The sequence below is a fragment of the Neoarius graeffei genome, chromosome 20 (assembly GCF_027579695.1).
Source record: "Neoarius graeffei isolate fNeoGra1 chromosome 20, fNeoGra1.pri, whole genome shotgun sequence".
NCBI classification, from domain to species: domain Eukaryota; kingdom Metazoa; phylum Chordata; class Actinopteri; order Siluriformes; family Ariidae; genus Neoarius; species Neoarius graeffei.
In genome coordinates, this window is record NC_083588.1 from 38,450,746 (window position 1) to 38,522,834 (window position 72,089).

General features: G+C 42.2%; 2 protein-coding genes and 1 long non-coding RNA gene across 6 annotated transcripts; 2 read left to right on the forward strand and 1 right to left on the reverse strand.

Moving 5' to 3' along the window:
* The first annotated feature begins 974 nt into the window (after window positions 1-974).
* Window positions 975-38,383, forward strand: spc24 (SPC24 component of NDC80 kinetochore complex). Its single transcript, XM_060901667.1, has 6 exons — window positions 975-1,079; window positions 4,798-4,997; window positions 8,241-8,385; window positions 14,437-14,541; window positions 18,229-18,305; window positions 38,147-38,383. Exons 2-6 carry the CDS (start codon window positions 4,823-4,825, stop codon window positions 38,251-38,253), a joined length of 609 nt encoding a protein of 202 aa, XP_060757650.1. The 5' UTR covers window positions 975-1,079; window positions 4,798-4,822; the 3' UTR covers window positions 38,254-38,383.
* Window positions 38,384-44,643: 6,260 nt separating this feature from the next.
* On the reverse strand, window positions 44,644-47,978 carry s1pr5a (sphingosine-1-phosphate receptor 5a). The gene is made up of 2 exons (XM_060901666.1): window positions 47,876-47,978; window positions 44,644-46,992 (listed from the first exon to the last, which is right to left on the reverse strand). The coding sequence occupies exon 2, from the start codon at window positions 46,785-46,787 to the stop codon at window positions 45,576-45,578; it is 1,212 nt and encodes a 403-aa protein (XP_060757649.1). The 5' UTR covers window positions 46,788-46,992; window positions 47,876-47,978; the 3' UTR covers window positions 44,644-45,575.
* A 42-nt stretch (window positions 47,979-48,020) lies between these two features.
* On the forward strand, window positions 48,021-65,104 carry LOC132868630 (uncharacterized). 4 transcript variants are annotated; one of them, XR_009650863.1, is made up of 6 exons: window positions 48,021-48,082; window positions 58,504-58,600; window positions 58,682-58,967; window positions 59,159-59,269; window positions 64,536-64,607; window positions 64,938-65,104. It is a non-coding gene; the product is annotated as an uncharacterized LOC132868630 (long non-coding RNA). The 4 variants fall into 4 exon arrangements; XR_009650860.1 differs by lacking the exon at window positions 64,938-65,104 and having other exon boundaries at window positions 64,536-64,742; XR_009650862.1 differs by lacking the exon at window positions 64,938-65,104 and having other exon boundaries at window positions 58,682-58,901; window positions 64,536-64,742.
* Window positions 65,105-72,089: the final 6,985 nt, after the last annotated feature.

The window sequence follows — 72,089 nt, forward strand, 5'->3', positions numbered from 1 at the left end:
ACTGGTTTATCATTTCTTCGTCAAATATAGCGAAACGCGGCATTGCTGAGTCAGCCATTTTGTTGACAAAATTTGCTAATTTTTGTAACCGTAACCAAGCAACGAACTAGCCAATAGCATTTCAGAAATATGGCCCCGTGTTATGGGGAAAAAAAAGCCCTCCTTGATTGACCAATCAGAATTGAGTAATTTGGCCCTATGTATTATAATTTAAAAAAAGTAAGTTGTTTTTCTTAAACTTTCTTTTGCATAAAGTGTCCTCCTTATTTCATGCGATAATTTGTACAGTACACCAGCCCTAAGACTGAACTCCCCCTCTTCTTCTTCGGGTTTTATGGCGGTTGGCAACCAGCTTTGTTGGTGCATTACCGCCACCTCTGGACTGGAGTGTGGAACAAGAATATCTACCACCCACAATTCTTAACAAAAAAGAAAAAAAAATTGTATAAAAGGAAAAGAAATCACTCGGATTTCCAGCTACATTTTGTTAATTAGGCCTGTGTTTTTTTTAAAAACCTACATAGGTGGTTGAAACGCACCTCTCCTGTGCTTAACTGCAGCATGTTCTGGACATTAAACACCACTTTTTCCCTCTGTAGGTGCCTTATAAGCACCTCCCTGTCAGCACTGTATTTTGGACAGTATACAAGAACATGTTCTACGGTCTCCTGGCTGTCACTGCACTCACAGGTTCCATCATGTTTCTTAATCCTGTATAGTGCGCTGTGTGTCCAAAACGCATTCTGGAGAACACATCAAACTCCCCCTCTTCCTGCAGCCGCTCGAGCGCATTGAGGGTCCTTCCGCGGTTAGCACAGGGCGACACCAACAGCTTCGAGGTGTTCAAGTCATTTGCCTGATTACAAAAAAAGCTAAACGAAAATCATTACCTTAAAAAAGTGCTGATTTTTCACACAGCGCTTTTCAAACGAATATTATTTTAATTTTAAGCATTTACGTAGAAAATATGTTATGATAATATCTGTATGTGTACTATATTTGACGAAGCCACGGTTCAGGCACGACTGCGTAAAGCGCGGCAAAGAGCGGCTCATTTTGAAAACAAAGCGGTAGTTCAGGTCGGTGGAATGCTTTTTACTGATAAATGACAGAAAATTTGACTAATTCAAACACACCTCAGTATATCTGTGTTGTAAATATACACTATGTCAACGTTGTCGTGCCTCCTTGATGTAAATTTAACTAACAAGTCAAACCAGTATCCAGAGCTAACTGGGGCCTGATTACTAGCTTGAGAGTCATGTATGGAGGGACGTAAAAACAAATGTCTGCTCTTAATCAGAATGGACTGAGCAGCTTGAAGGAAATCCAAGATAAAGATCAGTGCAATCAAAATATAATTCTCAATTTAATCGGATATGGAGAAAAATAAACCTCATGTAATTTAGTGGTCTACGTGTACCTGTTCTTTGTGTTCTAGAAGACAAAGCAGTATAACAGTACACTAAAAAACAGTTTTGGAGATATTCTCGTTTTAATAATTTAGTTCAGGGGAAACATTAAAATGTTTTTGATGACTCATCAGGTACTAGTCATGTTTTTGTCCAATTAAATGCTTTCTAGTATGTATATATCCCACTCTCAGCTGGTTCTTACTCTACAGCATCAGGTCATTAGCAGCAAATATGGTTTTTGAATGTGCTTGTGGCTGTGCATCTCGCCACACACTATTTTCTTCACCGCCTGTTCCTTGGTTGAGGGGGAAAATGGTTTGGAGTATGGGTGGACGTTGTGCAAGGTGGTGGTTCTTATGCGACCAGCACTTTTTGGAGCTGTGTCGTGCTATCTCAGACTGATTAAGAATACAATTCTGCCTTTATACGCTGCCAGAGCGTCATTATCAGTAAGAAAAAGAAATATAAATTTATCTTTATGTATTCAGACATTTTAGATGCCTCCTGGTTGACAACCCTGTGATTCTCCATCACCACTGGAACCTCTGGTGGTCAACTTCAACATGCCACACTGACTTCCTGTTTCAAAAGGAAATACGTTAGCATATGGAATTAAATCACAGCTCGCGAGTCATTTCATGAGGAGTTTAAAAAAGAAGACGCCATGTCTTGGTTATCAGTCATAGGAAGTAAAATGCCCTCCACAAGGGCTACAGTGGTGCTTGAAAGTTTGTGAACCCTTTAGAATTTTCAATATTTCTGCATAAATATGAGCTAAAACATCATCAGATTTTCACACAAGTCCTAAGAGTAGATAAAGAGAACCCAGTTAAACAAATGAGACAAAATATTATACTTGGTCATTTATTTATTGAGGAAAATGATCCAATATTACATATGTGAGTGGCAAAAGTATGTGAACCTCTAGGATTAGCAGTTAATTTGAAGGTGAAATTAGAGTTTCAATCAATGGGATGACGATCAGGTGCGAGTGGGCACCCTGTTTTATTTAAAGAACAGGGATCTATCAAAGTCTGATCTTCACAACACATGTTTGTGGAAGTGTATCATGGCACGAACAAAGGAGATTTCTGTGGACCTCAGAAAAAGCGTTGTTGATGCTCATCAGGCTGGAAAAGGTTACAAAACCATCTCTAAAGAGTTTGGACTCCACCCATCCACAGTCAGACAGATTGTGTACAAATGGAGGAAATTTAAGACCATTGTTACCCTCCCCAGGAGTGGTCGGCCAACAAAGATCACTCCAAGAGCAAGGCGTGTAATAGTCGTCGAGGTCACAAAGGACACCAGGGTAATCTGTGGTTGGTTGAAGAGAGCAACTGGACTTGCTTGAAAATTCTTGAAAATGTTTCGCCTCTCATCCTAAAGGCTTCCTCAGTTCTGTCTTACTAATAGGGAGTATCCAGTATTTATCCTCTCATGGATCATCGTAGAATCCGAATCAGAATGCTGATGGCTGCATTGTAGGTGGCTGATAAAAGATGTCATAGACACCCACCTCTGTTCAATGATGGTCGTTCCAGGTTGACAAAAATGAACGATCCTCTCTGGCTAAGATGTCTGCCAGTTTCTGGAAGTCCTCTCATACTCCCGCACCAGTCGAAGGGATCTCAGCCTTTAGGATGAGAGGTGAAATGTTTTCAAGAATCTTCAAGCAAGTCCAGTTGCTCTCTTCAACCAACCACAGATTACTATGTACCTGGATGACTGAGATTCTTCACAGATATGTTTCTACGCACTTTGGGATGAGATCCCTTCGACTGGTGCGGGAGTATGAGAGGACTTCCAGAAAACTGACAGGCATCTTAGCCAGAGAGGATCGTTCATTTTTGTCAACCTGGAACGACCATCATTGAACAGAGGTGGGTGTCTATGACATCTTTTATCAGCCACCTACAATGCAGCCATCAGCATTCTGATTCAGATTCTATGATGATCCATGAGAGGATAAATACTGGATACTCCCTATTAATCAGACAGAACTGAGGAAGCCTTTAGGATGAGAGGTGAAACGTTTTCAAGAATCTTCAAGCAAGTCCAGTTGCTCTCTTCAACCAACCACAGATTACTATGTACCTGGATGACTGAGATTCTTCACAGATATGACACCAGGGTAACTTTTAAGCAACTGAAGGCCTCTCTCACATTGGCTAATGTTCATGAGTCCATCATCAGGAGAACACTGAACAACTGTGGTGTGCATGGCAGGGTTGCAAGGAGAAAGCCACTGCTCTCCAAAAAGAACATTGCTGCATGTCTGCAGTTTGCTAAAGATCACGTGGACAAGCCAGAAAACTATTGGAAAAATGTTTTGTGGACGGATGAGACCAAAATAGAACTTTTTGGTTTAAATGAGAAGCGTTATGTTTGGAGAAAGGAAAACACTGCCTTCCAGCATAAGAACCTTATCCCATCTGTGAAACATGGTGGTGGTAGTATCATGGTTTGGGCCTGATTTGCTCCATCTGGGCCAGGACGGCTTGCCATCGTTGATGGAACAACGAATTCTGAATTATACCAGTGAATTCTAAAGGAAAATGTCAGGACATCTGTCCATGAACTGAATCTCAAGAGAAGGTGTGTCATGCAACAAGACAACGACCCTAAGCACACAAGTCGTTCTATCAAAGAATGGTTAAAGAAGAATAAAGTTAATGTTTTGGAATGGCCAAGTCAAAGTCCTGACCTTAATCCAATCGAAATGTTGTGGACGGCCCTGAAGCGAGCAGTTCATGTGAGGAAACCCACCAACATCCCAGAGTTGAAGCTGTTCTGTACGGAGGAATGAGCTAAAATTCCTCCAAGCCGGTGTGCAGGACTGATCAACAGTTACCGGAAACGTTTAGTTGCAGTTATTGCTGCACAAGGGGGTCACACCAGATACTGAAAGCAAAGGTTCACATACTTTTGCCACTCACAGATATGTAATATTGGATCATTTTCCTCAATAAATAAATAAATGACCAAGTATAATATTTTTGTCTCATTTGTTTAACTGCGTTCTCTTTATCTACTCTTAGGACTTGTGTGAAAATCTGATTATGTTTTAGGTCATATTTATGCAGAAATATAGAAAATTCTAAAGGGTTCACAAACTTTCAAGCACCACTGTACATTTGATTCCATATTTTATATGCCATCACCATATAAAATCCTTCTCTTCTTAATGAACTCGGTAGCATATTGTGTAAAGACAAAGTCAGATTTTGCTGTAATCTTCTAAAAACAAAAGGGCAAGAGCTGCTTTTCTCACACTATTTCCCTGAGAAATCTACGTTGGCATTGACACCGGTATTACCATAAAAGCTGAATCTTTGAAACTTTGTTTGTCTTACTTTTATCTCGGCTATTTACCTTGCAGGAAATTGTAATTCAACTGCACAAGGATGTTACAGAACGATGCACTGCATTACGAGGACCTGGAGAACACAGGGGAGGCTCTTATCGGGCTCATTGAGAGCAGTAAAGCTGAAGATGTTCTGAGGGCAGCACGAAAGAAACAGCAGGCACTTTTTGACCATCGCATTGAGGCTAAGAAAACAGTTACTGAGCTCTTAAACAGTAAGTGATGATCAGCTACTACAACCCCGATTCCAAAAAAGTTGGGACAAATTGTAAATAAAAATGGAATGCAATGATGTGGAAGTTTCAAAATTCCATATTTTTTTCAGAATAGAACATAGATGACATATCAAATGTTTAAACTGAGAAAATGTATCATTTAAAGAGAAAAATTAGGTGATTTTAAATTTCATGACAACAACACATCTCAAAAAAGTTGGGACAAGGCCATGTTTACCACTGTGAGACATCCCCTTTTCTCTTTACAACAGTCTGTAAACGTCTGTGGACTGAGGAGACAAGTTGCTCAAGTTTAGGGAGAGGAATGTTAACCCATTCTTGTCTAATGTAGGATTCTAGTTGCTCAACTGTCTTAGGTCTTTTTTGTCGTATCTTCCGTTTTATGATGCGCCAAATGTTTTCTACGGGTGAAAGATCTGGACTGCAGGCTGGCCAGTTCAGTACCCGGACCCTTCTTCTACGCAGCCGTGATGCTGTAATTGATGCAGTATGTGGTTTGGCATTGTCATGTTGGAAAATGCAAGGTCTTCCCTGAAAGAGACGTCATCTGGATGGGAGCATATGTTGCTCTAGAACCTGGATATACCTTTCAGCATTGATGGTGTCTTTCCAGATGTGTAAGCTGCCCATGCCACACACACTAATGCAACCCCATACCATCAGAGATGCAGGCTTCTGAACTGAGCGCCGATAACAGCTTGGGTCGTCCTTCTCCTCTTTAGTCCGAATGACACGGTGTCCCTGATTTCCATAAAGAACTTCAAATTTTGATTCGTCTGACCACAGAACAGTTTTCCACTTTGCCACAGTCCATTTTAAATGAGCCTTGGCCCAGAGAAGACGTCTGTGCTTCTGGATCGTGTTTAGATACGGCTTCTTCTTTGAACTATAGATTTTTAGCTGGCAACGGCGGATGGCACGGTGAATTGTGTTCACAGATAATGTTCTCTGGAAATATTCCTGAGCCCATTTTGTGATTTCCAATACAGAAGCATGCCTGGATGTGATGCAGTGCTGTCTAAGGGCCCGAAGATCACAGGCACCCAGTATGGTTTTCCGGCCTTGACCCTTACGCACAGAGATTCTTCCAGATTCTCTGAATCTTTTGATGATATTATGCACTGTAGATGATGATATGTTCAAAATCTTTGCAATTTTACACTGTCGAACTCCTTTCTGATATTGCTCCACTATTTGTTGGTGCAGAATTAGGGGGATTGGTGATCCTCTTCCCATCTTTACTTCTGAGAGCTGCTGCCACTCCAAGATGCTCTTTTTATACCCAGTCATGACCTATTGCCAATTAAGGCTGTGCGATATGGGGGGAAAAAATGAATATTCCGATACATTTTCTCCATTTCACGATATACAGTATATTTAAATCTCCTCTAAAGGACCCCATGAAATCTAACTTTTACTCTTCACTGTTTTCACTACAATCCCTGCAGATTAAATAACATTCTTGGTTAACTTTACAGGTGGTTTTCAACAACACATTTTAAATTTTCATGTTAGTGATTAATCACAATTGAGTTGAAATAAGACTATTTTTATTCAACAACGATGTGGCACAAACTGCAAAAACAACCTTGAAAATTGCAACAAAGGGGCAACACAATACAGAGCTCAGATCAATAAAGTGCAAGCTCAACACTGAGAGACATTTAGCCTAAATAAGAAAAGTGCTCTTTCATTAAATTATTTTTAAAAATAGAGGTAGATCTCCAAGCTATTAACCTGACTACTGAGAACCACTGGAACATTCACAATAGAGAGAGAGATTGAGGGAGAGAAGAGAGAGATCTGCAAAACATAATTTCTCTCTTTGCACACTTTTGAACTGAATGTTTTCTGGCTCTGCCTCTCAGATGTGTGTAATTCTGATATTGCCTTCTCTGTAAAATGTCTGCGACCAGGCAACTCATATTTGGGATCGAGTGCGTTTAGTAATTTTTGGAAGCCTGGTTTTTCCACTATACTAACTGGGATCATGTCTTCGGCAATGACGTTAGTGATTGCATCCGTTATAGCTCTCCATCTCTGACTCGTTTTCTCATATGGGGTGGCTTTGGAGAACGAGGCCGCTATGGTCATTTGTTTAGCTTGTGGGGGGTTTAGCTCGTGGGCAAGTAGTTCGGAGTTTAAGAGACTCTTCATACTGTCCCGGGTGAGTTTTCAGGTGATGGAACATATTTGTCGTGCTGCTGCCTTTCGTGATGACAGGTTTTTTTTGCACACTTTACAAATTGGCATTTGCTGTTCCACGTCCTCCTCGCGATATCCAAAAAATGCCAGATGACTGACCCCTTACTAGTTCTTTTAGGAACCAATTCGTCCGCTTCCATTTTTAATTTGTCGCTGAAATTAACAGAGCTTACACGGTAGCCTATGCAACACCAGCGATTGCACGAACTGAGTCAGCGCTGTAAACCGAAACTAGAAAATCTTCCTGCAAGTTCCTTTCAGCACAGAGATGTCGCCCGGGATTGGTTGGCGAGTGTGTGACGTTATTATTATTTTTTTAAATTTGTTTGTTTTTTTTAACCCTTAGGCAGCCTCTCGTGTTCCTGCCTGAGGGACAGGGAGAAAACCACTGGAAAATGTTTTAAACAAACGCAAGTTGGCAGATGACCATAAATACTCGATAGTTATGATATAATAATTTTATGCATCTCTCACAGAATTTTCGGAGATATATCAAGTATATTCGATATATCAAGTATATTCGATATATCGCACAGCCCTATTGCCAATTGACCTAATGAGTTGCAATTTGGTCCTCCAGCTGTTCCTTTTTTGTACCTTTAACTTTTCCAGCCTCTTATTGCCCCTGTGCCAACTTTTTTGAGATGTGTTGCTGTCATGAAATTTCAAATGAGCCAATATTTGGCATGAAATTTCAAAATGTCTCACTTTCGACATTTGATATGTTGTCTGTTCTATTGTGAATACAATATCAGTTTTTGAGATTTGTAAATTATTGCATTCCGTTTTTATTTACAATTTGTACTTTGTCCCAACTTTTTTGGAATCGGGGTTGTATGAGCCACCTGCCTGGTTGTGATCACTCTCAACATGAAGCTGCAAAAAGCACCGATTTTATGATGTATTCCCCAATGAATTATGTATATCTTAAATTCAGCTTCCCTTTTCTGCTCAAACGTTGCAAATGTGTGAAATGAAATATGAGTCGCTCACAATCCCCTCACACTGTGAACACAGGCTTGGTGCACTCTGAGGAAGTTGTTGGACAGAAGCTTTTGGACCTGGAGGGTCAGAAGAGTCAGATGATGCGGGAGCTGGAGAAAGTGGAGCAGGAGGTGCAGCAGAGCCTGGCCAAGAGCCACACTTTGGACTCGGAGATGCAGTATCCTTTATTCACATGCTCTTTCTGCATAGACAACTCCTATGTATCTTTTGTTATGATGTAATTTGTGTACAATAAAACAAGCAGCAATGTACACTAGCAGCAATCTGCATTTCAAAGATTCTTTATTGTCAATTCACTATATATCCAGGACATATCGGAGAATCGAAATGCCGTTTCTCTCTCACCTTACTTGTAAAAAACAGATAAAGATTACACACACACACACACACACACACAAAAAAAAAAATATATATATATATATATGAGTGATTCCACGCTTATGGGTACTGAAATGGGGACATGAACTTATTCACCTAAAACCATTTCCTTTTTTACCATCAGGTCACAAAACATGTAATCTTTAATGAATGATATGTTAAAAGATAACTTTAATTTTCTGAGATGTAATAAAAACATATTTATATGCCAAAGTCAAGCCTATGAGTTCCAAAATGATGTCTGTTACATTACTTCTGTTACGATTGTCCATCTCGCGTCTGTTACAAATTAATTACAATCTAGCTATATACCATGTTAATCTTATTGAAAGAATGTGTATGTTTATTCTACTACACATGTTTATTAATTATATTTGCTAAAACATCACCTTCCTATGTTTCAAAAAGTAATTCTACATTGTTAAAATTGAGAATATATATGTCCACAACACTTCTGTTACGTTCTGACTTTGGCATATAAATATGTTTTTATTACATCGCAGAAAATTAAAGTTATCTTTTAACATATCATTCATTAAAGATTACATGTTTTGTGACCTGATGGTAAAAAAAAGAAATGGTTTTAGGTGAATTTTTAAAAATAAGTTCATGTCCCCATTTCAGTACCCATAAGCGTGGAATCACTCATATATATATATATATATATATATATATATATATATATATATATATGGATAAAAAATTAAGAAAAACAATTTATATTTTTATATGTATATATCAATGTACAAAACAGCAGTAGTGCAATACAGTACAATAACGGAGAAGGTGCTAGAAGAGCAGCTTATGAGGCGTATAACAGTAGTGCAAATGAGCAATAGCAGCAGATACAGCAGCAATGCTAATGTTTGTGGTGTGATGTGCAAACGGATGAGGTAGTTTTCTTGTGCGAATAAATGTTACAGACCAGGGGTAGGGGGTAGGTCGTGGACAGAGTTCAGCATCCTGACAGCCTGGTGGATGAAGCTGTTTAGCAGTCTTGTGGAGCGGGCCCGGAGGCTCCGGTACCTTTTCCCTGAGGGCAGGAGGCTGAAGAGTGAGTGTGAAGGGTGGGAGAGGTCACCAGCGATGCTGATGGCTCTGCGGGTGAGACGGGAGTGATAGATGTCTGTAAGGGAGGGCCGAGGGGTGCCGATGATCTTGCTGGCCGTGTTCACTATGCGTTGCAGAGTCTTCCGGCAGGAGGCACTGCAGCCTCCGTACCACGCAGTGATGCAGCCAGTGAGGACACTCTCAATGGTGCCCCTGTAGAATGAGCACATGATGGGGGGGGGGGGGGGGGGGACTCGTGCACTCCTCAGTTTGTGGAGGAAGTAGAGGCGAGTTTGAACCTTCTTGGCCAGCGATGCGGTGTTGTTGGACCAGGAGAGGTCCTCAGCGATATGCACCACTAGGAATTTGGTGCTGCTCACCCTCTCCACTGCAGCACCGTCGATGGTCAGAGGGGGATGCTGTGAGTGACCTCTCCTGAAGTCGACTACAATCTCTTTGGTCTTCTCCACGTTCAGGAAGAGATTGTTGTCTTTACTCCACTCGACCAGTTGGCTCACCTCATTCCTGTAGTTGGCTTCATCGTTGTTAGTGATGAGGTCCACCACAGTTGTGTCATCTGCAAACTTGATGATGTGGTTGGTGCTGTAGATTGGTACGCAGTCATGGGTCAGCGGGGTGAAGAGCAGCGGGCTGAGCACACACACCCTTGTGGGGCCCCTGTGCTCAGCATGATGGTCCTGGAGATGTTACTGCCGACCCGCACGTTCTGTGGCCTCCCTGTAATAAAGTCCAGCACCCAGTTTCAAAGAGAGGTGTTGAGTCCCAAATGTCCGAGTTTTTGTATTAGCTGCTGGGGAATGATTGTGTTGAATGCCGAACTGTAATCCAAGAACAGCATTCGCACATAGGTGTTCTTTGAGTCCAGGTGAGTGATGGCTGGGTGTAGAGCAGCGGAGATAGCGTCCTCTATGGACCTGTTTGACCTATATGCAAACTGGAATGGGTCATGAGAGAGAGGGAGAATGGACTTGGTGTTCTGCATGACCAGTCGCTCAAAGCACTTCATGATGATGGAAGTCAGTGCTACGGGCCAATAGTCGTTATAGTTAAATGGGAGGGGCTTCTTTGGCACTGGTATTATGGTTGTAGCTTTGAAACACATGGGGACAACAGCTTGGTTCAGGGAGATGTTAAAGAGGTCAGCGAGGACATCCCTGAGCTCCATGGCACAGTCCTTCAGAACACGGCCAGGTATGTTGTCTGGTCCAGCTGCTTTGCGTGGGTTGATCCTAGAGAGGGTCCTCTCCACATTGGCTGGATCCAGACATACGGCCTGTTCATCCAGGGGAGGAGTGGTCTTCTGTGCTGGTGTGTTGTTTTGTGTTTCAAAGCGTCCAAAGAAGTCATTTAGGCAGTTTAGCAATGTGATGTCACTCTCACAGGTCCGTGGTGGGGGTTTGTAGTTTGTGGGGGTTTGAATGCCATGCCAGAGAGACTGTGCATCTCTGGTGTTGCTGAAGTGTCCAGATATTTTATTGCTGTACTGACGTTTTGCCTCCCTGATGCCACAGGACAGGTTGGCTCTGGCTGTTGTTACACCTGCGGTGTCACCGGCCCTAAAGGCTGCGTCTCGAGTCCGCAGGAGCCTGTGAGCCTCTCCTGTCAGCCAAGGCTTCTGGTTAGCATGAACAGTGATGGTTTTGCAGTGAGTGATATCATCAGTGCATTTAGCGATGTATGATGTCACAGCCTCAGTGTATTCCTCTAAGTCTATTGTGGTTGTTGTAAGTGGCTGCTTCTTTGAAAATGTTGCAGTGTGTAGTGCTAAAACAGTCTTTCAGAGCATAGGCGGTCCCCTCTGGCCACACACGTACCTCCTTTTGGCTCTCACTTGTCTGATGGCTCTCACTCTGGGTCTATATGCAGGTCTCAGCATGATGGTAATGTGATCTGAGAGACCCAGGTGGGGGAGGGGGGAGGCCTTGTAAGAGGCCTTGTATTTCTCATCTTATTAAATTTAGGTGTGAGGGAACAACAGTTTGTAGCTGTTTCAGTATAAATTATAACAGGAAATGGTGGTGCAGTGATGAAAACTGTCGCGTCACAGTCAGAAGGTTCTGGGTTTGAACTTCATGGCTGACTGGTGCGTGGGTTTCCTCCGGGTGCTCCGGTTTCCTCCCGCAGTCCAAAGACATGCGGGTTCAGTCAACTGGCCACTCTAAGTTACCCACAGGTGAATGAGTGTGAATGGTTGTCTGTCTCTGTGATAGATTGGCGACCTGCCCAGGGTGTACTGGGATTGACTCCAGCTTCCCCTGTGACCCTGAAGGATAAGATGATGGATAGATGGATGGAAAACAGGAAGTAGCTTGCTATACGAACAATATTAAATGTAGCTATTGGCCCTTTTCCACTACCCTTTTTCAGCTCGCTTCAGCTCACTTCAGCCCGACACGGCTCGCGTTTCGACTACCTTAGAGCAGCACGACTCAGCTCGCTTCAGCCCTGCTTAGCACCCAAAACTCGCACGGTTTTGGAGTGGGGCTGAAGCGAGCCAAACCGAGCCGAGTGGGGCTAGGGGCGTGAGCAGACACTCCCCTGTGCACTGATTGGTGAGGAGGAGTGTCCTCACATGCCCACACACGCCCTGCGAGCACGCTGGGATCTGTAAACACCGTAAACCCGGAAGAAGAAGAATTACGAATTACGAGAATTTCTGAAGCCTTATGCGCCTCGCCTCATCTATACGCTCTTGCCAGTATCTGTTGGCGTTGTTGGTGACAACAAGCCACAGCACCAAGACCAGCAACACTAACGACTCCATGTTTATTGTTTACTATCTGGGTCGTGAGACTACCTCTTAAAAGATCACTGATGTCACTGTTTGCGCCGCCTAACGACATCACGTGACGTCCACCCACTTTCGCTAACTCCACCCAGTGTGTCCACTCACTTCCAGCCAGCACGGTTCAGCGCGGTTGTAGTCGAAATGCAACTCCAACAACCCCACTCAGCTCGACTCAGCACGGCACGACTCAGCCCAACTCAGCCGCGTTGGTAGTGGAAAAGCGGCATATGAGTGAATACAAAAATGGCGTGCTGTTCTTTTTAATAATAAAAAAAAAAGAACTGTTGGCAAATTGCTGTGGTATAAAAGACTTCAGGATGTGCTTTTATAGGAAAATCAACTTTAGGGTGGTAGGCATTTATTTTCCTATAACATACAGTGGATATAAAAAGTGTATACACCCTGTTAAAATGATAAGTTTTTCTGATGTAAAAAAAAATGAGACCATGATGAATAATTTCAAAACTTTTCCCACCTTTAATGTGACCTATAACTTGTACAATTCAATTGAAAAACAAATCTGTTTCGGGGGGAAAAAAAAAGAAAAAGTACAATAAGCTGGTTGCATAAGTGTGCACACCCTTAAACTAATACTTTGTTGAAGCACCTTTTGATTTAATCACAGCATTCAGTCTTTTTGGGTTCACACCTGCCATCGATTAAACTGACTCTGATTAACCCCAAATAAAGTTCAGTGTCCTAGTAGGATTTTCCTGACATTTTACTCAGTTGCATCCTCCAGCAAAAGCCAGGGTTCACAGAGAGCTTACGAAGCATCAAAGGGATCTCATTGTTGAAAGGTATCAGTCAGGAGAAGGGTACGAAAACATTTCCACGGCATTAGATATACCATGGAGCACAGTGAAGACCGTCATCAAGAAGTGGAGAAAATATGGGACAACAGTGACATTACCGAGAACTGGAGGGCCCTCCAAAATTGATGAAAACTGGTCAGGGAGGCTGCCAAGAGGCCGACAGCAACACTGAAGGAGCTGCAGGAATTTCTAGCAAGTACTGGTTGTGTACTACATGTGACAACAATCTCCCGTATTCTCCATATGTCTGGACTATGAGGTAGGGTCAAAGAAAAACATCCAGGCCTGGCTAAATTTTTCGAAAAAAAAAAAAATACATCGACACTCCTAAAAGCATGTGGGAAAATGTGTTATGGTCTGATGAAACCAAGGTTGAACTTTTTGGCCACGATTCCAAAAGGTATGTTTGGTGCAGAAACAACACTGTGCAGCACCAAAAGAACACCATACCCACGGTGAAGCATGGTGGTGGCAGCATCGTGTTTTGGGGTTGTTTTTCTTCAGCTGGAACAGGGGCTTTAGTCAAGGTGGAGGGAATTATGAACAGTTCTAAATACCAGTCAATTTTGGCCCCAAACCTTCAGGTGTCTGCTAGAAAGATGAAGAGGAATTTCATCTTTCAGCATGAAAATGACCCCAAAAAAGTTTTGGAATGGCCCAGCCAGAGCCCAGACCTAAATCCAGTTGAAAATATTTAGGGTGACCTGAAGAGGGCTGTGCACAAGACATGCCCTCGCAATCTGACAGATTTGGAGCACTTTTGCAAGGAAGAGTGGGCAAATATTGCCAAGTCTAGATGTGGCAGGCTGATAGACTCCAGCCCAAAAAGACTGACTGCTTCAACAAAATATTAAAGGGTGTGGACACTTATGCAATCAGCTTATTGTACGCTTTTTATTTTTTATGTTTTTCCCCCAACAGATGTTTGTTTTTCAATTTAATTGTACAGGTTACAGGTCACATTAAAGGTGGGAAAAGTTTTGAAATTATTTATCGTCGTCGTCTTTTTTTTAACATCAGAAAAACCTATCACTTTAATGGGTCGTGTACACTTTTTATATCCACTGTAGTGTTTTATTCCTTACGTTCAACTTGGAGGAGTTTTTCTCTTTCTATATACATTTTTAAAGTTTGTTTCTTTGACATCATGTGTCAGATTCCTACAGAGAGAGGTGGAGAGACTCAAAGACAGTGAGAAGGAAATTCAGGCTCTGCAGCAGGAAGTAGATGAAGACACAACTGAAGTAATTCCCTCAGCCATGTAAGGAACTCCAGCTGATAGGCTCCAACAAACTAACATACTGACAGCTAGAATTTTACATAGCACAGACTAGAGCTGTATGTCAGTGAATCTGTCCTATAACATTTTTTGTCTTTTTTTTCTTATGAAATTAACTTATGACTAGTGAGTGATGGTATTAAATAACTTTTTTTTTAAAAATCGATAAAAAGGAAACGCACGAGTGAGGTTCTAGCACTCAAAGTATTGAAAGTGCACTACTTTTTTCAACCTTCCCAAGTTCTCCAACACCGCCCCATTGCTACACTCCTTCCACAAGTTTCCTGTTGCTGCCTGCATCAGATTTAGAACACTGATGCTTGCTTACTGATCCTCTAGCACAGGGGTGTTCAACTCATTTTCACTGAGGGCAACATCACTCATTGTCCATTTTAAAAAGGGCAACCATGAAATCTGCATAGCAAAATGATTAGTTTATTATTATCCCCCACCATGAAGTGCGTAGGGGGATATGGGAATGGAGTCCTTCCGTCTGTCCGTTTCAATCTGGACAAGTTTTCTCAGAAATTATGTAAGCTACATCAATGAAACTTTGCGTGCTCATATTACTATTCATGATCTAAGTTGAGTTTGAAAATCATTACGAGAAATTATTAATTTCAGAGTTATGGCCCTTGTTATTGTTAGACTTTGTACAAGTGGACTCAGTCTGAACAGGTTTTCTCAGAAACTACACACAAGGGGCGTCGTGGCTCAGGTGGATAAGGCACCATATCATAAATCCGGGGACCTGGGTTCGATTCCAACCCGAGGTCATTTCCCAATCCCTCCCCGTCTCTCTCCCCCGCTCATTTCCTGTCTATCACTGTCCTATCTAATAAAGGTGGAAAAAGCCCCCAAAAAATCTTTAAAAAAAAAAACTACACAGTTAGTTCCATAAATATTTGGACAGAGGCAACATTTTTCTAATTTTGGTTCTGTACATTACCACAATGGATTTTGAACAGAAGAATTCAGATGCAGTTGAAGTTCAGACTTTCAGCTTTAATTCAGTGGGTTGAACAAAATGATTGCATAAAAATGTGACGAACTTAAGCATTTTTTAAACACAATCCCTTCATTTCAGGGGCTCAAAAGTAACTGGACAAATTAAATAATTGTAAATAAAATGTTCATTTCTAAAACTTGGTTGAAAACCCTTTGTTGGCAATGACTGCCTGAAGTCTTGAACTCATGGACATCACCAGACGCTGTGTTTCCTCCTTTTTAATGCTCTGCCAGGCCTTTACTGCAGCGGTTTTCAGTTCTGTTTGTTTGTGGGCCTTTCTGTCTGAAGTTTAGTCTTTAACAACAGACTGTCATTGCACTTTTCGGCCAAAGCATGTAGGGAGGCGCTGTTGTGCATTAGGGGCCCCCTCCCTTGGAACTAGGGTATTTCAATTTATATGCCAAAGTCAGAACGTAACAGAAGTGTTGTGGACATATATATTCTCAATTTTAACAATGTAGAATTACTTTTTGAAACATAGGAAGGTGATGTTTTAGCAAATATAATTAATAAACATGTGTAGTAGAATAAACATACACATTCTTTCAATAAGATTAACATGGTATATAGCTAGATTGTAATTAATTTGTAACAGACGCGAGATGGACAGTCGTAACAAGTAATGTTACAGACATTTTGGAACTCATAGGCTTGACTTTGGCATATAAATATGTTTTTATTACGTCTCAGAAAATTAAAGTTATCTTTTAACATATCATTCCTTAAAGATTACATGTTTTGTGACCTGATGGTAAAAAAAGAAATGGTTTTAGGTGAATTTTTAAAAATAAGTTCAGGTCCCCATTTCAGTACCCATAAGCGTGGAATCACTCATATATAAAAGATTGATAGTATTCATTGTCTCTGACATAGTGAACCAGGATAAGGATGTATTTATTCTGATAGAGACTTCAAAGCACTTCTTTAAGTCGCTCTGGATAAAGGTGTCTGCCAAATGCAGTAAATGTACAGCGTCTTGCAAAAGTATTCATCCCTCTTGGTGTTTGTTCTGTTTCGTCGCATTACAAGCTGGAATTAAAATGGATTTTTAAAGGGTGAACACCATTTGATTTACACAACAATGCCTACCACTAAAATGGTGCAAATTATTATTTTTTTTTATTGTGATGCAAACAATAAGATGAAAAAACAAAAATCTGGAGTGTGCATAGGTATGAAACCCCTAAATAAGAGCTGGTCCAACCAGTTCACTTCATAAGTCACATAATTAGTTGATTAAGGTCCACCTCTGTGCAATTAGTGTTACATGATCTGTCACATGATGTCTGTATAAATCAACCTGTTCTGGAAGGACCCTGACTCTGCTACACTACTAAGCAAGCAACATGAAAAGCAAGGAGCCTCCAAACATGTCGGAGACAAAGTTGTGGAGAAGTATAGCTCAGGGTTGGGTTATAAAAAAATATCCCAAACTTTGAATATCCCACAGAGCACCGTTAAATCCATTATAGCCAAATGGGAAGAATATGGCACCACTACAAACCTGACAAGAGAAGGCCACCCACCAAAACTCTCAGACCTGGCAAGGAAGGCATTAATCAGAGATGCAACAAAGACACCAAAGATAACACTGAAGGAGCTGCAAAGATCCACAGCGGAGATGGGAGTATCTGTCCATAGGACCACTTTAAGCGGTACACTCCACAGAGTGGGGCTTTATGGAAGAGTGACCAGAAAAAAGTCATTGCTTAAAGAAAAAAAAATAAGAAAACACATTTGTAGTTTGCCCAACAGCATGTGGCAGACTCCCCAAACACATGGAAGACAATTCTCTAGTCAGATGAGACTAAAATTGATGTTTTTGGCCATCATGGGAAATGCCATGTGTGACGCAAACCCATCACCATGAGAACACCGTTCCCACAGTGAAGCATGGTGGTGGCAGCATCATGCTGTGGGGATAGTTTTCATCTGCAGGGACAGGAAAACTGGTCAGGACTGAAGGAAAGAGGGATGGCACTAAATACAGGGCAATTCTGGAGGAAAACCTGTTCGAGTCAGCCAGAGGTTTGAGACCGGGTTTGAAGGTTCATGTTCCAGCAGGACAATGACCCTAAGCATACTGTTAGTTACACTGGAGTGGTTTAAAGGGAAACATTTAAATGTCTTGGAATGGCCTAATCAAAGCCCAGACCTCAATCCAATTGAGAATCTGTGGCATAACTTGAAGATTGCTGTACACCAACACAACCCATCTAACTTGAAGGAGTTGGAGCAGTTTTGCCTTGAATGGGCAAAAATCCCATTGGCTAGATGTGCTAAGCTAATAGAGACATACCCCAAGAGACTTTCAGCTGTAATTGCAGCAAAAGGTGGCTCTACAAAGTATTGACTTTGGGGGGGTGAATGCCTATGCACACTCCAGATTTCTGTTTTTTCATCTTAATTATTGTTTGTGTCACAATAAAACAACAGTTTTCACCTTTAAAGTTGTAGGCATGCTGTGTAAATCAAATGGTGCTAATCCTCCAAAAATCCATTTTAATTCCAGCTTGTAATGTGACAACACAGGACAAACACAAAGGGGGATGAATACTTTTGCAAGACACTGTATTAAAGGTGTCTGTGTAAACCCTGTTATATTAGGTCCATAATAAATGTACTGCACTTACACTAACCATGCTGCTTATGTGTTGCAGATATTTAGCACAGCTCTACTGTAAGGTTACCAGAATTAAACTCGAGTTGGGTACAGAGCCTCACATATTGCGTGGAGGTAAGCAACTCTGTTCACATTTTGCTGTGTCATCTTTCCTTTTATTAACTTCTAACTAATATTGAGAGAAATACTCTAGTATAAGTAATCCTACATACCAGTGTTTCTCCATCTAGTGGGCTGCAAATTCTTTTCAAGTTTGAAGCCAAATACTAAATAGTTCAGGATGTCGTTGGGTCCCAAATCCGGTAGCAGGTTTGCCGTACGCTTTTCAAGTAGAATAAAAACATCTCATCTCAGTATCTGTAGCCGCTTTATCCTGTTCTACAGGGTCGCAGGCAAGCTGGAGCCTATGCCAGCTGACTACGGGTGAAAGGCGGGGTACACCCTGGACAAGTTGCCAGGTCATCACAGGGCTGACACATAGACACAGACAACCATTCACACTCACACCTACGGTCAATTTAGAGTCACCAGTTAACCTAACCTGCATGTCTTTGGACTGTGGGGGAAACCGGAGCACCCGGAGGAAACCCACGCGGACACGGGGAGAACATGCAAACTCCACACAGAAAGGCCCTCGCCGGCCCCGGGGCTCGAACCCAGGACCTTCTTGCTGTGAGGCGACAGCGCTAACCACTACACCACCGTGCCGCCCAGAATAAAAACATTTGTGGGTAAATTAAGAACAAGAAGCCTTTATTTTGTCACACTTAACCCACATGTGCGTGCACACAGAGAGAGAGAGAGAGAGAGAGAGAGAAAGTGCACAGCAGGCTGAATAAATATACATTTGTGGATATGGATCTGTGATTCCTGCTGGAAGAGAAGAGCAGGGAGGATTGAGAATTGAGCGGCTGTGGTTTGTTTACACCCGATACTAAAACCTGTAGCATCCTAGCAACCTTTACACAAAGCCCAGAAACTCCTATTTACCCAGGCAAAAACGAAACAGAATTTATCTTGAAATGTCCTGATCCCCAGATCTTTAACCCAGCCACATGCAAAAAGTTGTACTCCTCCATGCTCTTTCAGGTTTTCATCTGTTCATCCATGTAGAACGATGTCTGCAGCACCAGGTAGTTTGAGCTGTTGGAGAACTCAACGGATGGATAATTTTCCAGCTCATAATGAATAACTTTAAATAAAGATAAGTTGATCAGCAGAGCTGGTGGGGTCGTGTAAAATATACACAATCTTAAAAAAAACCCACTTAAATCTGTTGATTATCTGTTAATTATCTTCACATTAAGTTAATTAATAGTATGCATAACTATTTTTGTATTTAGTTATGGCTACAATATGATCAAAATTTATTCTACTAATATCAGATTTAGCGAGTAAATTTCTCTTTCATAGGAAAAATCCTTCTTTGTTAGCGTGTAAGGATCCAGTCCTGTTGAGTGCTTTCTATACCCACTTCTTTTGAGTGTACTTTTGGTGTATAACTTGCTTGTTTGCTGAACACAAACATGGCAATAAGTTCTTGTGTTAATGGACCAGACTCCACTTTTGGATCATTAATCCCTTTTGAGTGAGAATGCCCTGTATGCATGGTTTTATGTTGGCTTCTGGCACATCCGTACAGTTTTAAATACAATACCTACAATTAAAAACAGTTTGTTTTTATTGCATTTATTTAATTCCTGAGCTCCCATCTGTAACAGGGAGTGATGTTGCGTCACGTTAATACACTTTACAACAGGTTATTAGAGTCTAATAGAATAGATGAGCCAAAATATTTGGGGATCTTTTTTAATGGGCCCCGACTCGTTACAAGTATGAATAGGTGGGCCTTGACGCAGAGAAGGTTGAGAACCCCTGACATATATACAGTATTTCTACATGTAGTTATGTACAGTGAATAGAGCTATACATGAAGCTCATTAGGTTCAACAAATTTTGATGAATATGTCAGGCATTGAGTTGACAGCATTAAGGGTGACTAACCCTTCTAGAAGAGACTTGCCCTGAGTTTGAAATCGCTCACTCATTCACTACTCCATATATAGGGAATTACTATATAGAGGACTATATAGTGAGCTCATTGGTAAAATGAAAAAATGCTTTCGGACACTAGTCCACCGCGCTGGTATTTATGGCATTACTGTCGCACAATGAAAATGTGCCAGATCAGTCGGCTGGTGAGTTTTCAAAATGATAAATACATATTATACTGAGCGTATTTCCCACATTAATCAATACAAAGTACTTGCATCTTTCAGTTTTTTTAAATCAAGGCTGAATACTTTTCTTCTTTGCTGCTGCCTTTTATTAAATCAAATTTGAGACTTTTAATTTGATTTCTTTCAGCGCAACCGCAATGCATGATGGGATATATTGCTTGGTTAGTGACCATCGGTTGTACACTACTTTTCGTGATGCACTGTGGGATACTTTGAGTGCACTATATAGGGTGTAATAATTCTCACTATCGTTTCGGACAGCACTACAAAATGGCAAACTCACTATGTAGTGCCCTGTATAGTGAGTACGGTGCGATTTTGGACACAGGGTTAATCTCACAGTCTGAGTCTGTGGTGAGAGAATAATCTGTCTCTGGTTATGCAAATCAGTCTAGGAAGGTGAAGGTCATGCGTTTCAGTGCTTCCCCTAAGTTTACAGGTTGAGGGTGTGTGTGCTGGATGAGGATGGACACCTGCAGGACCCCTCTCCACGGCTCCTATTACAGAGCATTTGGACCTGAACAGACAGTTACAGGAATCATATTTAAGTCTTCACACTTATTTTAGAACTATAATAAGGACAATTTTTACAATAGAACTGCACTCCTGTGTTTTTTTTTTTACCTTAGTGTGGGGGGGTCCCAAATATAGTGTTAAAGGAAACACCGAGTTTTCTCTAAACCACCTGAAGGTGAACACACTGTTTTTCCAGTGTTTTATTTGTTAAAATAATACACAGGAACACTGAACAAGAGGTAGGATGCAATTTCAGCTACCAGAATACTGCCTCCAAAACTGTCTATATGATCCACATGATCTGTAGGAGGGGCTTTGGCGGAGATGGCGGAGCGTGCGGAATTGAAGCGTCGGTGTGATGTGGGTGCGTTTGCCTGCATTAAACCTATGATTTATCACACCACGAATGGAGAAACAATAGTTGAAGATGAACTGCTGAACTTTCTTTTGATTAAGTCGAGAACTCTTGACCAAGACAATATTATTAAGATTGTCAAGTCCAGTTTCGGTTCGCAACGGATTGAAGACTCCAAAGCCGTAATGGCTGAGTTGTTTCCTGATAGCAAACGCTGGGCCTCTCAAAGAGGAGAGAAGAAAGATGAAATCTACATCAAAATGTGTTTGGCTGTATTTAAGGAGAAAGGGGCGCTAACAAGATTTGTGTCCCATTACATTGACGAACTGCCTCCCATCTCATTCAAACATGTTGATGTTTCTGCGCTACTCGGAAGAATTTTGCAGATTAATACTGACATTGAACTTTTGAAGACTTCCCTTACTTCACAGGTGACTGCATGTGAAAAACTGCTGGAGGTATCCAACTCCCTTAACCAGCGTTTGGTGGTGGTGGTGGAAAACCCCAACGCGATTGATGTGGGGCGTGGTAACGACGTCTCCTCGAAGGAAAGCCACCTGATTATGCGTACTCCTCTGCGGCCTGCTGAAGCGGGCCCAGCGGGCAAGAAGTCTGATTTGGGCCCAAGCTTGGCTGTGGTGGAGATGGTGGTTAAGCCAGGGGAATCTCCCCTTACTGCCTGTAAAGACCTATGACGGGACAAGGAGTGTACGAATGAGGGTGAATCCCTGGGCTTGTCCCTTGCTCCCTGGAGTGAAACAGCTCTGGGGAAGATTGAACATACTAGCTGGAGTACTGTGGTGAGGGATGGCTGCAAACGAAAGGCAGTCCCAGAGAACTCATCACCGGCATGCTGTTAAATCTCGTGTTGTGAAACCTCAAGTTAGGTATACACGGAAAAAAACTGCCATTACTGGGACTGCGGTGACAATGTGGAACTGTCTACTGTAAAAACGAAGATGATCAGTGTGTTTGCTATGAGATTCAATTCGAACCTTGATGCAGATACTCTCCATCTCTTTCTACAAGGACAGATGAACCGTGAGGTGAAGTGTAGGAAAATAGAGACTTCACGCAGTAGATATAGCTCCTTTTGCGTTACAGCTGCATGGGATGACTGAAAGGAAATGTATAATCCCCTGTTTTGGCCTGCTGGGTCAGTCGTCAGACGTTACTTCGAGCCTCGCCGTACTAGAGGAGCAACTGGTGGGGCGAATCACCCAGAGAGAATCGGAGGGGGATTGCCCTGCCTAGGAGAGAGTGAGGGTCTGTCGGTCCCTGGTGCGAGAGCATCCGCAGTCTCTACGGGCATGTTAGCAGAGACTGAGGAGACCAGCAGCCCAAACAGGAATAACACAGACTCATAATGCGGGTGGCGTCCTACAACTCTCGTGGTCTCCGAGTAGGGGACACGGCCGCAGACAAGGCAAGGCGACTGGTTGTGGATACACTTCTGGACGATTGTGATATCTTGTGCATTCAGGAGAGCTGGCTGGCCAAGCAGGACTTGGATAAATTAAATAACCTGCACCCAGACTTCCATGGTGTGGGTGAATCTACCACGGACCTCAGTACGAGAATCGTCAGAGGTAGGATAGCTGGGGGAGTGGCTATTTTATGGAATATGAAATATGACTCTATGGTTAAAGTTGTGTGTCTTAATGTGGACTGGGCCATTGGTCTTGAAGTTAATTGCAATGGAAAGATTTTTATTATTCTTATATATATATATATACACTCCATACGAATCATATGATCATGTTGATGAATATGTCAGTAGGCTTGCTTTTGTAGAATCCTTTATTGAAGATAACAACTTGTCTTGCATCTATGTTTTGGGTGATTTTAATGCAGACTTGACCGATAATAAGTCGTTGTTTGCTAAACATATGTTAAGGTTCTCAAATGACGCTAACCTGGTAATTTCAAGTAAAGTGCTCTTGCCTGACTCAAGTTATACTTACGTTAGTGAAGCATGGAATACTACTTCGTGGTTAGATCACATAGTATCCACTGTTGATGCTCATGCCTCATTAGAAAGCATTGAGGTTTGTTATGGGTTAGCTACCTCTGACCATATTCCTATTGCCACGGTATTAAATGTGGACAATGTACCGAAAAAATGAGGAGGTCAGTGAGGCTAAGATAGATTGGGGTAAACTGTCTGATGGTGCTGTCCTCAAATATTGCTTCAATTCAGAAGATCTTTTGAAAAAGGTATATTTGCCCATGAATGCCATTTGTTGTACTAATGTTAACTGTGAGGACTCTTCCCATGGAGAAAGTTTGTGTAATATGTACAATGACCTAGTGGGAGCTCTACTTGGGGGCTAGCAAGTCACTGCTCACTCATTCTAGGAAGGCCAAGAATATCAGGGCAGGGTGGAATAAGTTTGTTGCTAGTCATCATGCTGAAGCTAATGAAGCCCATAGGGCCTGGGTAATAGCTGGTAGCAGGGTTCCCACGGGTCCTTAAAAAGTCTTAAATACAACTTTCGGTTTTCAAGGCCTAAAAACGTCTTAAATTGTTTGGAATGACTGGAATTTTCGAAAGGGAGGTATTTAATTTAATATTGGACCGAACGAGTGAAATGTCTCCGTCCGGTTTGGGGTATTTTTTTAACCGTAATTTTAAAAGTGACCAGCGTACCTTTTGGGGGCAGCATTGGTTCTGTGCATCTTCTATGCATTCTGTAAACAAGAACTAATGTTAGGAGGCTACTGGAGGAAGGCTACATCCACACGACAACGGCAACGAGATTTTATTAAAAAAAATATCACGTCCACATGGGCAACGGATCAGTAAAATATCAGGTACATATGGCAACGCAATGCTTGCTGAAAACGATGCAATACACATGCCACACCTCTGCGTGCGCTGTAAGACGGTCCCATCGGAGACACCAGAACAATAGAAGAAGTAGGATGCATGCGCATAAACCCCTTCTTCTACCCGGCGTGAAGCACTCACAGGAACAAACACACAACAACAAGAAGAAGATGGCTGCGACTACGCGAGGAAATCGTGCCTTCTGTGTGTACAAATTAGTTTTATTAGTGTGCATAGTTTTATATAACTTAATTTTCTTATTGTGTGTGAACATTTTGAAAAGCATTTTTATATAATTTATATAACTTTTTATATTGTGTGTGAACATTTTGAAAAGCAGTCTTATCCAATAAAAAAAAGAAATTCAAGAAATGGTTCAGTTACTTGTTTATTTAAAAGAAAAGCTGTATACAAAAGTGAATGCAATGCAGTGGTTCATACACAACCGTGAGAGTGCTGCTTGTTCTAGTCATGTGGTTGTGACGTCATCGTAAACAAATCTGTTCTACTCATCCAGACGACTTCGCAACGGCGCCGTTGCCAGATTTTTCCACTCTGGAACCCGTTCTCAAAAAATTTCGTTTTGGGGCACCCAAAACGCCGGTGCCGTGTGGACGCCAGGCCGAAACAATAAACAATTTTATCAGATTCACCTGAATCCGTTGCCGTGTGGACAGGGCCGAAGTGTGGTGTGGTTGGTGTGGTGTGGTGGTTGTGAAGAGTGAGAGATATGCAGGTAGCTTACATGGGCGCTAGAAAGCGTTGATAATTATGGGAAGATGTCTGTTTAACGACAAGTAGTTGGGGGATGACAAATACTCCCAAAATAAGGAGAAGAATCGTTTGCGATAAAAAGCGCTGGATAGCACAAATGTGTTTAAAGCCGGTACCGCAGCGCTGGGGACACGGCGGACTGGGAAACTGGTTTTTCACGGACACGAGGCGCGCGCGTGTGTTAGAGGTCAAGCGCTCCGGAGTGAAACGCAGGGGGGTTTGTGCATGCGCACAAAAGTCAGGTGGAAAATGGGACTTATAGGAAATACTCATAATAATGATTAGCATCATTTTTTTACATAATTAACATTGTTTATTGTACTAAGTTTAATATAAATATATAAACAACCTTTATTTCAAAACTCAATTAGAAAGAACTCCAGAAAATACAATAATTCTAAATATAGTACAATATAAATAATTTGTACAAAAAGTTTTTTTTTATTACTTATCGTCTACAACAGTGTTTTTAATATAATAATAAGAATAATATTAACAACCACTAATAATAATTAGTAGTAATAGTAATTATTATTGATTATTAATCATTACTACTTATGAATTAGTGATTAAGTACTAGGGATTATTAAATGTTATAAAATTAAGTTATTAAAAATTATTACAAATTATTACAAATTATTAATTGGTAGAATACAAACAAATACTCATGGATTATAGATAATTTTTTAAAATAGTGAACATTGATATAAAATAACTGCACTACTACTACTACTAATAATAATAATAAACAATAATACGACTAGTAATACTTGTTAATGTTATTATTTTTATCAGTTCAATTGTTATATCAATGTTCACTATTAAAAACAAATGATCTATAATCCATGAATAATTTTGTATCACTACTACTAATAATAATTACTACTTTTTTAATAATAATTTTAACTAATCTTATAACTCAATTTTATAGCATTTTTATAATCACTACTTATTTATTAGTATAATTTAGTAGTTGATAATAATTACTACTTATTATTAAATTACATTTTGATAATCACTGCTTATAAATTAAGTAGTAATTAATAATACTGGATTATAATTGCTACTTTATTAATATAGCTAATAAGTAGTGATTAAAATGTTAAAATTGAGTTAATTTTTTTTATTATTATTAAAAAAGTAGTTTATTTATTATTATTATTATTAGTAGTAGTAGTAGTAGTAATACAAACAATTATTCATGGATTATAGATAATAATTGATTATTTTTGAATAATGAACATTGATATAACAATTGCACTGATAAGTAGTTTACAGTTATTACAACACATTGATTAATATTGATAATGGTTATGAAAGGTGAGTTGTTTTTCTGTGTTTAATGTAATGCTCTGATGATTGTATGACTGCATAAACAGGTTTATGCTGTTACCTGCTATAATGCAGAAGATACTCGAGAACTTCCTCAGCCAGCTGTATACTGTACCACACTCAGACTGATTTTGCTGTCGGACACAAAATCACGCATCATCAAAGATAATCTTTGGGGACTGAAATAATGCCGGCTAAGGTTGTTCAGCTGGTTCGACTTGCCGTTTATTGTTTTCGTTTTTGAAATGATTCATGGTGTTTTCTCCAGTAAACACCAGTCTTCTCCTTGCTGCTACAGTAGTTCTGCAGGCCCAAAACACACGACTTTGCTTCAGCTGTTTGCATGTCTGACAGTTTCCATTGATGCACCCTGTTGTTCACCAATTGTGTGCATTCTTCTTAAAGTTAGTAAAAAAAAACTATTGCAGAAAACAGTTTTAAGTTGTCGTATTTATCATTTTCTTTGCCATGGTACAGTCTTAATTTTTCCATTTAGAGGTCTTGGAAAGGTCTTAAAAGTCTTTAAATTTGTACTTGAAAAATGTGTAGATACCCTGGGTAGGCCCAGGCAGGGGCCGGAGCTGGAATATAAAAAGAAAATTAATGCTAGGTATAAATATGCACTGCGGTACATAAGCAAACAAGAGCCGGTATTGAGTGCTCACTCCATGGCTGATAATTTGCTAAAAAATGATGAGACTAACTTCTGGAAAGAGGTAAAAACCCTTAATAGGGCTAAAACTGCTCTTCCATGTAATATAGAGGGGGTAACGGATGCAGAGGACATAGCTGACCTCTGGAGGCAGCATTACGCAGCCTTGTTTAACTGTATCAGGAGTGAGCCTTATCATGTTGGTAAAATAGAAGAGGAAAATATTTATTTCTACACCAATGATGTTCTTAATGCCATAGGGCAACTTGCAGACAAAAAAAGCTAGTGGCCTGGACAATATAACAGCAGAGCATTTAAAGTTAGCTGGCCCAAGGCTGGCAGTGCTGCTGTCTATATGTTTTACTGGGCTGGTGACTCATGGTACATTGCCAGAATCCATGATGTCAGTAATTCTAGTCCCAGTTATTAAAGATAAGGCTGGTAAAGTTGGTAGTGTTGATGATTGTAGACCTATAACACTTGCCAGCACTCTTTCTAAAGTGCTGGAAAGATTGATCTTGGACAGGTTAAGTGGTTATATAACCACCACTGACAGTCAGTTTGGATTTAAGCTCAGGCATAGTACTGACCAGTGTATTTATGCTTTGAAAGAGGTCATTGAGACATATAGAAGACAGGGTTCCACTATGCTGATAGGTTTTGTAGATGCATCTAAAGCCTTTGACCATGTTAATCACTTTAAGCTGTTTAACAAGCTCAAGTATAGGGGTGTGCCCAGTAGCTTAGTACGCATACTGGTTTATTGGTATGCTAACCAAAGTATGCAGGTTAAATGGGGGAGCATCTTTTCCACCCCTTTTAAAGTAGGTGATGGGGTATGGCAGGGGGGAATTCTATCCCCAGCCCTATTCAACGTAGAGCCTTGCACTCCCGCGGGACCCGCCGCAAAGCAATGCGGCACGGGACGAATTTTGAAAGCTCATTGCGGGCGCGGGCGGGACCGGAAGTGCACATATGCGTGCGCGGGTGGGAGTGGGAGTGCACATATGCGGCGCGGGCGGGAGAGGTGATAAGCTGTAGTCCCGCTAACTAAAAACGTGCTTGAAATAAAATTTATAAATAATTAATGTCTATCATATATAATTTGTGCTGGATATTTTATTTGGCATTAATAAAAACACTCCAAGATATCTAAATTTGCAGAGAAAGTCAGTTTGCCAGATTGAGTGAGAAATGGTATCTTAAACTTTCCATTGATCACCCTAAGGGGAAATTCTTTGATCACTCTAATGACTCGTAGTTCACACCCAGCTAACAAAAGAACCATGAGTGAATTGATTTACTTGTTGCGTTAGTCTACAACTTTAATCAGAGAGACAGGTTACACAGTGACGGTAGGCTTGACTCAATGCTATCCCAGAAATCCTTCCTGTAATATGCAAATTTGGCTGTCCAATCAGAGGCGGCCAAATTTGCATATTACAGGAAGGATTTCTGGGATAGCATTGAGTCAAGCCTACCGTCACTGTGTAACATGTCTCTCTGATTAGAGTTGTAGACTAACGCAAGCAGTAAATCAATTCACTTCTTTTACTAGCTCTGCTTTGCAATAAAAAAAAAAAAAAACATTGGTACAAAGCAGGCCCATTCACTTTTTTTATGCTGATCAGAGAATTTCAATGGTTTCTCATGTGATTAAAAATGTGTGATTTGCGATTAAATATTTTAATCGTTTGACAGTACTTATTATTATTATTATTATTATTAGAGATACTACATGCTGAATTCAGAAACAAGGTAAACAATAACAAACGTGAGCTGTAGATCTTTATGCTCAAATCCATTGAAAGTAGGGGGCGGGGCACCATCACGCTGTGTCAAGACAAGAACTTTCCTGAGAAATAACGCGAACGTCTGCATCATGCGGGATTTGCGGGCGGGAGCGGGACTGAAAATCATAATTTTTTTGTGGGCGCGTGCGGGAGCGGGCCTGAAAATCATAATTCTTTGCGGGCGGGAGTGGGACTGCACAATGCGGGCGGGAGCGGGACTGAAAAATCCGACCCGCGCAGACCTCTAATTCAACGTTTATATGGATGACCTGTCTAGGCAGTTGGGGGGGTGCCGGACAGGGTGTATGGTAGGCGATACCTTGATTAATCATTTTCTATATGCAGATGACCTTACCATTCTATCCCCCAGTAGCAGTGGGTTAATGGCTGCTTAATATCTGTTCTAATTATGTGGTGGAGTTTGACATTAAGTATAATGCTAAGAAGAGTGTGGTAATCAGAGACTCAGATCGTTGGCGCGCCCGTGTCTAAGACGCACTATTTCAAATAATGAACGCGTTGTCGAGAGGGGCAGGGGCCAATATGGACGCGAGCATTTTATACCCTATTTGGAACGTTTCGTGGCGTATTACTTGACTTCATGGTCTCAATATCGAAAATCTTGCACAAATATGCAACTTCCAACATAATTATCTGGATAGTCAACAGATTTCAGCATCGGATGAATTTGTTTTGACTGCCGCCATATTGAATATACGTCGGACCCGTTCGTGTATTTATGCCGCCCCGTTTGTAGCGTCCCAAGCGAGTAAAACCTGATCCAAGTCTTTCGTTAGTTGGCGTCTTATGGTCTATGTACGAATATTCGAAAGAGACAAGAAAACATGGATAAGAAAAAAAAGAAAAATACATCTATTTTGTCATTCTTCGGCAGAAAGAGAGTACATTCACCTGAAAAAACTGATACCCCTGATACCCAAGGTAATTAGTCATACTAGATTTACAACAACAGCTACTAGTGCAACATCAACTACTACAACAGCAACCACTACTACTACTAATGGTTGAAATTGGTTGTACAGTGTACTGCAGGCAGCAACACACCAGAAATTGAATCAATCAAAACTAAGATGATGTCAGATGATCTGATCATTACTTGTATAAGTTGTTACTATGGTTGTTAAACATTAAAGAAATGTTCAGAGATTGAGTTCAATTATTTTATTTTCTATCATCACAAAATACTGAACAGCATGCAGAACAATCATAGACATACATATACACACATCCTGATTCTGATGACTTAATCAACTGTTGTATCATTAGTATCAGACATTATTAATTTTCAAACTTCATAGCCTGAATTTGAACCCAAGATTGAAGATTCAGCATCCCATCTGATTCTCTGAAATTAGAAGTAGAGATGATTAGAGACGAGCAGAATTAGACCGTCACAGCATGCAAAAAACAAACCCATTCTTGTGCTATAATTTACAAGGAGGAGATAATATAGATGTGATATATAGTGGCCTGTGGTTGAATTCCAAAATATTGCCACTGATTAAACAATATCTCAGTATATTTGGTTGAAGCATTGATTTTTGTCATCTACATTGCTTCATATGGCTTCTAATACCAAAAAAAACACCAGAATTGAGAAGGAAAAACCAGCCCCTGGGCTGCCCCAGCTGTTCATTGGGCTCGCTTTGCTCACTAGGTTCGCTTCAACTGAAGGATAATCACTGGGCCCCCCATTGTAGAAATGGGCCCCTGTTTTTTCCCAGGAGGGGCCCTGTGGGCCCCTTGACCTGCAAAACAATCTGAGTCTCCGGGTAATGGTTCGTAGGACCAAGGATGACATAGAAATTAAGTTCCCTACTTTTTATCTATCAGGGGAAGAGCTGGGGGTGTCCAATTCTACTAAGTACTTGGGGCACATTATTACTGATACATTGGAGGACGATGCTGACATGAGTAGACAGAGGAGGTTGCTCTATGTACAAGCTAACATGCTGGTCAGAAAATTTCAGCACTGTTCTGTTGATGTTAAGGTAAACCTGTTTAGAGCCGACTGCTCCCCTCTTTATACAGCTCCACTCTGGGTGAAGTACAAGAAGGAGAGCTTGCGTAAGTTGAAGGTGGCGTATAATGACTGTCGATACTCCTGAACAAACCAAGGAGCACTAGAGTCAGTGATGTTTTCTGTAAACTGGGACTAACCACGTTCATGGCACTGTTGAGGAACCTCACCTTTAAGTTTATGAGCAGGCTGGACCGCTCTACAAATGAGACAATTGTTCTGATGACAGATCCAGGTCATAGCTCTGTCAGGTATACCTCTAAGATCTGGAAACATTGGCATGAGTGCCTTTTTTTTGGCTTTTTTGTTCTTCCTTTTTTTAAATATTTATGTAATGTTTTTGTTGTATGTAATGTAATGTCTGTTTTGTGGGCCTTGAGTCTGTATTAAAGTATACACACCATCCCAAATCCGAAAAAGTTGTTACGGTATGGAAAATAGAAATAAAAAAAAAAGCAATGATTTCTAAATTAACTTTGACTTGTATTTCATTGCAGACAGTCTGAACCCAAGACATTTCATGTTTTGTCTGATCAGTTTCATTTCATTTGTTAATATACAGTGCTGAGCGTAAATGAGTACACCCCCTTTGAAAAGTAACATTTTAAACAATATCTCAATAAACACAAACAATTTCCAAAATGTTGACAAGACAAAGTTTAATATAACATCTGTTTAACTTGTAACGTGAATAATATAAACTTAGATGACACATTTTGTCAGTTTTACTCAAATTAGGGTGGTGCAAAAATGAGTACACCCCACAACAAAAACTACTACATCTAGTACTTTGTATGGCCTCCATGATTTTTAATGACAGCACCAAGTCTTCTAGGCATGGAGTGAACAAGTTGGCGACATTTTGCAACGTCAATCTTTTTCCATTCTTCAGCAATGACCTCTTTTAGCGACTGGATGCTGGACGGAGAGTGATGCTCAACTTGTCTCTTCAGAATTCCCCATAGGTGTTCGATTGGGTTCAGATCAGGAGACATACTTGGCCACTGAATCACTTTCACCCTGTTCTTCTTCAGAAATCCAACAGTGGCCTTAGATGTGTGTTTAGTCATGTTGGAAAAGTGCATGACGACCAAGGGCACGGAGTGATGGCAGCATCTTCTCTTTCAGTATAGAGCAATACATCTGTGAATTCATGATGCCATCAATGAAATGCAGCTCCCCGACACCAGCAGCACTCATGCAGCCCCACATAAGGACACTGCCACCACCATGTTTCACTGTAGGCACCATCATGGGTGCAAGTTTTCTGGCATGTGTTGGAAGCTCCGGTTTATTCGGTTCTGAAAAAGTCATTTTTCCAAATCGTGTAAATCCATTGAGATTTTCGGGGGGGTGGCCCCCTCACTGTCTTACTCTCAGCGTATTACCGGGTTACCGCGGTACAGTCTCTTCGCCACAAACCTCATTCAACTTGTATGCCGCTCACCGACGAGCGGTCCTGACTAGCCCATTGTTTCACGGTGTTATACATGTGTAATATCATGTTTCATGCATGTAGCACGTCGTTCGACCAAATCAACACCGCTATTCCCATGAGTCGCCGTTTCTTCTGGTGCAAGTTAGAACGGTGCTTTTGATTGGCTCACTGTTAACTGCCATCCAATGAAACTTCAGCTTTTATAATAAGCCTTATTTCGCTTCCCTCCCTTGCGATAGATCCACGTGCTTTGCCTCTGGTTGCTGATTAAAATATGTCAAAATGAAGTTTTTATCGGAAGGCTCCAATACAAAAGAATAAGAAAAGACGTCTAGAAATAAATGGAGATGGGAATGGTTAAGCGAGTGTGACAAAATCGGTGACAAATGGGGAATATGGCTGAGAAAACCGGACGTCCCGGGAGTTGCGTATTGTGACTGCTGTTCAAAGACTATCAAGTACAGCTCCAGCGGGAAGAAGGGACTTAAAAGTCAAGCCGATGAGACTAATCACTTGAAAAACGAGAAGACTGTCCAGTCAAACCGGGTACAGTAACTTAAGGTTTATTTATTAATGTCAGACTGTATCGTTATTGAATTGATTTGTGAAATAAGGGACATTGTTAAACTTGTACCACATACATTCAACTTTGATAGGTAGTGTATATGATGCAAGTTTAATAATGATTGAGGGAAGGGGGGTATGAAGCTGGGCACATGCCCCCTAGACCAGCCAGGCTAGGCCGGAGTAAGGGGACATTATGCTCATTTTTTTTTTCACTTATGATCGTTAACTTGAATTGATTTGTGAAATAAGGGACATTGTAGAAATTAGGGACTCATTTGTAGTCAGTAATGGATTATGAAATATAGATATTTTTGTATGGAAAAAGCTGAATCTTGTTATTTGCTAAAATCCAGGAGTTTCTGAGGACATCAAGACGTGTGGCCCCTTATTTTAACTCAAGCTGTGTATATATTGTAAAAAAGGTATCACAGCAAAAGCATATTAAAAATGGTTGTTTCAACATTTAAATTAGTAGTTGCTAGATGTTTTGAAATATCAAGCCTTGTACTTGAAATATTGTTATTTCAGATGAATTGATGAAATGTATAAAACATTTGATGTGAATATGCAAATCATATAACTATTAATATTATAAATGTTTGCATGAGATTGCATGACAGACAACCATTTTAACTTGAAATTTAAATTTTTTTTCGAAACCCCCCCCCCCGCGCAGCCATGCAGTCTGACTTAGTCAGACTTTTCAGGTTTTTGAAAATTTTATACTTGCACCCATGCACCATGCATTTTTCTTTGTATTCCTCACCTTTGCGACGCCATACAGTTTTGAAGCCATCAGTTCCAAAAACATTTATCTTGGTCTCATCACTCCAGAGTATAGAGTCCCAGTAGTCTTCATCTTTGTCAGCATGGGCCCTGGCAAACTCTAGGTGGGCTTTTTTGTGCCTGGGCTTTAGGAGAGGCTTCTTTCGTGGACGGCATTCATGCATGCCATTCCTCTGCAGTGTACGCCGTATTGTGTCACGGGAAATAGTCACCCCAGTTTGGCTTTCTACTTCTTTAGATAACTGCAGTGAACTTGCATGCCGATTTTCTTCAACCCTCACCAGAAGACGCTGTTGTCGAGGTGTTAACTTCCGTGGACGACCTGGACGTCTCTGTGAGATGGTTGCAGTTCCATCTTTCTTAAATTTTTGTACCACTTTTGCTACAGTATTCTGACTGATAAGTAAAGCTTTGCTGATCTTCTTGTAGCCTTCACCTTTGTGGTGTAATGAAATTATTTTCTTTGGGGAATTCTGAAGAGACAAGTTGAGCATCACTCTCCATCCAGCATCCAGTCACTAAAAGAGGTCATTGTTGAAGAATGGAAAAAGATTGATGTTGCAAAATGTCGCCAACTTGTTCATTCCATGCCTAGAAGACTTGGTGCTGTCATTAAAAATCATGGAGGCCATACAAAGTACTAGATGTAGTAGTTTTTGTTGTGGGGTGTACTCATTTTTGCACCACTCTAATTTGAGTAAAACTGAAAAATGTGTCATCTAAGTTTATATTATTAACCTTACTTTCACGTTATAAGTTAAACAGATGTTGTATTAAACTTTGTCTTGTCAACATTTTGGAAATTGCTTGTATTCACTGAGATATTGTTTAAAATGTTACTTTTCAAAGGGGTGCACTCATTTACGCTGAGCACTGTACCTCCATTCCTGTGTTTCAGACCTGCAACACATGGATTGGGGCAATTTAGGTCTAGTAATGAGGTCAAACAATTAAATAATGTGACGTCAACAGGTGATTTGTAATCATGATTTGGTACAAAATCAGTATCCAGGAAAGGTCTAGTCTTTGAGGAGCAAAGATGGGCCGAGGATCTCCAGTTTGTCAATATATGCGTGAGAAAATTATTGAAATGTTTAAAAACAATGTTCCTTAAAGAAAGATAGGAAGGGATTTGGATATTTCACCCTCTACGGTGCATAAAATCATTTAAATGATTCAGGGAATCTGGAAGAATTGCAGTGCATAAAGGGCAAGGGCCCAAGCTTAAGCTGAACACCCAAGAGCTCCGACCTTCTGACAGCACTGCATCAAGAACCGTCATTCATCTATAGCTGATCTAACCACATGGGCTCCGGATTACTTTGGCAAGTGCTACGATATGGAGTTACATCCACAAATACCAGTTAAAACTTTACTGTGCAAAAAGGAAGCCTTATGTTAACTATGTCCAGAAGCACTATCGACTTCTCTGGGCTCGGAGGCATCCGGGACAGACCATCACACAGTGGAAACGTGTATTGTGGTCAAACGAATCCGTATTCCAGGTCCATTTTGTAAGAAATGGACAATGTGTGCTCCGGACCAAAGATGAAAAGGACCATCCAGACCATTACCAGGAGCAAGTCCAAAAGCCAGGGTAAAATAATGGTATGGAGTTGTGTCAGTGCCCTTGGCAAAGGTAACTTACCCTTCTGGGATGGCAGCATTAATGCAGAAAAGTACATTAAGATTTTGGAGCAACATATGCTGCCTTCAATACGACATCTTTTCCAGGGAGATTTCAATAAGCCAACGCAAACCACATTCTGTAGACATTACAAAGGAATGGCTGTGGAAGAAGAGGGTGCCTGTCCCCTCAGTCCCCAATGCTGAAGGTGTGGCAAACTTTGAAACGAAAAATATGATGACCCCGTACTCTTGTGCACCTTAAGACCTGTTTGCAGGAAGAATGAGACAAAATAACACCTGAAACACTTGATCACTTGGTGTTTTCAGTCCTTTTAAGTGTTGTGAAAAGGGATGGCAACATTATAAAGTGGTAAATGCTTGACTGTCCCAACTTTTTTTTTTATGCCTCCGCCACCGTAAGGTGCAGGAGGCATTATGTTTTCGGGTTGTCCGTCTGTCGTGCGTGCGTCCTGAAACCTTGTGAACACGATATCGCAAAGGCTAATGAAAGGAATTTCACCAAACTTTTTCATTATTTGTGCACTTTGGGACAAACATGAACTGATTAGATTTTGAGATCAAAAGGTCTAAGGTCAAGGTCACTGTGAGATCAAATGTCTGTCCGAAAACCTTGTGAGCACAATATCTCCAAGGCGAATGAAAGGAATTTCACCAAACTTTCACCATTTGTACATTTGGGGACAAAGATAAACTGATTCGATTTTGAGATCAAAAGGTCTAAGGTCAAGGTCACTGTGAGGCCAAATGTGTGTCCGAAAGCCTTGTGAACACAATATCTCCAAGGCTGATACACGTAATTTCACCAGGTCAAGATTACTGTGAGGTCAAATGTCCATCCCCAAATCACAACTTAATAAGGCGTGTAGTCTACCGGGCGGAGGCATCCCCATCAACGCCGTTGGCGGCGAGTTCTATCTAGTTTTTTTTTTTTTAATGTGTTGCAAGAATCAAAAATGAAATGAGTGTTTATTTTGAGGGGAAAAAAAACAATAAAATGAATGTGGTAAAACATCAAATAATGTAGTGGTGTTGTATTGTTTTGAGTGCAATACCGGTTAAAGATTAATTTACAAATCATTGATTTCAAGTTTATACATACCGTTCTAACGTTTTCTAATTTGGGGTTGTAGGCTTAAAAAAAAAAAAAAAATTGCGCTTTAGTTGGATGTTTGCGTTCAGTCGACTCTCGCATTCTGAACGAAGTAGATTTCTTTCCTTTCTTCAGGGGAAATGTACAATGCTATTGATCCGCACTGGATGTTTTAGAACTGTTTTGAAAATAAATTTGAAGTGCAGGACAAATGAGTGTTTTGCAGAAAGTGCTTCAAGAAATAGCTAAATTTTGCTTACGCTACATGAACGCTTGCTGCAGGGTTTTTTATGCCTTCGCCACCGTAAGGTGCAGGAGGCATTATGTTTTCGGGTTGTCCATCTGTCCGTGCGTCCGTCCGTGCGTGCGTCTGTCCCGAAACCTTGTGAACGCGATATCTCAAAGGCTAATGAAAGGAATTTCACCAAACTTTCACCATTTGTGCGCTTTGGGACAAACATGAACTGATTAGATTTTGAGATCAAAAGGTCTAAGGTCAAGGTCACTGTGAGGTCAAATGTCTGTCCGAAAACCTTGTGAACACAATATCTCCAAGGCTGATACAAGTAATTTCACCAGGTCAAGATTACTGTGAGGTCAAACATCCATCCCCAAATCACAACTTAATAAGGCATGTGGTCTACCGGGCGGAGGCATCCCCATCGATGCCGTTGGCGTTGAGTTCTATCTAGTTTTTTTAAATTTATTTAAATTTTTACTTAATTTTGTTGAATTTACTGAGATTTAAGAAAACATGTTTTAATTATTAAACACTTTCAGCCATATCAAGTGTCATTACGGCAGCTTATTCTTAACACTGGCATGCTAGCTGTTTCCATTCAAAGCTCTGTCACTAGATGGTGCTGAAAATATAAATGTTTCGGTACCACTGTTTATGAGGACCAATCCAGCAGTACTAACCTCCCCCTCTTTTTAATGCTCTGATGTTATTAAAGGTTTAAGATCTGAAAGTTAAACACTGCAGCAGCAAACGTAATTTGCTTTGTCTTTATGGTGCAGATTCATCTGCTTCAGTAGAAAAACGTGAAGTTATTTCAAAGCACGTGCAAATATTCAGGCAACGTGTTTGACTTATTTTTTTATTTTTAATTATTAGTCATGGAGTACAGTCGAAGCTGAATTTGAATATTTGCATAATAACATGACAATAATATAATTCATGCTACAGCACTGCTGAGTTCTTGAATCTGATTGGTCAGAAGGTAATTAAGTTTCTATACCAGCAGCTGTTCTATAAAGGACAGTAAATCCATTCATACTATAATAACATTCACAGTTTATCCAAACCTAAGTTTATATTAACGTGCTCCTTCTAATGTTGTTCTTTCTCTAGTAAAAGCTCATTTACAAATTTACAGGGACTTGTATGGTGGCTTTATGGGTGTCAGTGCTTTGTAATGATCAGTAAGATTTCAATTACAGGAAAGTCCTCAGAATAGAGAACTTTGTACTTTCCACTTTCTCACTAACACAAACTGCATGCGTTTTTTTTCCCCCCCTCAAAAGAACAGGCTGCTGATGGGACTGTTTATAGCTGCTTCGATGCAAGGAGTAAGAGGAACTGAATTGTTTTATGGACATTGCGCAACATGAAACGTCTCTATAAATGTATAAAAATGTCATTTTTTAAAAATAAAAATCTTGCGCATCAGCAATTTGTTGTGGTATAAGAGCAATACATCTGTTACTGGAGGAAAATAACCTTCTGGGTAGTAACAGTAACTCCACTTTGCGTCAGATCACATTACACCAGCTTGTCATTGATTGATTGATTGTTTGTTTTCCTATAACAGCATATCCTGGCATGATTTATTCCTTGCTTAAATAATTATTATAATAATAGAATGTTTTTTTTTTTTTGTTTCCCCAGTTCACTATGGTCAAGATCTGGCAACTCCCATCAACATAGACACATCGAGCTGCTTCCCCTGTGAGGTCAGTGATGAGCTCTGGAGCCTCGTCAGCACTGACTGGTAGAATTCTGTTGGGCCATGTTGGAGTTCGTCATAATCTTCGTTTAAGGGTTTTGGGTGTGTGTGTGTGTGTGTGTACCTTTTTTATGTTTCTATATTTTTATTAATAAATATCTCCTACAGAATGAACTGAACTTGAGTGTACTACATGCTTAGTAATTATGCATAGTGTATGTATAAATAAATATATAATGAACTAATACCAGTTTCACAAGTGTGCTTTTAGGCAGTAAATATAATCTTTAAAACAGGACTTTCTATTTTACACCATTTTAAAATTACCTTTTATGATGTTCTACTTTTACAAAATAACTCATGAATGTATATTTCAGTTGTACCTTTTTAATTTTTGAAATCGTTGACTATTTGAAAGTCAGGAGTGTTGCAAATGGTAAATGGCAACTAAGTAAGAAGTGAAACAACAGTACGTGATGTTATTTAGCAATTCTTCGCTGAAGGCAAAGTGAATATTGGTGGTTAATGACTGAGCCAAAGTTGAAGCTGTTATTCGCCGATCCTCACTGGGCCTGAGGCAGATAACTGTTATTTTATTTTGAAATTCAAAAGCGGCACACAAACATAATAAAGGTGCGGCACAGACTTGTCACTTATGTATGCCGACTTGCATAAAATACTTTGTTTTGAGAGAGATAAATCACAATTCCGCCTTACCTTTTGAATAGTTTCAGACCAAACTTCGTAGCATCTTTAGTGCTTTTAGGAGCAGCGTTTTCTTTCATGATTTCTAATTCTTCTTTATTTACAGTGACAAAACGCTTGGCCACCATTTTGCCAAGTTGCCTGAGGTGATTATCGAGAAACAGTCCGAATTTCTTGAACAATCAGCATGTGCGATTTTCTATAATCACCTGCATATTTATACTAAATGAAACTAATCAATGATAGGTTGGTGTGATGCATTACCACTGTTACCAAAGTTGATTATTTTCCATTCACAGCATGTTGCAAAGTGTTTTATTCTTCTTATACAGCAGCAATTTACAAATTACAATTTTATCATTAAAGCATGATTCATCATAATTGTATTGTTGCTTCAAATGCCTGTAATTGAAGTTACAGTAGTTACTGTTTTCACTTGAGTTATAACAGCTATTAATAGTCGTTCTCTATAACAGCCTCATGGGTTTTTTTTCCTCTCGAAGTTAATAATACAGAATAAATACAGTTTATGTTACAAGCATTACGATGATGTGACCGTATCGGGTACAGATGTAGTGGTGGGATTTTAAGATGGATTAATAACAGGCCATCAACTTTAACTCTCCATCCAGCAGCAGCAGTCATGTGGTCAAAAAGTAACCACTGAGAAAGGGCAAGTGGATAATTAACACTCTGTGAATGGGAAAAACTAAGCTATACCTACGTATTCAGCAAGTATGGTTTGTATATGTGGCAGTGGGGGCGTGGTCAAACGGTGGTCTGTGAATGGAGGGCGGAGTCACTGCACCTGATGTGAATTAACCTGTGTTTGTATGTCTTCCCCATTGACCACGCCCTATAAAAGGAGAGAGAGAGCAGAGAAAGGGAGCTCTCTCTCCCGACCAGAATGCGTGTGTGCATGTGAGAGTGTGAATGAGCTGAAAAGCCACATATACAGTAAAAAAATAAAAGTTTCTGAGAACTCAGTTCTGGCCTGCCGTGCTTCTGTGCTCCACCCACCCGCTCTGGTTCTACAGTGGTTCTGAAACCCAGGACAGAGCGCAGAAAGAGACAGCCCCATGGAGTCCTCCCCCTTCAAGGACCTGGTCCATGCCTTCGCCTCGGCCCAACAGAGCCAGCACCAGGCGCTGGTCGCCCTCCGGAAGGAGCAGGAACAACGGTTCGAAGCCCTGGTGCTGGCACAGCAGGAAGATTGCCAGGCGTTCCGGCACCTGCTCGCATCGGCGGGGTCCACCATCACCACCGCCGCGGACCCTCCCCACCTCACCCTAACGAAGATGGGTCCGCATGACGACCCCGAAGCCTTCCTCACTCTTTTTGAGCAGGCAGCAGAGGCATGGGGTTGGCCGGTGGAACAGCGCGCGGCACGCCTCCTCCCCCTGCTTAATGGGTGAGGCGCAGCTGGCTGCGCTACAGCTCCCCGCCAACAGTCGGCTGGTCTACGCCAACATCTGCAGGGCTGTCCTCCAACGTTTGGGGTGCACCCCAGAGCAGCAACGGCAGCGCTTCCGCGCGCTGCGCCTGGAGGAGGTCGGCCGGCCGGCCGTTCACATTTGGCCAGCAACTCTGGGATGCCTTCCGGCGGTGGCTGAGGGCCAACAACCGCGACGCCATGGAAATCATCGACCTGGTGGCGCTGGAACAATTCATCGCCCGACTTCTGGAAGAAACAGTGGAGTCCAGTGCCATCACCCGGTGTCACTGGATCAGGCCATCGAGCTGGCGGGGGACCATATGGCGGCTGTTCCAACGGCAGGACAGCGTGTCTCCTCTTCTTCCTTCTCTTCTCTCTCTCTCTCTCTCTCTCTCTCCCCCCTTCCGTTTCTCATCCTCAAACCCATTCTCCCACCGCGGAGGCGGGGGCCGGCTCCACCCCAGCTGGCCCACCACACCCGCAGTGCCCTACCGTTTCCTACTTCCGTGTCTGTGTCTCCTCACCCCCCCGCCCCAGGTGAGTGAGCTCCGAAACACCGGTGCAGAGGGATAGCCTGGGCTGGTATGCTGGAGCTGCGGGGAGCCGGGGAACTTCCAGCATCAGTGCTCAGTGATGGAGGTGGGCGCGGTGGTCTGGATCCCCAACGCGCCAGGGACCGCCCTCGATCGGGCCGGAGCGTATCGCATACCGGTGAGTATCCAAGGGGATACGTATCAGGCTTTGGTGGACTCCGGCTGTAATAAGACCTCAATCCACCAAAGCCTGGTGCAAGACAAGGCATTGGGGAGAGCACAATTGAAGTTGGTGTGTGCGCGCGCGCACGGGGATGTTCACAACTACCCTTTAGTGTCGGTCCATATTCTATTTTGAGGGGAGAAATTTAGAGTAAAGGCGGCGGTTAATCCTCGCCTTACCCACTCGATAATTTTGGGGACTGATTGGCTGGGATTTAGGGAATTAATGTCTCATTTAGTGAAGAGTGGGGCCTGCCATAATTTAGCAGGGGGAGGTCCCGGTGTGGCATTGGCAGGAGCAGCTGTCACAGAGCCGTCTATGTCATCACCGCGTCAGAGTGAGGAGCAGCATGCTCCTCCTCCCTCTCTTGGGGAATCCCTCATGGATTTCCAATTAGAGCAGTCGCGAGACGAGACTCTGCGGCATGCGTTTGACCAAGTTAGAGTAATCGATGGTCAAACTCTCCAGCCAAACGCCACCCCGTTCTTCCCTTATTTCTCCATTATTAAGGATAGGTTATACCGAGTGACGCAGGACACTCAGACTAAGGAACCGATAACACAGCTTTTAATCCCAAAGAGCTGCCGGGAATTTATATAGGGTCCTCCGCCCCCACGCCACCTACATGGCCGCATGCTTGGACGACATCATTGTTTATAGTAATGACTGGCCGCAACACCTAGAACACCTAAGGGCCGTCCTTAGGTCGCTGAGGTGAGCGGGTTTCACAGCCAACCCGAAGAAGTGTGCGATTGGGTGGGTGGAAGTACGGTATCTGGGCTTCCACTTGGGCAATGGGCAGGTGTCCCCCCAAATCAATAAGACAGCAGCGATTGCGGCCTGCCCGAGGCCCAATACCAAAAAGGGGGTGAGACAGTTCCTGGGGCTGGCTGGCTACTATCGTAGGTTTATACCATCAATAAGACAGCAGCGATTGCGGCCTGCCCGAGGCCCAATACCAAAAAGGGGGTGAGACAGTTCCTGGGGCTGGCTGGCTACTATCGTAGGTTTATACCTAATTATTCGGACGTCACCAGCCCGCTGACTGATCTCACTAAAAAGGGGGCACCAGATCCGGTCCAGTGGACGGAGCAATGCCAGCGGGCTTTCTCTGAGGTAAAGGCTGCACTGTGTGGGGTGCCACTGTTGCACTCCCCTGACTTTTCTCTCCCCTTTGTTTTGCAGACGGACGCGTCGGACAGAGGGCTAGGGGCTGTTCTGTCCCAGGAGGTGGAGGGGGAGGGACCGTCCAGTGCTGTACATCAGCCAGAAGCTGTCGGTGCACGAGGGCCGGTGCAGCACCATAGAAAAGGAATGTCTCGCCATCAAGTGGGCGGTCCTCGCCCTCCGCTACTACCTGCTGGGGTGCCCTTTCACCCTCTGTTCGGACCACGCGCCCCTGCAGTGGCTCCACCGCATAAAGGATGTCAACGCGTGGATCACCTGTTGGTATCTGGCACTCCAGCCGTTTAAGTTCAAGGTGGTCCACAGGCCGGGGCGCAGATGGTCGTGACGGATTTCCTCTCCCGTCGGGGGGGGGTCAGCTGCAGGCCGGATGGCTCCCCAGCCTGAGTTGGGCGGTGGGGGTATGTGGCAGCGGGGGCGTGGTCAAGCGGAGTCAGGGAAGGTAAGTGGCAGAATCACTGCACCTGTCGTGAATTAACCTGTGTTTGTGTCTTCCCCAGTGACCGTGCCCTATAAAAGGAGAGAGAGAGAGCAGAGGAAGGGAGCTCTCTCTCCCAACCAGAATGCATACGTGTGTGCATGTGAGTGTGAATGAGCTGAAAAGCCACATATACAGTTAAAAAAAAAAAAAAGGTTTTTAAGAACTCAGTTCTGGCCTGCCGTGCTTCTGTGCTCCACCCACCTGCTCTGGTTCTACAGTATAATAAAATGCCCAGTAAGTGTGTTTAAAAAGTTACATCATCGCTGTTGCATCACTGTACCTGACTAATGTATGTAGCTTACAGCAGGGTGTCTGGAAAGTCAGGAATATACTGAGCAGATATATCGATTTGAATATGTTGTGCAAAAACATGATCCAGTGGGTGAGAAAAATGCGTCGGATGGAAGGGTGAACATGTAGAGTGCATGTTGGAAATAAAAAATAAAAAAAATGTAGTTTTACGCTCGTTGGTTCTTGAATTTTTGGACACCCTGTAGTAAGATCTTGATCTGCTTCTTGTGGCGTTGGGGGGGTTTTTGGTGCATACGTCATCTGAATATGCAAATAGCGTTACTTAGAAGGGAGTGACTGGTGTCTTGTTACATTGAACGAGTATATGAGAATAAGGTGAATATTTGCACTGCATGTCTTTTGTTTGCTGTGCCTCACCTGAGACCGGTGTGTTTTAATACTCAGACTGAGAACCTGTTGAGTAGAAGTTCATTGTGTCTAGTCCTCCTTCAGTGTTCTGGTATTATACATCAGAATAATACTGCTGTCTTCAATGGAAATTTCTCTGTGGTGCTGATTTTAAACCTTAAAACTTGTACTTGTTTTCCCTCAGTAGAATCTGTTTATGGATAAATACAGATATTTGTTTTATGTGAAAGGTTATTGCAGAAGAAAATTTCTCACGGTCGTAAATTACTTTAAGTGCGTGACTATTTGATGTTTGTTGTTTATTCACTGTCACTTGACAAATGACTCAAGGTGCAGATGCACAGTTTCTGTGGTGAGGTGGGTGTCTAAGTGTTGAACATTTATGCTTTGGGCAGACTCTACCCTGGCACGAGTCTGTGACCTTATTTTGAAGTTTCCTGCTAAAACAGTGGTAGAATTGACACACGTTTTGCATTGAGGTTAGACCACACTGACAACTTACTGACACTCCAGATTACATCAAGTTTTCTCATGAAAAATCTCATTTACAGCCACGTCCACATACGGGCATTTAATAATGAAAAAAACCCCAAACAAACAGGAAATAATTGCAAAACCCTGTGAAGTGATTTAAATTCCATTCCCAAACCTTTAACCATTTATTAATATGTACTTAATTTTAACATCATGCCAAATGTTGAGGAAAATCAGAACATGTCATTTTAATTAAGATGAGTCTTAAGGGGGAAATAGTGATTATTTGGTCAAAAGCAAAGTTAACAGACTTCATACACAGGCCTGATATTTTAAGCTTGTTTGTTTTGTCATCATCCATCAGTATTAAAAAAATTATACGTATATGATGATTTTCTGACCACCTACTTAATTTTTTTAATGAATAACACTGACTAAAAGCCAGTTAATCAGCATTAAACAGGATTATATATTTAAACAAAGCAGACATGGTGCTACCTGAACGCTGTTATCTGTCAAGTCATGACCCCTGAGTTTGCTGTTAGTTTGTGAGCAAACAATGCAAAAAAAAAAAAAACAACTCAAGCCTCGCTACATGTTCCTGTAAACCATGATCATGTGATACAGTGGAACAGTTGGTTTGCTGTCTTAACGTGTCAGGTCCGCGTGTAGCAAGCAAAGGGTTTGTATACCACCTTTGCATGTGAAAAAAGTGGAAAGAAAAGTAACACAAGGCAAACAGATTTAATATAAAGACTTTATTATAACAGTACATGATTATTATAATTTAGCAAATGTTCAACCCATCTGAAAAAAAAATTCTCAAATGCATCTTACTCACAAGACAAAGATATAAATCATATTTATATGCATATGCCCATGAGGCTACATTAACACTGAATTAATAGCTTTGTAATCAGCTACAAAACATCATCCCAGTTTATTTTTTTCATTGCATCAGCTACAAAATGTTTTAAATGTGTAGGATTTGGAGTCGCTCAAGAAATAGAGGGCTTGAATACATTTGTTAGTATGATAATGAAACTGACATTAATTCCCGCAAGTGCATTCCCATTAAACTGAAGGCTATGTGAGCTATTTGCTATAGACCTTCAGTCTTGCTCTATCTATGAAGCATCTATGAAAGGTTAATTTTGCATGTCTCGTGTAGCAGACCTGAGTGAACGCCATATGGTGTAGAAACCCAGAATATTTCCAGAAGTGTAATACTGTATCTCTACTTTTACACCAGACACAAGTTGCTTTTGCTTGAAGCACTCTGGAAACCTCATAGAAACTGGAGGACAACCCTAAAATCCCAGTTACTGTAATATCTACCACCTTGTAAGGCTTGGATTGTTTGCTCCTAAGTGCATGTTGCTTCACACTATATTAGTTTTGAAAAAGGTTTTTGAAATCTGCAATTTCAGCTTGGTCATCTCACAGTAATTTTGTAAACAAGAAAGGTTGGTTAGACCCATTAATGATGGTTGTAATGCTTTCTTTGGCAGTCTGTCTTTGATGTTTTTCTTGAAATAAATTTATTACAGCAATGTAATCAGTTCTTTTTTTCTTTTTCTTAAAAAAAGCTCTTTTCGATACACACTGACCAACTGGCTTGCCCTTTCAAGATACCCATCATGATACTATGCTACAGTAAAACTCAACCTTAATATTATTGTCCCAAAACAACACTCTTTGATATTTTAGGAAAAATAGCTTTGATAGTAGATGGTGTAAAGTTCCCTGTGGAGACTGTCTCCAGGCCCTCAACCCTGTGTGATGGCATCTCTGCTTTACTCGTGCTGCACTCCAGGAACGTCATTCCAATCTTCCTCACCTGTCCATCTTTTGTGATCAAGCAGTAGGTGCAGAGCAGTCTCAGTATGGCTTTACGCATGTCTTTACTGGTTAATGTGTAGATTATAGGATTAAGTAATGAGTTAATCATAGCAAGTCCCAGAAAGTACTCTGCCTTAAAGAGGACTGGGCACTTTTGGGTTGCACAAAAAAAGTCCGCCAAAAGGAGAAGAAAGAGTGGAAGCCAGCAGGCGATAAAAACACCCAGCACTATGGTGACAGTCTTCAATAGTGCCATGTATTTCTGGGACGACTTTAAGAAACCTTTACGCTGTGGAGGACCAGACAGCCGCTGCGTGTTGGACTTTACAACACGAAAGATGCGGACGTAGAGGATGACAATCGTCAGTAATACAGCAGAGAAGACTGTAATGCAGAAGAGAATGAAGCTCTTGGAGTACAACGGCAGGACGGTTGAGCACTGGTCCAGGATGCCCATGCAGTTCCAGCCCATAATGGGTAGCAGACCCAGAAAGATTGAGAGCACCCAACTTATGCCAATCAGAGCAAACATGCGTCCACGCTTGGCCCCCTGGTATGGCTTCATCCTCACCATAGTAACGTGCCGTTCGATAGCAATGGCCAGGAGGCTAATGATGGAAGCAGCTAATGTGATGAAAACACCTCCTTCTCGAATGAACCATTGGACAGGTGTCATACGGAGTGTGTTGGCACCTGATGTTATGATATTCACCATGTACGCAAATCCTGCCAACAAGTCTGAGAAAGTCAGGTTGCCCAGAAGGTAGTACATGGGCAGGTGGAACTTTTTATTCTTCCAAATAGCTACAAGAACCACTGTGTTCTCAAGCACAATTAGCAGACAGATAATAAGGAACGCAATATCAACAGTTTTCATACCTTGCGTGTACCTGTTGTTATTCAGCTTTCCTGTGAAGTTGTAGTGGGCTACGATGACCGCGTTGCTTTGGTACTGCTCGAACATTCTGCTCAGGTATGTTGTAGCAGGGCTAGTCGCGGTTACTGTTGGAGTTGCAGTAACAAATGCAACATGCGCTGTTTCCATTGCTCCGTAACGAGAATTCTCGTCACAAACTAGTCCTTTCGGTGTTCATGATTCCACCATGGAAGAAAAAAACATAACTAATCCAAAAAGTGTTGAGATTTAGTCAGACTTGCGTTGGAAGTGCAAGTTTATTCTTCAACTCTCGCTTAAAATCAATTCTGTCAGGAATCTGTGTGTCCAGAGAGCCGTTTGTTTTTGGGAGAACCTAAAGCAAGACAAATCAACAAGCCTTGAATGAATAAGACAATGAAGACAGCATTTAAATGGAATAACCAAATAGTCTTGGTAAAAGAGGGAACAGAATGCATCACTAGCCGGTTTTCATGATTATGGAATAATGATCTAAGCAAGATTTCTCACATTATTAGAGGATATTATAAGGTAGTGGTGGAGGGAGATGACAGAAAAACAGCAAATGTAATGGTGTTGAACAGGCAGGGAAGACAAACCAGAAAATCAGTTTGATTTGGATGGAAGAAGTGGAGGGTGTTTTCAACACCTCAGCACATAAAAAACCCTTCAGGCAAAACAATAAACCCGTTTACAAAACTGTTCTCATGGTTTGAAACAAGGTGGTAGGAGTGGTGTGATGACTTCATGAGGAAAACCTGTTTATGACACGACATTTTCGATAGCTGTGGAGATGGAACTGGAAAGTACTGCCGGTGTTTCAACTCCCCTCCGCCTATAAATAGGCTTTAAGTAAATGTAATGGCTCTCAGCTCTGCTGTCTGTCCCATCATAGGGTCGATAATTAATGCTGCGTTCAAGTGCGCAAAAAAAAATTATCAAAAAAAAATTTAACCTTGACGAAAGTTGAATTTATTCTACTGTTTCACACAAAACATGAATGTACACTTTTACACTGCAAAACACTCGCTTTTACTAATATTTACGAGAAAACATCTTGACTAGGCTAAAGGTTTAAGAGTAAAAGTTTGGCTCCATAAAGCCTGAGACTAGATTCTGCAGAGTTTGCTCGTATTTCCCAAAAAACACAGGTTGCATTTTTTCCCTATTAAAACTTGCACTAATAGAAAAAGTAAATATATAAAATAGTCTCTATAAAACATATCAAATATACGCACCCGGCAGTTTTCAGCAGGCAGATGTGAGCTTCTGTGCTGAGCAGCTTGAAGTGAAAGGAGCTGCGTTCAAAACAGGATTAGACTTGCACTGGAACTGAGCTGCTGCTCCTCCTCCTCTCTCTTTCTCTCTCTCTTTCTCCTTGGATGCACTTAACGAAGTGAAAATGTAAAACCATCCCTCTAGATAAGCATAACGACAAAGTTAAGGTAAGCTTTTCATATGACCTCGTCTGTATGGAAATGAGTTGAGGGATGAAAATGATGCACAGAGCCTTAAAATCTGTACATAAAAGTATTTTGTTATGTAACAATGCTCTTCTGGAGACTCGCAGTGAACTAAAAACCTACTGTAAGTTTGCTTTGAGTATCTTCACACCTAATATTCTTTCATCCCAAATCTCTCTCTCGCACACAGGCAGAAAGCACTGAAATATCAACTTCACAACCAAATATCAGTTCAAGATTCAAAGGTGTTTTTTTTTTTAACTGTCAATTCACTATATATCCAGGACATGTAGGAGAATCGAAATGCCCTTTCTCTCTCACCTTGCTTGTAAAATCAGGGAAAAAAAATTTATATTAAGAAGTGCATCTCGACAAATTAGAATACCATGAAAAAGTTTCTTTTTTTCATAATTTAATTCAAAAAGGTAAACTTTCATATATTCTATATTCATTACATGTAAAGTGAAATATTTGAAGCCTTTTTTATTTTAATTTTGATGATTATGGCTTATAGCTCATGAAAATCAGAAATCCAGTATCTCAAATTATTAGAATATTCCCTAAGATCAATCAAAAAAGGATTTACAATACAGAAATGTACAACTTCTGAAAAGTATATTCATTTATACACTCAATACTTGGTTGGGGCTCCTTTACCATGAATTACTGTATCAATGCGGTGTGGCATGGAGGTGATCAGTCTGTGGCACTGCTGAGGTGTTACTGAAGCCCAGGTTGCTTTGATAGTGGCCTTCAGCGTATCTGTATTTTTGGGTCGGGTGTTTCTCATCTTCCTCTTGACAATACCCCATAGATTCTCTATGGGGTTCAGGTCAGGCAAGTTGGCTGGCCAATCAAACAGTAATATCATGGTCAGCAAACCATTTGGTAGTAGCTTTGGCACTGTGAGTAGGTGCTAAGTCCTGCTGGAAAAGGAAATCAGCATCTCCAAAAAGCTTGTCAGCAGATGGAAGCATGAAGTGCTCTAAAATCTCCTGGTAGATGGCTGTGTTGACTTTGGACTTGATAAAATACAGTGGACCAACACCAGCAGATGACATGGCACCCCAAATCATCAGACTGTGGAAACTTCACACTGGGCTTCAAACACCTTGGATTCTGTGCCTCTCCATTCTTCCTCCAGACTCTAGAACTGTGATTTCCAAATTAAATGCAAAATGTACTTTTCATCTGAAAAGAGGACTTTGGACCACTGAGCGACAGTCCATCTCCTTAGTCCAGATAAGACACTTCTGACATTGTCTCTGGCTCAGGAGTAGCTTGATATTAGGAATGCGAAAGTCGTATCCCCTTTCTTGAAGATGTCTGTTCGTGATGGGTCTTGATACACTGACACCAGCCTCAGTCCACTCCTTGTGAAGCTCTCCCAAGTTCTTGAATCAACTTTTCTTGACAATCCTCTCAAGACTGCGGCCATCCCTGTTGCTTGTGCACCTTTTCCAGCCACCCTTTTCAGCAATGACCTTTTGTGGCTTACCCTCCTTGTGGAGGGCATCAGTGATCATCTTCTGGACAACAGTCAAGTCAGCAGTCTTCCCCATGATTGTGGTTGTGTGTACTGAACTAGACCGAGAGATACACTGTTCATACTGTTTTACTCAAACTTGAAATGAAATATTCTAATATTTTGAGATTTTTTTTGTTTTTGTACTGTATGCCATACTGATTAAAATAGAAAAATGCTTGAAACATTTTAGTTTATGTGTAATGAGTCTATAATATATAACATTTTCACTTTCTTAAATAACTGATGGAAAATATTGAACTTTTTCACAATATTCTAATTTTTTGAGATGCACTAGTAGAAAGATAGATAATATAGGTAAAAATACACTCTAAAATCAATGTACAAAATAGCAGTAGTGCAAATACAGTACAATACCTGTAACAGAGAAGGGTTCGAGCCCAGCGGGTTCGAGCCCAGCGGCCGGCGGGGGCCTTTCTGTATGGACTTTGCATGTTCTGCTCGTGTCTAAGTGGGTTTCCTCCGGGTGCTCCGGTTTCCCCCACAGTACAAAGACATGCGGTTAGGTTAATATGGGACGGCCTTGGGCTGAGGTGCCCTTGAGCGAGGCACCTAACTCCCAACTGCTCCGCGCGTGCTGTTAGTGTGGCTGCCCACTGCTCTGGGTATGCGTGTGTGCTCTTTGCTTGTGTGTGTGTGTGTGTGTGTGTGTGTGTGTGTGTGTGTGTGTGTGTGTGTGTGTGTGTTCACTGCTTCAGATGGATTAAATGCAGAGAGGAGTTTCACAAGTGTGTGATGAATAAAGTTGTGCTTTCTTTCTAGAAGAGCAGCTTATGAGGTGTAAATGAGCAATAGCAGCAGATACAACAATAATTGTAGTGTGACGTGCAAACGGATGAGAGAGAGTTTCTTGTGTGAATGAATGTGTTACAGACCAGGGGTAGAGGGTAGGTAGTGGACAGAGTTCAGCATCCTGACAGCCTGGTGGATGAAGCTATTCAGTCGTCTTGTGGAGTGGGCCCGGAGGCTCCGGTACCTTTTCCCTGAGGGCAGGAGGCTGAAGAGTGAGTGTGAAGTTGTGATTATCACCAGAGTCCTGGTCCTGTCTTTACCACTGTGGCTGTACAGTAGCTCTCTGCTTTAACATCTGCATCAGCTCCATCAGCTATGTACCTGTTCATTAGTCTCCAGAGAGGAAAAAAAAATCCATACATTTCTGTGGCTCTGAGTTTGACACCAGTTCATAGTTTGCAGTCTGTTGTTATATTTGTAAAAATGCCACAGAAACATTTCTGTACAGAACAAACACTTGCTTGTAGATATGTGAAAGTATTTATAATGTAAGCAGTTTTTTTCTGTCATTGTTTGTTTATTTATTTTGGGCAGTTTTCTAGGGCCCTGTATAAAAAAAAAAAAAGGAAAGAAAAATATGAGTGCATATATGAGTAATGGCAAATATGGGAATTACGTAAGTCAAAGGCCAGGCTATGGTGTTTACTAGGTGGAAGGCTTTTTTAAACAGGAATTTGTGTCATTGTGGCTGGAAGGAGAGGGATTTCCTTAAGAAACACCTATGAGGTCATTCCGGGTTGCGCTGGACAGTGTGTTTGCTCCATGGGGAACGCACTGTCCTCAGTCAGACTGACTGCCACCACCCTTCTTCTCCAGAGCATAGCACACAGAACAATAGAAATACACGTCAGCTTTTTTTTTTTTTTTAATGTTGGCGCAAGGCATGGAAGCTGCATTCCAAATACTGGCAGACACTTTAGGGTTTAAAAAAATTTTAATATAAAATGCTTCTGCTAAAATTACATTTTGTTACTCTCCCATGACTCCTGTTCACCTGTCAAATGGCAGCACTTTTTAACACACTCATGATTTCCAGTTGGTGGTCAAACTGCCACAAGTAAGTCAAGATTCTGTCCTTTTGTCCTGTCAGTCCCCTGCCCCCAGGCCCACCCACTGACTCACAATCTACACACGTCCCCCTTGCTGTGTGAGTGCAGACCCAGCATGTTACCCGAATTAACACACAAAACAGCCTGACGCTTCCGTCTCAACTGCTTCTTACAGAAAAAAACCCCACACAAATTCCTGTCTCATGTTTCGAGCTCAGTACTTCATATTATTTGCCTTAATCACTGAGTTTATACAGTTTGCCTCCTACAGACTTGCTGCTATGACGTGAAAGCTCTTGACATCAAGAAATCTGTAAAGCCTTGGTCTTTTCTCAGTGCTTTTTCTGTTTATTATAATGCATCCAGCAGACTCTTGCTGACGTGGGACTATGCCCAGATAAAACAGCAGACCCTGTTTGGAAATAATTTTCTCAGCAAAAATGATGCTATCAGCTAGAACTTTTTTTTAAACAATTCCAGTGTGCATTGGTTAATTAGTATGCAGACACTATCACAATTAGATTGGTGTTGTTAAGGGTTTGTATGTCTAGCCACACCCATTAAGTAGATGTTTCTTTTGTTTGTATTGATCACCTATTTATTTTCATGCACGATGGTAGACCAGCCTTTAATGCAAAAAGGCTGAATGACTCACCGCTTCTTCTGTATTAAGTTCATTCTACTTGACTCAAACAGTGCGTTTACATGCACATAGAGAAAATCGAATTTCTGCCGTAGCTCGACTGAAATTGAAGTTCTAAATGCCATGGAAACACCTTAGCTCGGCTGAAATCGAACTGAACTGGATTTCTCGTAATCGAGCTACGCGACCTAGATTATGCGATTGTAGCCGAGCTACTTGGTGCATGTATACCCTATCGAGCTACGTAGTTGAGCTACTTACTTCAGCACTGCCCCTTCTGGGAGTGACGAGACCACAAGCGGGAAACACAACAGCCTCAGTCGGCATGACAACAGTAGTAGTAGCGAGCAGTAGAAGAGGTCAGGAGGAACAACATCTCTCGATGTTGCTGTCCTCGTCGTCGTTCTTCTTGTGAACACGGAACTGATAACTTTGTTTATACTCTCAAATAGCTCTTCTTCATGACGACAACCGGAAGTGTACCAACACGATGGGGCGTGTAGCGCCACCTGTGGCTTGGGTGCACAATGTACCTCACACAATAGCTCGATTTCCTTGTGTGCATGTAGGATTGGATTCCTCTGGCACCCCTGCTGGGACCCTTAGCTCGATTACCGACAGTAGCTCGATTTGGATGTGCATGTAAACGCACTGAAAGACACAGCATGCGATTACAAGCTGTAACATTATATTGACCCAAACAACTATTAATATGCTTTGTATTGAATGAAGACGGTAGGCCCACATAATGTTAATGCAGGCTCTTGTTAAACCATGTTCTTACCTTGCCATGATGGTAATGGACGGCAGGGCTTTTACATAATCTTTGAATAAAATCTAAATTTCTGATCTCATTTTAAATTTTATTTAATTTGGATGGGAAAAGGCCTTTAATTAAACACGAGTTAAAACACACGACAGTGTAAAAGTACTTAAACTCTTTCAGAAGTTAATTGTTATACAGAGGAATTGACCACTGGAATTGTTACAAAGGTGCCTTATTAATGTTAAGGTTCGTTTAAAAGAAATGTATCATCCCAGTTGTGCGGACCCTGTTTCTTTCTTCCTTAAAGTGCATATCACGGGTAAATTCAGGAGCAAGATCAATGTAATTCTCCTATTTTATATTAAACTTTGGTCAAATATCTGTCACATTTAGCATTTTGTGCATTTTTTTTTACCTTGCGCAATACCAGAAAAATTCAGTTGAAATCAAGCCATTTGAGGCGAATTGGTCCGCCTCTGAAAAAACTTGGCATTTGGATTTCCTGGCAAACATTGATTTTCGTGACGTCGCGTGCGGGACGCCTCCCTCTGAATCTTACGTCAGCGCTGGTTTGTTTATGAGAAAACGACCTGGTGGTTTTCTGCAAATTTCTTCAACGTTATCACGTAATTATTAAAATGGTTAACAGATGTATCGTAGGAAGATGTAGCAACACCAATATTGATGGGATTAGTACTCATCGTTTTCCAAAAGACCGGACAATGAGAGAGAAATGGGAGCGCTTGGTCTACACAGGCTGTGCACTGAAACTGTGCAAAGCTCTCGCAGCCTGCTGGCGCTTCCGCAGGTGACATCACAAATCTGGCTCCAGACTCCCTTGGGATTTTTCCAGACACGTTTTGTTATTTAATTTTTTTCTGCTGTAGACAGATGGCCTTGTGCAAAATTACCCTTCTGGTTGAGTGTGTAAAGGGACATACTTTCATATAAAAAAAAAAGAATTTGGTCCAGGATATGCACTTTAAGGCTTTTTTTCCCCCCACTGGCATGCGCCATTATTACAATACTTGTACCCTGCCAGCCTTGCCATAAAACTGTCTTTGTACTTTCTGAGAAAATCAGTTTGGATCAATATTTCCTGACTATTTCCCATCACTTGTTTTGTTGCAAACAAACCATTGACGCAGATTTTTCCAGAAATGGTGGTATGTTATTTTAGGTGTCCAGCTTGAAATTCATGTGCTCATGGATTAAAAGAGCAATTACCCTCATATTCCTGGCTGTTGTTCCTCAGCCGAGTGGAAAGCCTGGACCTTGAGGTCATGAGATTTCCTCCCTATATGAAGTGGCTGGCCATGACCCTGGCTATCTGTCACAAGCCTAAAGCTACCTAAATGTAACACGAGCGTTCACACATTGAGTTGATTCTCAGGTGACCTTTTCACTCCTTCCTGTAAGTCACTGTATGCATAGAATGACCTTGCAGATGAATAAAGGCTGTGAAAGGAAATTGACTAAAAAGAATTTTTGAAATAAAGTCCGTGAAAGGAAACTGACTAGGTAGAGGACAGATGTGACAGTGTTGATGCACTGTGTGCAAATAAGTTGAGCTGTATACGTAGGCGTTAAATTGTTTTACGGCACTGTATGTTAAGAGGCTTGAATGAAGTGTTTTGACATTTGTATTTGACATCTGGAAATGATTTTTAGTCCACATATATTAGCGAAAGGAATTTCTGAAATCAGTCTTGCTTGACTCTTATTCATTTATGCTCTGCAAGACTCGCTGCCTGTGTCTTCTGTCGCAGTAAGTGTCCTAGCATTTGTCAACACCCTTTGGGAAGAATGCCACTTTAATAAATACACCTCTAATCATCACAACTTCCCTTTGCTTGATAAATCCCACATTATCCTGACAAGCATTCACTCTGTCACACTTGACCACCCTTTTCACTGGTTAATGCTATTAAATCTACAGTTGCAAAACTTACTCTGTTTAATGTATTTATGGAAATACTCAAAAAAAATTTTCCCATCCCTTTCCCCCTTTAATTCATGCAGTCACATAACTTCTTATTGCTCAGCTAAAGAGTGAGTCATTTAATGAGGAAACATTCTATTGAAGTTTTTGTGTGACAGCCAGACAGCATTTATTGAAAGAAAGCGAGCTATAAAATGTACATTATAGAGGAATGTATCCATGTTCTGGGTAAAATGTTGTTGCTGTTTTAATCTCGCTCCAAATCAGAATTTCCTTTTTTTTCCCTTTCTTCGCAAGAGAGAGAGAGGGAGGGAGGGGTGGAGAAAAGAGGCAGTGCTTTGTCTATTTGTAGTCAGTAGGGATTTCTGGAACAAATAAACACAGGAAGAGGCTGCCTTTGGTGATGGCTTGATTATAACTGAAACTCACCATATATGAAGACGTACGTCTGCAAGACGTAATGTATTGCAAACATCCTCGTCTCTTATATAAAGTTTTTCAACCAGCTGTCCGCTTGATTACAGCTGGAATTTCCTGTAAACGAACCATGATCTAATTCTTTCCATGTAGAAAAATTTGAACTCTTTGGTTGGCTTTCTGGGAGCCCGTAAAGGTTCCATATAGAAATTTATGGCAGTGTTTCCTGATCAGATCGCTGTTTAGGAAACTAAGAAGCCTTAATTGTCAAAAGAAGTATTGAAGAACCACTGAAGGGTTCTTTTGTCTAAGAGTGCATGTTTTCATGAAAGGAGTTTTACTTATTATTCCCCTGGAGGCTCCTTATGTTAAAGCTGATTTTGCAGATTGCTAAGATGAACCATTTTCATTTTTTAATTTTAGAATTTTTTTTTAAACTTCAACATTTAATTGTAATAATCTTGCACGTCACAACTTTCTCAGCAGTTCATCCCGTCTTTGCTAACTTCCAAACCATCTCAGTCATTTGTAAACATTTTTCCCCTCCACTAACTTAGTCTCACACCCCAACAGTTACCCCCTTCACCCTTGACTCACATGCTTTCTCACTTCCGCAGTCCCCTGCCTTATCTCTCCACCCACATGCTCTGATAAGCTCTCAGACTTGTTGAGATTGGTCTCTGCAAAAAGACATTCCTTTCCAGAGTGTTAGTGATACTGATGTATCGCCTACAGGGCTGACTACATGTCCTCAACTTCATGACGATCACTTCTGGTGCGCTCGCTCCCATGGTTCCATAGTAAATGACGTCAACTGCTCTTGTGGTGTGGTGGGAGTCATGTATTTCCCCACCTTTCCCTAATAAAAGCCAGAAGATGGCTTCCAGATACATCAAGTCACGTTGCTATTAGGCTTTGAGATGATTCTGGGTTGGGATGGATTCGTTCGTATGAAGGATGAACGGCGGGAAACTTTGTTTTCCCACATTAAAGCAGAAGGAGTCGTAGAAAAAGAGCACACTGGTCATGAATCATGAGAATAAACAGCTTCAGCCCATCTGAATAATCATGCTGAAAAAGTCCCACATGTGGCTGCGCTGTGTCACACACTCCGTCGTCTTGTTTGGGGGAGGTGGGGAGGAGGGTAGTGATGCGTACAAGCTTTCAGAATGAGAAACTGCAAGCAGTACACATACAGCTGTGTGGGAAAATTCTTTCTTTGAGATGTTTATTAAGTGTTTGCCTGTTATACATCTGGGTTTTTTTTTTCTCCGCATCATTAAACTTAAATGTTCATAAATAGATTTCGCCAGTGATGTCTATGGCTGTAGTTGCCAGGCTTAGTTTAAAGCGGGTATAATAGAAAGTGCTGGTGTACTATCTAAGACCTACGTGCACCCATAAAAATGTTGGCGTATTTACATAAACAAATTGCTGGATTGAGAAAGTTGAGCATTTTTACTAGGTTATCACATGCATAGAATCCTGTTTTATTTGTTTGTAACACATACGGTAGTGCTAGCACCGTCGCCTCACAGCAAGCAGGTTCTGGGTTTGAGCCTGGTGGCTAACGGGGGCCTTTCTGTGTGGAGTTTGCATGTTCTACCCGTGTCTGCGTGGGTTTCCTCCTGGTGCTCTGGTTTCCCCCACATGTTAACATGGGGTGGCCCCCACAGGTTAACATGGGGTCGCCTTGGGCTGAAGTGCCCTTGAGCAAGGTACCTAACCGCCAACTGCTCCCTGGGCACTGTAGCGTAGCTGCCCACTGCTCTGGGTATGTGTGTGTGCATGCGTGAGTTCACTGCTTCAGATGGGTTAAATGCAGAGGACATATTTCACTGTACTTGAGTATACATGTGACAAAGGCTGCTTCTTCTTCTAGATTTCTATTTTATGGCTTCTACATTATCGAGTCAATACAAAAATATTTTAGAGTTCCAAACATTAGTTTTCCAGCACAAAATTAAACGTTACAGAAAACATTTTTTGTATCTGAGCAGCATATTACATAAGACAGTGTTTCTCAACCACTGGGCCGCAGCCCATTAGTGGGCCGCAAAGCGCTATCTAGTGGGCCGTGAATTTTTTTTCAAGTTTGAAGCCAAATACTAAATAGTTCAGGATATTGTAGTGTCCCAAATCCGGTAGCTGGTTTGACATACACTTTTTTCAAGTGGAATAAATACATTTGTGGGTAAATTAAGAATGATGATTTATTATTGTCAGGTTCCTCCTTTGCATTTAACCCGCGCGTGCGTGCATGTGCAGCGGGCAGAATAAATAAATACGTTTGTGGGTAAATTCTATGGATCTGTGATGTCTCTGCTGAAAAAGAAGAGCAAAGAGGATTGAGAATCGAGTGGCTGTGGTTTGTTTGCACCCGATACTAAAACTTGTAGTGTCCTAGCAACCATCGCAAAGATGCATACAAAGCCCAGAAACTCCTCCTTACCCGGGCAAAAATGATATGGGATTTATCTTGTAGTGTCCTGATCCCCAGATCTTTAACCCAGCCACACATAAAAAGTTGTACACCTCCATGCTCTTCCAGGTTTTCATCTGTTTGTCCGTGTAGAACGATGTCTGCAGCACCAGGTAGTGTGAGCTGTTTGCAAAAAGGCAAAAAACAAAAGTATAATCCCAACGCTCAGATGTACGAGAAAAAATAAAAAATCCAAAAATTCAAAGTCAAAACCAAAAGCCAAAGATAAGAAAAGGCAAAAATCCAAACGCTCAGATCATCCCAAAATGGTAAACACAAAGTCCAAAATGTCCACAAGAAAACAAAGTACAAAAGACCACAAAGACACAGGCAGGGAACACGGAACAGAGATCTCAGGTGATAACATAACAGCACAAAGACTCCATGACTAGGGACCAAACTGAGGAAGTATATATACACAGGGTAATTAGAAACTAGGCGGGGCAGGAAATAAGGAACAGGTGAGGCAAAAAGCACATGAAAACAAAGGCTGTCAAAACAAACACAAACCACAGAAAACAGTGGCGGCCTCTAGAGGCCAAAACAAACACGACAAGATAAAGAAATAACAGTGGTCTCTAGAGGCCAAAACAGTCCCCAGTCCTAACATATATATATATATATATAATGGGCGTTGCCACCAATGAATGTGAAGGGGGTGCGTCCCCTTCACATTTCATAATTCATTTGTTCCATCTGTACTTTGGTCTGATGAGTCCAAATTTGAGATTTTTGGTTCCAACCACCATGTCTTTGTGAGCTGCAGAAAAGGGGAACGGATAGTATCTGCATGTGTGGTTCTCACACTGAAGCATGGAGGAGGTGGTGTGATGGTGTGGGGGGCTTTGCAGGTGACACCATTGGTGAGTTTATTCAAAACTGAATGCACACTTAACGCCATCTCATCTGGTTTGTGCTTAGTAGGACCATCATTTGTTTTTCAGCAGGACAATGACCCAAAACATATCTCCAGGTTATATAAGTGCTTTAATCAAGAAGGAGAGTGAAGGAGTGCTGCATTGGATGACCTAGGCTTCACATTCATCCAACCTAAACCCAGATGAGATGGTTTGGGATGAATTGGACTGCAGAGTGAAAGAAAAGCAGCCAAGAAGTGCTCAACGCAGAAGGGAACTCCTTCTAGACTGTTGGAAAACCATCCAGGTGACTACCTCATGAAGCAGGTTGAGAGAATGCCAAGAGTGTACAAAGCTGGCATTAAAGCAAAAGGTGGCTACTTTGAAGAATCTAAAATATAAAATATTTTGCTTTGTTTACACTGTTTGTTTTATGGGATTTACTAGTCAAGTTTATTTGTATAACGCTTTTAACAATAGACATTGTCACAAAGCAGCTTTACAGAATTTTAATGACCTTCAAACATGAGCTAATTTACCCCTAATCTATCCCCAATGAGCAAGCCTGTGGCGACAATGGCAAGGAAAATCTCCCTCAGACGACATAAGGAAGAAATCTCGAGAGGAACCGGACTCAAAAGGGAACCCATCCTCATTTGGGTGATAACAGACAACGTGATTATAACATATTTAACTGTTTTTGTTAGGACTGGGACTGTTTTGGCCTCTAGAGGCCGCTGTTATGTTTATCTTGTCATGTTTGTTTTGCCCTCTAGAGGCCGCCACTGTGTTTTGTGTGTGTCTTGATTGCCTGTTTCCTCCCCCGCCCTGTTCCTTAATTAGTTTGTGTATAAATACCCCTCTGTTTGTTCCCTTGTCACGGATTCTTTATGCTATGTTGTCTAGTGCTAGTTTCCTCTGTCCCACGTTTCTTGCCTTGTGTTTTTTGATACTCTACTTTCACCTCACGCCTCTGCACTTGAGTCATCCCCCTGGTGGCCTAGTGGGGGTTTGCTGGATTATCACACCAGCGATCCGGGTTTGAATCCCAGCAAAACCCTAACAGAAAGACTCTGTCATGACCGACTCAGCAGAGGCTTCTTCAACTGTCTACCTGGCTAACCTTCAGGGAATTATGGCTGCTTTAACACGCTTCGGAGCTACCATGGACACTCATGGACGAACTCTTGCAAGCCAATGTGAGACCCTTACTCGCCACGAAGTACTGCTTCAGCAGATTGGGAAAACCCTGGCACAGCTGACTTCTCTACCCCCATCTCCTCTGCCTGATTCTGCTCCAGTGCCTCCGGCCATGCTGCCTCCTTCACCTTCCGAACCCAGCCTTCCTGCACCACAGAGGTATGACGGCAAGCACAGTGAGTGCCAGGAGTTCCTTACCCAGTGCCAACTTACCTTTGAGCTCCAGCCTACCACCTACACTATGGATCGCCGCAAGATTGCCTTTGTGATAACCTTGTTAGCTGGTAAGGCGCGAGCCTGGGCCACAGCTATCTGGCAGAGACAGGGACCCGAGTGCTCTGATTTCCAGCTGTTTACGGAGGAGATGCTTCGTGTCTTCGATCAAGCTGACATCAGTAAAGACGCAGCCAGAAAGCTCATGTCCATCCGGCAAGAAGGAAGCGTCGCGGACTACGCCATCGCGTTCCGGACGCTCGCAGCAGTCAGCGGATGGAATGAAACAGCCCTGGTTTCAGCCTTTCACCATGGTTTGTCTGACCCCATCAAAGACGGCCTGGCCTCTATTGGATGCCCAAGTGACCTCGAAACTCTGATCTCACATTCTACTCGTCTTGACAACAGGATTAGAGAGTGCCACCGAGTCCTGAGCTTCCCCAGCCTCACTGCCTCGACCTGGAGTCCGTCTACCTCCTCCAGTGACTGTCCAGAGCCCATGCAAGTTGGCCGTACTCATCTCTCCGCAGCTGAGAGGGAGCGCAGAAGGAGGGACAAGTGCTGCATCTACTGTGGCAAGCCTGGCCATTTCCGAGCATCATGTCCTGAGCTCTCGGGAAAAGGACCGCCCCGTCCAGCCGAGGGAGGGTTGTGACGGGGCCTACCCTCTCTCCTGAACTCCCTGGCCAAGGAGTCTACATCCCGGTCTCCATCTCCTGGGGTGAGTCCGTCCACTCTTGTCAGGCCTTGTTAGACTCCGGGGCGGCTGGAAACTTTATGGATGTCAACTTCACCCAAAGTATTAATTTCCCAACTGCACCTCTTGAAGTCCCACTGTCCGTGTCTGCCCTGGATGGCCAAGCCTTAGGTGACGGAAGAGTCACCCAAGTAACTTCTCCAGTCTTCTTCCAGTTTCAAGGTCACAAGGAAGAAATATCCCTGCACCTTATTCCTTCACCAGAGTTCCCAGTTATTCTAGGTCTTCCTTGGCTTACCCGCCACAACCCTCATATAGACTGGGTCACTAGCCAGGTTGTGGAGTGGGGACCCTGCTTGCTATGCCTCTTGTCTGCTCTCTAGCTCTCCTGTGTCTTCTGCCGAGCCTCCTGATCTCACCGAGTTATCTCAAGTTCCCACAGAGTACTGGGATCTCAAGGAAGTTTTCAGCAAGAGCAGGGCCGCCGTTCTTCCTCCGCACCGTGCCTACGACTGTGCCATCGACTTGCTCCCTGGGACTACCCCTCCTCGTGGCAGACTGTTTTCCCTCTCTCAGCCAGAACACAAGGCCATGGAGGAGTACATCAAGGACGCCTTGGCCTCTGGGTTCATTCGACCCTCCACCTCACCCGCTGGTGCCGGCTTCTTCTTTGTCAGCAAGAAGGATGGGGGGCTCCGGCCGTGTATTGATTACAGGGGTCTGAACAAGATCACTGTACGCAACCGCTATCCCCTTCCGGTGATGTCCACAGCGTTCGATCTGCTCCAAGGCGCCACTGTCTTCACCAAATTGGACTTACGGAACGCATACCACCTCATCCGTATCCGACAGGGAGACGAGTGGAAGACTGCCTTTAACACCCCGTCTGGGCACTACGAGTATCAGGTGATGCCCTTCGGACTCACCAATGCACCAGCTGTTTTTCAGGCCCTAATCAACGACGTCTTGAGGGACATGATTAACCAGTACATTTTTGTCTACCTCGACGACATCCTAATCTTCTCCAAGACCGTGCAGGAGCACTGCCACCATGTCCGCCAGGTTCTCCAGAGGCTGCTACAGAACAATCTGTTCGCTAAGGCCCAGAAATGCGAATTTCATGTTCCCGAGGTCTCCTTTCTGGGTTTTATTGTACGGACGGGCCAACTCCAGATGGATCCAGCCAAGACCCTGGCCATCCGGGACTGGCCCACCCCCAAGTCCGTCAAAGAGGTTCAGCGGTTCTTAGGATTTGCTAACTTCTACCGCAAGTTTATCAGGAACTTCAGTTCTGTAGCAGCGCCCATATTGGACCTCACCAAAGGGACAGGTGGATCGTATGTCTGGTCTCCTCAGGCGGAAAAGGCGTTCAAAGACCTCAAGCACCGCTTCTGCACGGCACCCATTCTGGTCCTCCCGGACCCTTCGCAACCCTTCATTGTCGAGGTGGACGCCTCGGACAGCGGTGTCGGCGCGGTCCTCTCTCAACACTCGGAAGGAAGGTTGCACCCCTGCGCATACTTCTCCCACCGCCTGAGTTCTGCAGAGTCCCGATATGACGTGGGGGATCGAGAACTGCTAGCGGTTAAACTGGCCCTTGAGGAATGGAGGCACTGGCTGGAGGGAGCGCAACATCCATTTTTGGTCTGGACGGACCACAAGAACCTGGAGTACCTCCAGCAAGCAAAGAGACTCAATCCATGACAGGCTAGGTGGGCCTTGTTTTTCAGTCGGTTTGACTTTACCCTATCATACCGCCCCGGCTCCAAAAACACCAAACCTGACCCGCTTTCCAGGCTGTTCGCTCCCACCAACAGGGAGAGCGAAGTTGGGCCTATTATCCCTGTGTCCCAGATTGTGGCCCCTGTCTGCTGGGGTATTGAGGAGGCCGTCCGACGAGCCCAACGCCAGGACCCCGATCCTGGGACAGGGCCACCGGGCCTCTTGTACATCCCACATCAAGCCCGGGCCAAGGTTCTCCAGTGGGGTCACTCGTCCCCTCTCACCGCCCACCTGGGAGCTCGAAGGACCCTGGACTTCCTGAGAAGACGCTTCTGGTGGCCAAGCATGGAAAAGGAAGTGAGGTCATTCGTCCTTTCCTGCGAGGTGTGCACCAGAAGCAGGAACCCACGACAGCATCCCCAGGGCCTCCTGCATCCTCTGCCCATTCCCCGGTGTCCCTGGTCCCACATGGCAGTCGACTTCATCACGGGTCTCCCTGAGTCTCAAGGTAACACTGTCATTTTGGTCATAGTGGACAGATTCTCCAAGGCCTGCCGCTTTATACCACTGTGCAAGCTCCCTTCTGCCCTTGAAACTGCTAAACTTATGTTCAATCACGTCTTCCGAGTCTTTGGTCTCCCACAGGATATCGTCTCAGACTGGGGGCCCCAGTTCTCCTCCCAAGTGTGGCATAGGTTTTGCAAGCTCATCGGAGCCACTGCCAGCCTCTCCTCTGGGTTCCACCCACAGTCCAATGGCCAGACGGAGAGGCTCAACCAGGACCTGGAAACCACCCTGCGAGGCCTGGCTATAGATAACCCGACTTTGTGGAGCACCTGGCTGCCATGGGCAGAGTACACCCACAACACCCTGCAGTCATCGGCTACCAAGCTGTCACCGTTCCAGTGCCAATTCGGGTTCCAGCCACCTCTGTTCCCGGACCAGGAGGAGGACGCGGGGGTGCCCTTGGTCAACCAATATGTGAGACGGTGTCGCAAGACCTGGAGCAAGGTCAGGAGGACCCTCATCCAGACCTCCAGAACCAACCAGACTCAGGCCAACCGCCATAGAAGATCTGCCCACGCTTTCCGCCCTGGGCAGCGGGTTTGGCTGTCCACCAAGGACCTTCCGCTGCGGGTGGAGAACCGCAAGCTTGCTCCTCGCTACATTGGCCCCTTCAAGGTGGTGCGCAGGGTGAACCCTGTCGCTTACCGGCTCCAGTTGCCCCGGACTCTGAGAATCAACCCCACATTCCATGTTTCCCTGTTGCGGCCCGTACTGACGTCCACGTATGCCCCTGCCCCTAGGAACCCCCCACCCCCCTGCATCTTCCAGGGTCAGACTGTGTTCACTGTTCATCGCATGCTTGACTCCTGCCAGGTCCGCGGCGGGCTTCAGTATCTGGTAGACTGGGAGGGCTATGGCCCTGAGGAACGCTGTTGGGTCCCCGCCCGGGACATTTTAGATAAAGGACTTTGTCGGGACTTCCATTCGGCCCATCCGGATCGCCCTGGGAACGTCAGGAGACGCTCCTAGAGGGGGGGGTCCTGTTAGGACTGGGACTGTTTTGGCCTCTAGAGGCCGCTTTTATGTTTATCTTGTCATGTTTGTTTTGGCCTCTAGAGGCCACCACTGTGTTTTGTGTGTGTCTTGATTGCCTGTTTCCTGCCCCGCCCTGTTCCTTAATTAGTTTGTGTATAAATACCCCTCTGTTTGTTCCCTTGTCACAGAGTCTTTATGCTATGTTGTCTAGTGCTAGTTTCCTCTGTCCCATGTTTCTTGCCTTTGCCCTTGTGGTTTTTGATGCTCTACTTTCGCCTCACGCCTCTGCACTTGAGTCATCCCTGGTGGCCTAGTGGGGGTTTGCTGGATTATCACACCAGCGATCCGGGTTCGAATCCCAGCAAAACCCTAACAGTTTTAACATGAAGTCTGTTTAGTTGATATAACTCTTCACTGATGGAAACTTGAGTGCAAAACTGTTTATGACAATTCCAGTCCTAGAGTTAGCAAGTCAACTGTAGTCTTCAGCCATAAAAGCATTACTGTAAGTGTCCACTATCTTCCAAGTGTGACTTTCAACTGTCCATATGGGGCCGTTCTCCACAGGAGCGATATGATGAGACTCCAGCCAGACGTAGGGCATCAGGATGGATCAGGCAGGTCCGAGGAGCAGAAGAGGTCAGTGTCTCGATCTCAGGATTGACATGTAACTCAGAGGGAAGAGAAAGAGAGAGAAAACACAGGTTGTTAGGTATGCCCAGTGTCACCTGATGAGTAGGAACAGTATACATAATACTGCATAAATATACTACATAATTCCATATGTGTTATTTCATAGTTTTGATTGTAGAATGATACTACATTGTAGAACAATGTATAAAATAATAAAAATAAAGAGAAGCCATTGAATAAGTTGTGTGTGTGTGTGTAAAATGTTATAAAATGTCAGTTAATTTTGTGAAAAGCGTGTTTGTATTGCTTATCGTCCTGCTGTCGTGTTTTTCTGAGGTGGAAACCACAAAACCTTGAGGACACCTACGCAGACAAAGTGAAACTCCATTCAGTTGTTATACCTTACAGTAAGCGCTCTTATTCTCAGTACTGTTACGCTTTCCGAGGAGGGTTTAATTACTGGAGGGGTGCAAAAGATTTTAAAACTCCCCTACTTCAGAGAAGTCTTGATGTTTGCAAATGTATTGTTTTGCCAAGCTACTGTATCTTATTAAAAATAAATAAATAATTGCATGTACTTAAACTTGGGCTACATGGTGGTGCAGTGGTTAGCTCTGTAACCTCACAGCAAGAAGGTTCTTGATTCGAACCAGCCAGTCGGGTGGGGCCTTTTAGTGTGGAGTTTGCATGCTCTCCTGTGTGGGTTTCCTTTGGGTGCTCTGGGTTTCCTCCCGCAGTCCAAAGCCATGCTGATTGAGTCAACTGGCTGCTCTAACTTCCCCATAGATGTGAATGTGAATGGTTGTCTGTGTCAGTGTGTTAGTCCTGTGATAGACTGGCGACCCGTCCAAGATATACCTGACCCTGACTGTATGCTAAACATTTCCCCAGGTCAAGAATCCTGTGTACCAAATGTGAATGTTTTGCTTCTTATTACAAGTAATGACACAACAACGATTATACAGGTCAGTCCAATGTTCTCACTGGCTCTCACACTGTTGTTTTTGGATATAGTTGTTTCAGACTATCAAGGATGATCTTGGCCAACTAAGGCTAATGTTGCATGACAGATGTTAACTTTGCACACAAGGCTATTTCATTATTTTCATATCTACTCTTGCTCATGCCTTTAATGAGTTCATATACGCTTTGATGAGACTAGAATTGTGGCTCCGGCAGATCTAACGTTAGTTTTGAGTGAATATTATTATTATTATTATTATTATTATTATTATGATGCAGCTACATTTAGGCTCCATAGAAAACATCTGAATCTTCTTTATTCATGACCACATGGTCCCCCCCCCCCTCCTCAAACATGCATTTGTTACGTGTGGCAGCTTCAGTGCTCCTTCGAACACATGCTCAAAGTCACAAACATGCACTTTGCTGGCCTCGTTCATTCCTTTCTGGTACCATTGTGGGTTTCTGGCACGTACACACTGCTGATTATGTAGTCACTCAAAACTTAAAGAATTATTTTCCTTTCTGCTGCTTTCTGAAAAGCTGTCTCACGTATAAAAGATGGCCCTCCACTTTACAAATTCTGGAAAGTGCCTTTGTTTGGATTTATAGAGCCACAGTGTTTACTTTTTTCCCCACTTGTACTTGCACGAATGTTTTTTCTTACATATTTTCTACACAAGATTGTGATGCGAAGCATCTGCTTTAGTGTTGTAATGTTTCTCTGTAAATGATACATGTGCACCCTTATCGCTAATTTCCTTTAAGAACAAAGTTAGGCGAAGAAATATTTTCTAGCTGGTGTTGTAAAGCTTAATGCAGTGAAACATTGCATTTGTATGCAATTTATTTTATGTTCTGATGTGTCGTGTTAGATTGTGGTATATTGTGTTATGTCATATTACATTTGGCTGAGTTATGTTTTATGACGTATGCGCGGCTGAGTTATGTCAAGTTGTGTATGTTATGTTTGGTTATTTTATGGTGTCTTATATGATCTTATTTTAGGTTGTGTTATGTGATGTTTGCACAATGCTTTATCAGCTCTTGCAACAGTTAATGTTGACTGTTTTATCTTGGGGTGGCACGGTGGTGTAGGGGTTAGCACTGTCGCCTCACAGCAAGAAGGTTCTGGGTTCAAGCCCAGTGGCCGACGGGGGCCGTTCTGTGTGGGGTTTGCATGTTCTCACCATGTCTGCGTGGGTTTCCTCCGGGTGCTCCGGTTTCCCCTACAGTCCAAAGACATGCAGGTTAGGCTAATTGGTGGCTCTAAATTGACCATAGGTGCGAATGTGAGTGTGAGTTGTTGTTCGTCTCTATGTGTCAGCCCTGCGATGACCTGGCGAGTTGTCCAGGGCGTACCCCGCCTCTCGCCCATAGTCAGCTGGGATAGGCTCCAGCTTGCCTGCGACCCTGTACAGGATAAGCGGTTATGGATAATGGAGGGTGGATGGATTTTGATATTTGTTGTTTGCACCGTCTATGGACCTTGGTCCGTAAGAAAATGACACTGACTTGAGTACAGTATCACATTTGCCTGATTGGAAAAAAAAATAAAAGGACCATGCTGTAAGAGGTAAAACCTGTGAGAGTTGATTGTGGTTACACAGACTACTGTAACAGGCTTTTGCCTTTTGTGGCTTTGTTGTTGCTGGCAAACGCTTGCATCCAGTCTTTGCATCTCTGGAACTCATTAAAGCTTTTGGCAGTCTGGAGCTTTAGTATTTAAAAAAAAACAAAAAAAACCTTTCTCATCCTAGGATAGAATGTTTAAGGTCAGTGGTTGACCACAGGGACTTGCACTTGCATCCATAGTGTACTTTTTAAGTGTAACACCAGGTCAACCATTATTCCTTCTGTCACATAACTTTGTCAAACTATTTTTGTGTTAAGAGCCGCTGAACACAGTCAGCAGGTTAATTATAGAAAGATTTGTTGTGATAAGGTCCTGATGAAGCTGTAGTGATACTGAGCTCAGTTACAAAATAATCTGACGAGAAATAGTCACCACATTGAAACACACATGAAAAAAACAACAACAACATTGAAACATCGTGAAAATATACTAGTAGCTTCTTAATATTGTAGGTCACGTAGTGTACGAATGCAGTATTTTGTTTAAAATGTGGGGGGGAAATCATTATTGGGTCAGGAGAAAAGTATTCTAAATTATGGTCCTGCTGAGATTTGCAGGACCGTAATAATAATAATTTTTTGTTAAAAGCGTTCACGTCATATTTGGCAGGTTTTGAATGCATTTCTTATACACCAGCAAGCAAGCAGGCTGACATTGGTTCGGATAATAAAATTGCCAGAAGTGACGATATGCATTTCGCTCACTGTGTTTTAGCTAGTTGTACCAGGAAGCATGACACACCAAATGAGTAAACATAACTGAGATTGCACACACATAGTGCTGTGTGATCAGAGCAATGCTGGTCAAATAGCTTGATTTGTTGGCTTTTCTGATCCTATAAAGCGGAGATTTGCACTGTAGTGTCAGGAACACATCCTTGAGTTCACGTTGGATTTGCAGCTATCTGATTCAGCCATGTGAAATGGCACAGCACATATCAAATTACACAGCTGATTACTTATGGCAGGTCCCAAAGTGTTTTATTCTTCTTTTATCACCACAATAATTTGCCAGTCATCTCATCTCATCTCATTATCTCTAGCCGCTTTATCCTGTTCTACAGGGTCGCAGGCAAGCTGGAGCCTATCCCAGCTGACTACGGGTGAAAGGCGGGGTACACCCTGGACAAGTCACCAGGTCATCACAGGGCTGACACATAGACACAGACAACCATTCACACTCACATTCACACCTACAGTCAATTTAGAGTCACCAGTTAACCTAACCTGCATGTCTGGAGTGTGGGGGAAACCGGAGCACCCAGAGGAAGCCCACGCGGACACGGGGAGAACATGCAAACTCTGCACAGAAAGGCCCTCGCCGGCCACGGGGCTCGAACCCGGACCTTCTTGCTGTGAGGCGACAGCGCTAACCACTACACCACCGTGCCACCCATTGCCAGTCATATCAGTTTATTTATTAATGAATGGCAAATTGTACCGCTTGTCCATTTCTAGTTACATTTAATGTTATGGACCGTCTGCAAAATGCAAAACGTTCAGTAATCCTTTTTGTTACAGCAGCTAGTATAAACAGTGGTTGTGTCACTGTCTTTTGACGTAAATGAGACCTGTTTTTTAGCCAAGAAATCACAAAACACAGCATCCTCCATCTTGAAGACTCTTTCATGGTGGAAAACTTGACTGTTAAAAAGTGTAAACACTGGAAGCTCCAGCCAAAAGGTGAATAAAATCACCATTTCAACAGTTAAATACTGTAACATGTTTTAATTTGTATATTATTAGACAGATTGTCATAGAGCTTCCACCATACAAGTCTCTATGAATTAATTATTATTATTGAACAAGTACTGTGATTTGCCTTACGGCTGGCACTACTGTTAAAGCTATTATTAAAAATAAATGACACCTTCTGACCAATTGAATTCGAAAATTCACCAGCACTGTGATAAAATGCTATGAATCCATCATATTCTTATTGGTTGATTTAACACATGATTGACTCAAGGTTCCTGGCTGCTAAAGTAAGTAAGAGTACAACCTCAAGTTGTTAATTGCTTTATATAATAGAGCGGTAGCTACAGTTATCTTTTGGTCATTGCAAAAGTAGAAAAGACTTTCAGTACCGTATGTAAACTGTGCATGAATAATTACTCAAACTTCCACTGGGGAAAAAAATGAGTTGATTCCTGATTACTTAGCATATCAGATCACGTGACAATGTTGCACAATTATTGACACCTTTGTCCACAGTTATCGACACCATTCCACAGTTATCGACATCTAGATGATTATTTATTTTAAAAAAATCGGTATGTGGTATTAAGTTAACAAAACATAGTTTTTATTTTAAATTAGTTTTAAATTGACTTATATTTCGTACAAAATATCTGTTATATAAATATATCGACGTCGTTGCTTACGTAAATGAGGAAGTGATTCTAATGTTTGTAAGCAAATGAACAGATAATGTTTAACCTGTCAGAAAATCTTTCTGTTCCACTTTCTACCCACTTTCTAAGTATTTTCACAGATCACATTTTGTTAATCGTTCGTTGTTGCTGGTATTAATTTCTAATTTTGTAGTTTACCTATAAATGTCAACAGGCAATTGACGTTGCAACCGCATGAAAATCCAAGTCAAAGGTTGCATGGTCAATTAGCCATACATGTCTAGTATATGGGGACCACATTGCATCTGGCTTCAATCCAACATCAACCAACAACTCTTGTTTTTAGATATGCTCGCTACAGGGCAGTATTTTTGTAACTCATATACTCATGTAAAAAATAACTTTATGGGTTTTTTCTTCAGTAATTTCATTTGTGGTGTTCTTTAAATGTCATAAAGATTCACACTGAAGCCTGGATGAGCCAGGTCTTCTTGCCAACCTACATGTGGACAGCCATGTCTCCACCGGCAGCAAATGGTTGTCATCACTCTATCATATAAGGTGTCATCGCACACAAAAGCTCAACACAGGCAAGCTTCAAAGATGAGAAACAGCTGTGGGGCCCAGTTTAGCAGCCGGTGAGGGTCTGTTCTGTAAATCTGAACACAGTGATGCTGACAGGCTCCAGCACATGGTCACGAAGGCACCTCTGCTCCTGTTTTTTTAGCATTTCGACAGACAAACTATGTGACCCGAAGATATGTGGAGCCTTTTACTGTAAAATATACTCAGGAGACAAGACCTATATTATTTCCAATCTGTTTGGACTCCTCTTGCTCTTTAAAGCCTATTCCTTGAAAAGAGCCACATGTTCATGTGGGGTATGTCATATGTTTGAGGCATGTACAGATACGTCCTCCCATTTCTTAACTTCTACAGAAAATGTTTTATTGACCTTGTCACGACATTTGTTTATGCTTTTAAATTCCAGACTCATTCAGGAGCTCTGTGGTTGTGTCTATAATAGATATACATCTTACTGAGGGGAGTTGGAGTGCTGACACAAATTATAGCGGTGCTCCCCACATGACGCGCACAGAGCGAAGCTCCATAATTAAGAGAATATGGTAATGCATTGACCTGATTTTTGATGGTTTTTGCAACCATATGACGTTCATACATGTATGTACCACCACAGGACACACTTTCATAAGTACAAGGCAACGTATCTCAAGCATTTGACCACTAGACAATGAAATTTGTATCTTTATTTGCATAAGATAGATGGGTTTTTAATCCAGCGCTTATTTTTAATTTGCTTTTTCAAAAATAACATGGGATCATTTACTCACACATTTTATGGAAAATATTCACAACAGTTTCATATAAAACTAGTTAAAACAGTTTTATTAGTCCACTAGCTTGTTGGACAGTTGACAATTATGACCAGCCAACTTTTTGACGTCAAACTTGAAATATGAAGATTGCAGCTCTAACCCTTGAAGTTCATACGTTGCATTCAGTCGAAGAGAATGTTTTCCAGTAGGTTTTTTCCTGAAGGTTTTTATCCTACTGTTTTTTTCATAGCGGGCATCGTGTCTTTGCATTGTATTGCTTTTTTTTTTTACCTGAAATGTTTCTTACTCTGCACACTCGTGTAAATATAATTATTGTCCAATTCAGTAGCAATTATGAGCACCTTTCCTTAGTTTTAGATCACTTAAAACTACAGCGGATCAATATAGATTAGTTCTTATGTACGATACTATCCAATAGTAACTACATAGTAAAGATGTAACATGAAAGCACTGGTTCACTGCTGTCCACCAGGTACCCAGCAGAGTCACACTATAATAAATGTCATGGTGTTGTTTCTAGCACGTGACATGCAGTGTCAAAGAAAGGAATATAACCCAAATTCCAAAAAAGGTGGGGTGCTGTGTAAACTGTAAATAAAAACAGAATGCAATGATTTGCAAATCATGGAAACCCTGTATTTCATTGAAAATAGTACAAAGACAACATATCAAATGTTGAAACTGAGAAATTTTATATATACTTTTCGGAGCAATATGCTGCCGTCCAGACAAAGTCTTTTTCAGGGAAGGCCTTCCTTCTTTCAGTAAGACAATGCCAAACCATTTTCTCATCTCATCTCATTATCTCTAGCCGCTTTATCCTGTTCTACAGGGTCGCAGGCAAGCTGGAGCCTATCCCAGCTGACTACGGGTGAAAGGCGGGGTACACCCTGGACAAGTCACCAGGTCATCACAGGGCTGACACATAGACACAGACAACCATTCACATTCACACCTACGGTCAATTTAGAGTCACCAGTTAACCTAACCTGCATGTCTTTGGACTGTGGGGGAAACCGGAGCACCCGGAGGAAACCCACGCGGACACGGGGAGAACATGCAAACTCCGCACAGAAAGGCGCTTGCTGGCCACGGGGCTCGAACCCGAACCTTCTTGCTGTGAGGCGACAGCGCTAACCACTACACCACTGTGCTGCCCACCATTTTCTGCACATATT

What these genes read in the sequence shown, in the direction of transcription:
- spc24 (XM_060901667.1), top strand. Translation starts at nt 4,823, where the DNA reads ATGTTACAGAACGATGCACTGCATTACGAGGACCTGGAGAACACAGGG. An exon ending in AGTTACTGAGCTCTTAAACA is followed by an intron (nt 4,998 to 8,240) that starts GTAAGTGATGAT and finishes CTGTGAACACAG; the next exon opens with GCTTGGTGCACTCTGAGGAA. An exon ending in GCCTCACATATTGCGTGGAG is followed by an intron (nt 18,306 to 38,146) that starts GTAAGCAACTCT and finishes TTGTTTCCCCAG; the next exon opens with TTCACTATGGTCAAGATCTG.
- s1pr5a (XM_060901666.1), bottom strand. Translation starts at nt 46,787, where the DNA reads ATGGAAACAGCGCATGTTGCATTTGTTACTGCAACTCCAACAGTAACC.